Source organism: Odontesthes bonariensis, chromosome 3 (genome assembly GCF_027942865.1).
Source record: "Odontesthes bonariensis isolate fOdoBon6 chromosome 3, fOdoBon6.hap1, whole genome shotgun sequence".
Classification (NCBI taxonomy): Eukaryota; Metazoa; Chordata; class Actinopteri; order Atheriniformes; family Atherinopsidae; genus Odontesthes; species Odontesthes bonariensis.
This window is the reverse complement of record NC_134508.1, coordinates 24,244,182-24,316,270: the sequence shown is the minus strand read 5'-3', so window position 1 is coordinate 24,316,270 and position 72,089 is coordinate 24,244,182. Positions and strand designations below refer to the sequence as shown.

The 72,089-nt window shown below is 42.6% G+C and overlaps 1 protein-coding gene across 1 annotated transcript; it reads right to left on the bottom strand.

The window, feature by feature from the left end:
- Positions 1-25,750: 25,750 nt before the first annotated feature.
- On the bottom strand, positions 25,751-35,076 carry LOC142377258 (green-sensitive opsin-like). Its single transcript, XM_075461180.1, has 6 exons — positions 35,059-35,076; positions 32,671-33,034; positions 32,323-32,491; positions 30,909-31,074; positions 29,366-29,605; positions 25,751-25,849 (listed from the first exon to the last, which is right to left on the bottom strand). The coding sequence occupies exons 1-6, from the start codon at positions 35,074-35,076 to the stop codon at positions 25,751-25,753; spliced, it is 1,056 nt and encodes a 351-aa protein (XP_075317295.1).
- Between the last annotated feature and the right edge of the window lie 37,013 nt (positions 35,077-72,089).

Sequence of the window (72,089 nt, the reverse complement as noted above, 5' to 3'; positions counted from 1 at the left end):
CAGCTTTTTACCATCTCAGAAACATCAACAGAATTAAAGGTTTCCTCTCCCAAAAAGACCAGGAGAAACTCATCCATGCTTTCATCTCCAGCAGACTTGACTACTGTAACGGTCTTCTGACTGGACTCCCCCAAAAGAGTCTCAAACAGCTGCAGCTCATTCAGAACGCTGCAGCCCGAGTTTTAACCAGAACAAAGAGATCAGATCACATCACCCCAGTTCTCAAGTCTTTACATTGGCTCCCGGTCAGATACAGAGTAGATTTTAAAGTTCTGCTACTCGTCTACAAATCACAGAATGGTTTAGGTCCAGAATACATGAATGACATGCAAGCTGAGAATAAACCCAGTAGAGCTCTGAGATCTGCTGACTCAGGTCAGATAGTGGAGCCCAGAGTTCAAACTAGACACGGTGAAGCAGCTTTTAGCTGTTATGCTGCACACGACTGGAACAAACTACCAGCAGAACTGAAATCAGCCACAACTGTAATCACTTTTAAATCCAGGTTAAAAACATTTCTCTTTCGGTGTGCTTATGGTTGAGTTAATATCTTTCTTTTTCCCCTCTTCTTTGATTGCTTTTAACTGTGTTTTTAATTTTTATTCTATTTTTTTTCTCTTTAAATTGCTGCTTTATGCTGTTGTTTTAAATGCCTTGTCTTTATGTAAAGCACATTGAGTTGCCTGTGGTATGAAATGTGCTATATAAATAAAGATGCCTTGCCTTGCCTTGCCTTGCCTTGCCTTGCCTTGCCTTGCCTTGCCTTGCCTTGCCTTGCCTTGCCTTGCCTTGCCTTGCCTTGCCTTGCCTTGCCTACACTACACTACACTACACTGGCTTCCAGTCAGTCACAGAATAGATTTTAAAAGCCTGCTGATGGTTTACAAATCCCAGAACGGTTTAGGCCCAAAATACATCTGTGATATGTTCAGAGAATATAAACCCAGCAGAGCTCTTAGATCCAAGGACTCAGGTCAGCTGGTCCAGTCCAGAGTCCAGACTAAACATGGAGAAGCAGCATTTAGCTGTTATGCTGCCAACAAGTGGAACAAACTGCCAGTGGAGATTAAACTTTTACCAAATGTAGACATTTTTAAATCCAGGTTAAAGACATTTCTGTTCTCATGTGTCTATGCATGAAATATCTTTTAACTTATCTAGACTGTTGCTTGTTTTTAAATTCATTTAAATGTTTTTATTTGTTTCTTTTTATATTCTTTTATGTATTTTCACTCCCTGCTGCAATGCTTTTATTTTATGTAAAGCACTTTGAACTGTTTGTACATGAAATGTGCTATATAAATAAATTTGATTTGATTTAAAAAATATGTATTAAGTTGTATGTTTAGAGGTATAGATGCGGTTCAGTGAAACAGATGGTATTACCATTTGAAGGTTCCAACAATGACATACTGAACCCTTATGTTCCGAAATTGACTACACATCCCTTTAACACAATCCATAGCATATGTTTATTTATCTTCATCCATCCATCAATTTTCATGGGGAGCCTATCCCAGCTGCCATAGGGCAAAAGGCAGGTTACACGCTGGATAGGTTGCTTGTCCATCGCAGGGCCACACAGAGTCAAAAAAGAAAAAAAAAAACTATACACGCTCACACTCAATTCTATGGTCAATTTAGAATAACCAATTAACCCCACATGCATGTTTTTGGACAGTGGAATAGAATTACCCAGACACACAGGGGGATCGTGCAAACTCCACACAAAAGGGCCCCAGCTGGGGTACAAACTAGGAACCCTCTCTCTGTGAGGCAGCAGTGCTTTAACCACCATCATGCAGCCCTAATTTATGTTTGTTTCTTTATTTGTTTCAAATCTGTATACAGAATAGAGTTCACAATTAGCTACAACACTGCGTTCAGTAAGACAAAAGAATCCTACTCAGAAAGATACTTAGAAAAACAAGAAGACACTGTAGCTTAACAAATACATCTGGATCATAACTAAAATAATTCAAATTCAAGGTACAAACTGTACAGCAGAGAGTCTAAGGATTTCCTTAGACCCATGCAGGCTTGGATTAGGATGGAACAGATGTAAATGGCAACTTGACTGATTAGTGGACGGTAATTGTAACTGTTACTGTTCACTGAGACTCAGGAAAAAATCCAATTAGTAAAATAACAAAGTCTATTAGACTGAGAACACAGTAAGGCTCTTAAGACAAGGCCCCTGTTGATGTACTGGAAGAAATGGGGACTAACATTAATGCTGAAGTGGTTCTTTTTGGTTTTTCGACATTATATAAATTGTATGAGAAAACATGCTTCTCAAGGAGAGAGAGAGTGACTGGTGTGAGTATGAGGACGGACGACAGATTGACAAAGATTTACAAATTGTTTTGTAAAAAGAGAATACATGTCAGGCCCAGAGAATGGAGGACGCAGAAGCAGGATATGATGTTTAAAAAAAAACAGCTTTAATGAGGAGTAGTAGATCTTAAATCTCTTCAAGAGAGAAATAAACACAGGCTATGGATGTTATCTATATATACCTCTCCCAAAGTGAGAGAGGTATATCTATGAAAATTATCAAAATAATAATCACTCCACTAAAAAGAGAAAACGTAAAGGACTATCAAAAGATTATTCTTAACCAAAAATCACTCCTGCTACGGAGGAAAACCAAAAACCTCTCCTGAAAAATCAGAGGCACTATGCTATAGAATATTACTCAAACAAAAGATCACTCCACTTGGAGGAAAAACAAGGAAGCTATGAAATGTAGAATTAAACTTTAGCAAGGCTATATTATCAAAATTTAACAGGAACAAAAAACTCTCTTAAAGAGGATTCAACCAAAATGATGACTTAGATCAAGGCTTTAACTATGGCTTGGAATGGCAAGAGTGAACGCATGTTAGACCAACAAATACAACACACTGGCACAAGACAAGGGGAGACGCAGACTCTTATACACACACCGTTAACAGGAAACAGGTGGAATCATTCATGCGACAATCAGACTGGGACACGAGAGGAAGGGCAAGTGACCTGAAAAGAGAGGAGAGTTAATATTTCAAAATAAAACAGGAAGTGAAAAAACAAGACACGGAGACAAGACAAAATACAGAGACATGCAGACATCGATATAAAAGATGTGGGGAAACTGTGTCTGGATTTTCTGTTGGTTGCCTGTTCGTGCATGCTCTCCAAAGTGGGAGATTCTCCTTATAAGAATTCAAATATTTTCAGAGCTGAAAATCCCCCAAGTTGAACCTTTGGGAGAGTGCACAGGAGGCAAAGCAATACACAAAGAAATGGAGAGTGGTTATACCATTAAGAAATGCAGGTGAGGCTCCATGTGTCATAATGATGACTGTAGTCTTGATATCCTTACCAGATTTTTTCTCACTCATTCATTACATTTATTCAAGCACAGAAAGCCACTGAGAATCATTTGTTTTTCCAATGTTGCTCTTATTACATATTCATTGTTTTATTACATTACGGTGTAATTCCATCATATGAATCAGAATTTATAAATTACTTCCTGGTTCTTTTTAGTTCTTAAATGTAGGTAGAAAAAGTAGAGATCAGTGTAAGTATTTCAAATATAGGGTACACAGGAGAATTTTGAATGAAGAGAGAAAGAACTGCTACATACATAAACTGTAAGCTTGCAATACTTCTTAAGAAATTGTTGTGCAGTATTTCTGAGGTTTTTTTTGTTTTTTTTTAAACGGCGGCAACACTATGCTGTTGTCTTGAAAAAAATCACTCAAATGGAAATTTAGATTTGTTTTTTTTTCTCCTTCTTCCTTTTTCCTTTGGCTAAAGCTGAAGTAGTGTATTTGCAGGAAACTAACCTGTCAAGTAAGGACCAAGAAAAACTCCACAGAGGACGATTCAGACAGAGTATTTCACTCTGATTTCGGTCACAAAAGTAGGGGGGTGGCTATTCTCCTGCATCAAAATGTACTGTTTGAATAGTCTAACATCATAAAGGACAAAAATGGTCGCTATGTTATCATTCAAGGGAAAGTGTTCAATAGGCCGGTGGTGCTGGCAAATATTTATGCCCCCAACTGGGATAATGTTGACTTTTCACTTTTACCAGGTCTGGATTCATATGATTTAATATTGGGGGGAGATTTCAACTGTGTTTTGGATCCGAAGCAGGACTGCTCAAGTACAAAGGTCACTTCACTTAGCAAATCGGCTAGATGCATTAATACTTTTCTTCAAGCCTATGAAGTCATTGACCCATGGAGATTCAAGTACCCAACATCCAAACAGTTTTCTTTTTTTCTCCCCAGTACATCAAACCTACTCTAGAATTGATTATTTTTGAATAGACCAAAAATTACTATGTAATTTTATTCAAGTATTCTACTCAAGTAGACTACGACAGTATAGTCATTTCGGACCATTGCCCAGTACTTTTGAAGCTTCGGTTTCCAGAAAACAAACTTCCTAAACATACTGTCACGCCCATGGGACTCAAGTTTTATGTTTTTTGTGTTCAGTTCATGTCCAGGATTTTAGTTTTAGGTTTTGCCATTGTTTTTCCCCTCACTTCCTTCACTCAGGTCATTAGTTCATTCCCCTCACCTGTTCATTCCCCACCAACTGCACTCACTCTCCAATCACCCCCAGCCCTCTATTTAGGCTGTGTTCGAAACCGCCTACTTCTCCTACTATTCCTACTAGTCATACTTTTTTAAGTTCCCGGATGTACAGTAGATGCATACTAGATTCACCGAAATGTTGAGTATTCATCATGAGGTTACTTGTCACACTCAAACTACCCAAGATGCAACGTAACGTGACGTTGCCCATCGCCATTTGAACGGTCAAATTCCGTTAACGGGACGAGAGCAGTCAAAACCGCATAACCGGAAGTGCGTTGCTCACTGCGGCTAGCTTTACTAGCGCCGAATTCGTGGGAACAAACTTGTAAATAGCCGGTATTTTGTCAGATTTTCAACACATTGGGGGTCTAAATGACTACTTTCTCGCCTGAAAATGTTTCAAATGTTGCTAAAGTTATATATTTACAGAGTTTATAGCTTAAGCGAAATCAGCTTTTCAGGCCGGCTGATTTCATCTCGGGCAGGAGTGAAGTGCACTGTGTGTAAACGCTCTGCATGCTGTCTGATCAATGAGTATGCCGTTTTCAAGTATGTAGTATGTAGTAGGCGGTTTCGAACACAGCCTTAGTTTCCAGTCTCCCATGTCACTTGGATCTTTGCTTGTCTTCCCTGCCTGCCTTACTTACCCACCTTGTTACCCATGTTACCCATGTTACCAGAGTTTCCCATGTTATTCGTCACCTTTAAGCTAAGTATTTATTCTATTTATTATATGCCACGCCAAGTCTTTTTGTTTGTGTTTCACAGTTACATTTTTGAATCCGGCTCAGCCGCGCCTTTTGTTTGTACTTTGTTTTTTTTATTCTTGTGGAAATAAACCCAGTTTTCTTTAATAAGTCCGCATCCGTGTCCTACCTTCCCCACCCCAACGTGACACATACATGGAGCCTGAACTCAAGATTGCTTGCTGATAAAACAAATTGTCGATTTCATGAATACACAAATAGACTTATTCCTAGAAACTAATGAGTCTCCTGAGATAAGTTATTGCACGCTGTGGGAAACCATGAAAGCGTATGTAAGAGGACAAGTGATATCCTACATTGCTGGTGAAAATAAAAAGAAATCCCAAAGAGTTACAAAGTTGATCAACAGGATTAAAGTGGTGGATCAACTACACTCAACATCACCCTCTGAGAAACTCTACAGAGAGAGAATTTTGCTTAAAACCAAATTTGATTCTCTAACAAATGATAATGCTATAGATCTTTATTTAAAAGCTCCTCATAATCTCTATGAATATGGGAAACGCGCCAGTAACCTCTTGAGCCATCAATTTAAACAGTCGGCAACGGCTGGTTTTATATTCATAAGGATGGGGAAGGTAACATAGTTACAGATCAAAGGGATATTAATGCTCAATTTAAGTCTTTTTTTTTAAATTTGTATACCTCAGAAGCAGGTGACACGGAGTTGGTAAACAATTTCTTCAGTTATCTGGAAATGCCCTCCTTAGACGAATCAAATAAATCCAAATTGGAAAGTTGTATAACCCAAATTGAGATCAATAGCGCAATTAAAAAAAAAAATTAAACACGGAAAGGCACCCGCCCCTGACGGGTTTCCAATAGAATTCTTTAACCCATTGACGCCGGATGTTGCGTAGCGCAACATTGTCCCTAACGCCGGTTGTTGCTTAACGCAACATTGTCCCTAACGGCGGTAGCTGCATAACGCAACATTGTTCATTTATCATTATTTTCAAGACGCATGCAGCATGTAATGCACAATAATTGGTTCAAACAAACAACAAAAGTTTACTCGTACACCGCTGCAGGTGCCAATATCTGAAGATGCAAGTCCTTTAGATGTGTTCTCGCATATTTTCACTGATGAAGTTTGGGATATGTTGGTGACACAGACAAACTTATATGCGGATCAGGCGCGCGGCCACACACCATCCAACTCGAAGTGGAGCCCCGTGTCAAAGCAGGAGATGAAATTTTTCATCGGTCTCTGCCTAACTTTTGGAATGATCAAACTACCAACTCGCTGGGGTTACTGCAGGCAGAGCAAGTGGCTGTATCAGACAAATGTCGCCCGAGTGATGGCACGAGATCGTTTCGACATGATCTGGAGGTAATTATTTATTCTTGCGCTTCATTCTGACGACTTCTCATTCTTATTTGAGTGGCGTTGCCCTTATGTCAAAAAGAAGAGTTCCCGGTGCGAATTACTGCAGTATGACAACTATGATGTTTTAGAAGTCGTGTCACTGAAGTATACAGTATAACTGCACAATGCAAGATATATTGCAGGTTTTTTTTATCATTCATTATTATTGCTGATATTATTATTTTGCAATGACGTCTCTATCATGGCCAGTAATGTAGCTGAAGTGGTGCCTACTACTACTACTACTACTAATAATAATAATAATAATGATGATAATAATAGTAATGATGATTATGATTTAGTTATAGTATAGTAACAGTATAGTAATAGTAGTATAATAAATAGCAGCATTGGGTATTATCCTGAATCATAAAGCAAAACTACATGAACCAAATGTCCAACATTGATAAAAAAAAAAAGTAATACAATCCAGCCAGTGTTTCAGAGGCTGAGATATTGAATTTTTCTTAGGTGTTTTCAATTAATTGTTTTTAGTTCAAAAAACCCTCAGGCATTGGGGACCTTTTCTAAAAACTGGCTTAGGCATTGAGCAGCCTTTTTTGCAGGTGCTTTAGGCGCCAATGGGTTAAAACATTTGGTCCTAAATTAATACCATTACTATCGATAAGGTATTAAGGTATTTAAAGAGGTCCTGGTTAAAAAAAGTCTTCCCCCAACTATGACACAGGCTTCTATTTCTTTATCATTAAAGAAAAATAAAGATCCGCTAATTTGTGAGTCCTCCCGCCCAATCAGCCTATTATGTTGCGACTATAAAATTCTAACCAAGGTACTGGCTGGTAGGCTTGAGAAACTTATGCCTAAACTGATTCATCCTGTCATGTTCTTCGCGAGAGTTTGAACCCACATGCAGATTACACTCGGAAGACGGGAGAAGGTTAACAGTCTTTATTAGCAAAAACCTGGAAGCAGGAATAACAGGCGTCCTGATGACTTGGAGTTAGAACCGGGCTGGCGTCCTGATGACTTGGAGTTAGAACCGGGCTGGCGTCCTGATGACTTGGAGGTAGAACCGGACTTGGCGTCTTGGTAGCTTGGTAGATAGCAAAGCGAGCGTCTGGAAGGTTTCCCTCTTGGTGTGCAAGGATCACCTGGAACAAGGTAAGTAACAAAGTTTGATTTTAAGGTGGTTAGAGTTTAGCCTAGAGGTAACGAACGTACCATAGGAGTCAACACTCTGACGGTGAGTTCCTGGCAGCAGCTTTTCCTTTATGCTGTCCACTGATGAGCTCTGATGGAGAACACCTGCCCAGGAACCCAGCAGGAGACCAGACGCCATCTTCAGGGGAGACAAGGAAGCAGCAGCCAAGGACAAAACAGAAAACAGCCAGAACCCTGACACATCCGGATCAGACAGGTTTTATTGTAGGCAGACAACTATCAAGCAATCTTCGCCGAGTATTCAATGTTATATACCAACCAAACAATGTTGAGCCAGAGCAAATACTCTCCTTGGATGCAAAAATTTTTTTACAGGATTGAATATAACTACCTGTTTGCCGCGCTAAAGAGGTTTGGCTTTGGTCCTACTTTCTGCTCATGGATTAAAATTCTTTATACTGCGCCTCAAGCCTCTGTTAGAACGAACAAGATGATATCGGACTATTTCCCTCTCTCCAGGGGGATAAGACAAGGGTGTCCCTTGAGACCCCAGATATTTGATATTGCCATAGAGCCCTAATGTTAAGGAAGACCAATAATCTAGTTGGAGTGCAAAGGGCAGTACATCTCATTCTCTGCATTCTCTGCAGACGATCTCATTCTCTTTCTCTCAGACCCATGAACTACTATACCAATTGCTCTTGAGCTTATCACCAAGTTTGGGCAAATCTCAGGATATAAGTTAGATTTAACTAAAAGTGTTTTATCCCCCATAAACGACAAAGCACGCCAGATGTCATTCCAGGACTTTTCCTTCTCTGTTAGTAAGGATAGTTTTACCTACCTGGGTGTTTGTGTCACTTACAAGTAGGGTTGCCAACTCCCTGAAAAATAAATAAGGGACACCTCATTAGAATGGCCGGCCGATCCGATTGCCTTCCCCCTTCCTGGCCTGGTGAATTTTTTAGCCCCTTTTTTTGTGAGTGAAACGATTTTTTAACTATTTAACTCGAACCTGAATTGAATTAGATGCATATTTTTTGAGTGACATGAACACATGGAAAACAAATTATTATTCAGGAATACACTTTAATACAAAATAACAAAATTAACTCAATAAAATAAGTATCTTTCTTAAAGTAATACTATGTAACTTCTCAAAAAGCCCATTATGGAGCTCCCCCTACAGGCTTGGAGGTAATGTACGGTTACGACACTGTCGTAAATACAACACCCTTTCGCTTTCACGTTTCACGTTTCACATTTCACGTTTGTTGACGAACCGGCGAAGTCAGAAGGTGCAAGCTATGTCGACCGAGAAGGTAAGCGTACGCGAGAGTATATCTACCATCAATGTTCAAGCGTGATATAGCAAGCTTGCTAACATCGCTAACGAGAGGTCTTGCTAGCGGCTATACCTAGCGAAATCAGTTGAAAATAGTTTTCCTCAGTTATAACAAACTAGCGAGTCACTTTCCGAACACAGTGAAACATCAAGCAAGTACAACACAGCACAAAGCATGGCAGCAAATAAGCTACTTACTAATCCAGCAGAAAGGTGGCTAGCTCTGAATCGAACTTGTATCCAAATGTTTCTTTCAGCTCTCACCAACGAGTAAAAGCTGTTCCGATAGCAACTCTAGTCCGGTCTCTTGCTTTGTCGGCCTCTCCCTCTCTTCCTTGCTTCATCAGTCAACGTCTTCTTCTGTTTCTTCGGTGCCTTTGCCATGATGATCGTACTGACAATGTTGCGCTAGCTTAGCCTTATACCTGGGAGCGTGAGAGGGGTCTATTTGTTTTTGCGGTAGGTGTGCCAGAAAGCAAGTCGAAGTACTTCCGCTCAGCTCCCGGGCCGGTCCAGCAAAGTTACATAGCGCAGTTTTTCCAACTCAGTCCCCCGAAGGGCATAGGAGACAGGCCAATCGTAATATTAAAAATCATTCTAGCCGCACAATTTTTTTCAAGCTGTTATTTTAAGGCAGAAATGTTACATATTATTGCTTTAAAGAAGAAGTTCTTTTTTTTTTTTTTTAAACCTGGACCTTAAAATACGTTCATCTACTCACCGATAACAGTTAGGTGAAAGTTGGCGTCCTTCGGAAGATATTTAGATCACTGGAGATCGGCGTGTATATAACAGGAGAGAACAGGACAGAGACAATACAGCCTCTAAATAAGGCATTATCTGTCTTTATTTCACTGATACTTTAAGACCAATGAATGAATGAACGCCTACTATTGCACTGTTAGCTCAGAGCTGCCGTGTTCTTGTTATTTTGTAGCAGAATGGTGATAATTTGTTCTTATTCTCTTCTATCAATGATGAATAATAAGTAGTTCTAGCTTTATACGTAATTAAACTATCTTTCCAGACTAATTGAGACTCTTCTAAATGAGAAGAACGCCACTGTCTCTCCAGCTTTCTTGCAGTCTGCTTTAAAGCATGCAGCTGTGAATTATACCAAGGAGCCAACCTCCTCTGACTGATTACCTCCCTTTTCAGAGGGGCAACATTGTCCAGTGTTGTACGCATTGAAACTATAGTGCTGTCAACAAGAGAGTCAAGTGTTGCTGGAGTAAAATTTAGGTAGTCGTCATCCTGTCATATCTGCACATGGCAGTAAAGAAAAGGATGATGGAATTAATTCTTTAAATCTGGTAACTGCATCCTCTGATAGACACCTTCTATATGTAAATTTCTTCTCAGAAACTGTATAGTCAAGTAATGTAAACTCAAAGGTTATCAAAAAATGGTCAGATAATACAGGGTTATGAGGGAACACTGTTCACTCTGTTCACTCTCAATGCCATAAGTCAGCACAAGATCAAGGGTGTGATTAAGGCAGTGAGTAGGTCTGTGAACACTTTGAGAAAATCCAATAGAGTTTAATGTAGAATTAAAGTTAATATTTAGACTGTCATTTTCAACATCTACATGAATATTAAAGTCACCCACAACAATGACTTTATCTGTACTCAGCACTAACTGGGATAAAAACTCAGACAGAATTCAGACAGAAACTCAGAATAAGGGCCAGGTGGACGATACACAACAACAAACACAAGAGGTTTCTGTGATTTCCACTTTGGAAAAAACTGAGAATCAGAGATTCAAAAGAGCTCAAACTAATCTTGGGTCTAGGACTGATTAGTAACCCTGATCTGAAGATAGCTGCCCCTCCTCCTCCTCTGCCTGTGGTTCGAGGAACGTGAACATTTAAACAGTCAGAGGGAGTTGATTTATTAATGCTAACAAGATCCTCCTGCTGAAGCCAGGTTTCTGTAAGACAAAATATATCAATATGATGATCACAAATCAACTCATTCACTAACAGAGACTTTGAAAGGAGAGATACTGGCTATTGTTGGCATTACAAAAACTGCATAGACTTTTATGTTTCAGTTTTACAGGCATTTGCATGCAAAACATGAAATCCACCGTTTTTTCACTAAATTTCTTGATTGGGAACTGTATGTCCACATGTAATGTTCACATTCAAAGGCATTCCAGTAAAAAGCAAATAAGTTTTTTTTTTCCTTTACTGTTTACTACAGGAGGTACAGTAGAAATACTGTTTACAATTTGATAGAACAGAAAACAGTTCACTTACAGTGAAAAAATATCCATGAAACACACAAAAGCATTCTGAACAAAAAAACAACAGCAAAAAGCCCAGATAAAAAGGGGGGGGGGGACTAAAAAAGGCACAAAATTACTGTATCTAATCTCTGCGATCTTCAGGGTTAGGCCACATGTTTTCATCAACATCGCATTTGATATTTACGATGGAGTATTGCATTCACTTAAAAATAAAAAAATTCACCACGCTATCTCATAATTACGAGATAAGATCTCAAAATTACGAGATAGTATCTCATAATTATGAGATAAGATCTCAAAATTACGAGATAATTATCTCATAATTACGAGATAAGATCTCAAAATTACGAGATAGTATCTCATAATTATGAGATAACTGTCTGCATGAGATGATATGTCCGCTAATAGACTCAGCAGCTTTAGTTCGACTAGTGTGACTGATTTGCAAGACAATAATGGACGTCTCTCGTGGAATTTGTTTTTATTTCCTTCTTGGCATGAGGCATTGGGAAATATTAGCATTTCTCAGGATGGATGGGATTAAAATAAGCATGTCAACGCTACGAAGGCGACTGAAATCATTGGGGTTGTACAGGAAGAAAGCCCAATCTGACCTGCTGGAAGTTGCACTCTTCGTGCAAGAGCAACCAAACCAATATGGTGTGTTGCATGGCTACAGATTCATGCATTTGAAATGCATCCAGGCTGGCTTAGTAGTTAGTCAGTACACTGTTCGGGTTCTACTGAAGATTCTCGACCCCCAAGGAGTACAGCCGCGGTCAAGACGACGTCTACGGCGACGTCTGTACAGAAACCCAGGCCCGAACTTCTTGTGGCATGTAGACTCCTATGACAAGCTGAAACCTTACGGTATATGCATCAATGGAGCAGTGGATGGATTTTCGCGTGTGGTCATATGGCTTCACGCATACTCCACCAGTAGCAACCCTAAAGTCATTGCTGGGTATTTCATTGATGAGGTTGACAGAAGAGGTGGCACTCCTTCTCGTATCCGGTCAGATTTGGGCACCGAGAATTGTGTAATGGAGCAAATGCAGCTGTTTCTAAGAGATACTCATCATGATGAGTTTTCTAGCAGATGCTTCATAACTGGATCAAGTAACCACAATCAAAGAATTGAACAATGGTGGGGATTTCTTAGAACGCACCATGCACAGTTCTGGATGAACACGTTTCAAGATCTCAAAGACCACGACCATTTCTCTGGAGATTTTCTGGACAAAAGTCTTATTCAGTTCACTTGCCTGGAAATAATAGAGGTAGGTACATAAATCCTGGTGACTTTTTTAGGCTTTATAAAACCTGGGTTCGAAAAAAAAAACTTCCACACATAACCGAACATCTGCGTTTTCAATCTCTGACAATGTTTGAGACCACTTGTCTTGACAACCCAAATGCATTTGCTGTTTTGCGTAATCTGCCCTCGTCAGCTAAATAATAAAGTGTGCACGCAACTTTTTTGAGCACACTGACAGGTGATCGCTTGACAGTGGACTGCCCCTCGATATGAGGACGTAATAATTCCGACAGCGACAGGAGTGAGGACAGGTGTTACACCAAATTCTGCGACCCATCATATTCTGCGACCACAGGGGGCGACAGCGTACATTCCTCTGTACGTCTTGAGGACCAGCGAGAAGAAGAGTATTTACGTAAACTGCGTAGCACTAATAGAAATTGTAAACTTCACCATCGCATTGAATCGCTGTTGTTTAAATATGTAAACCCAAAATAGCCGTTTAATAAATCGGTAAATGATTAATAAATGTTTCCAAGTGCTTTGTTGGGAGGGAGATGGGGTTCAAAACAGCTTCTGCCACCACCTCATTACAGTCAGCTCTTATTTAAAACAATATGTGACCCCCAAATAGCCAGTATCACAGAGGTGACAGAATATGATGGGTATCATATTTTGTGACCTCTGTGATACTGGCTATTTGAGGGTCACATGTTATGTTAAATGCCTCCAGATTGTAGTGAGGAGGTGGCAGAACTCTGAAAAATAGCTGTATTGAGCTGTGATATCATTTAGGGGAAATAACAGTAAGGTTATCAATATTATTAATATTTGAAGACCTATTACATGTGCCCCTTGTGACATTTAGAATGGCTTGGTAGCCTAGGTCAACGTCAATTTGGAGTAATAGCCAAATCAATTAACAAAAGTAAATCACAAATGCAAAGGTGCTTGATAGCCACATGCTGTTGCGGATATTTCCTTGAGAGACACATCAGAACCTTGCCAAAAAATGCCCATGCATAAATGATGGCCTATGCTTACGCACACCATTTGTTATCCCTGAGCCACTCATCATCTGATTAAAAAACCCTATCACCTATTATTACATTATTTCCATTAAATATGGCCAAATGAACATTTGGCCTGAATGGAGATAATGCATAATCTTATTTGTATCCCTCCAGAGAGAGCTGAAGGAAGTGGCTCAGTTATGGAACTGCCACAGAATTAGTCCCAGCAGGAATGCCGTTTCTCCAAGTGGACGACCACTGCTGATGTACAACATTCCTCAACTGTTTGGCAGAACAGACCACTTAAAAGCGGTACATCCCCAACAACTACAACTTTGCAGAGAAGAATGCCTGCCAAGAGGACCACTCCCCTGTGACCAGACTGTTTTTGACATTTGCTGTCTGATAATGTCAGAAAATCATCTGTACCCTCCCACTACTGTTGAGGAAGCCATCGAACTGTATCTTTTTTTACGAGCTAGTATCCACACAATGCTGTAATCCATAGATTCTTAGGCCTACCTGTTTCACCCATAGACCCAGTCGTGGTGGTAATGCACACCTCTCAAATTATGTTAACCCTTCAAGGGGTTTTGGTAAGATTGTGTTTCCTTTCATTTCTTCACATTGACGTAAGACTGATTTTAGGATCTCCAGAGTATAGCCATATGCATGCTTTGCACGGATGTGTTCCTTTATGTTCATACTTAAAACAATATTAAGGTATAGCAGACTGTATGAAAGACCTGTGAGTGTTAATGTGACAGTACCACACACTACTCAGTATTTCTGAGCCTACAATTCCCTTAACTATGGGATTGCACCTTAAAATAGCAAATAACATGTATAAGTAAATAAATTAAATGAAATTAATGAATGAAATTCACATTTTGCATTTTTGTTAACTATTCTGACTAAGGTCAGTTGGGTTTTACATTTTTTTTCTATGCAGAGTATGGCCTAATAATATTGTAAACAGATACAGTTATAGTTATACTACTGTTTGTGTTACTAATCAATCTTGCTCGCACAATAATAATACATTCTGTGTTGTCTGGAACCTGCCATTTATTCAGGCACTTCAAGTGACAGGCATTTAAACAGCTGTCAACAATGGACACTTAGAACAGCGATGTCAAAAAGACATTTTTCAAAAGCCACCTCAGCAGGTCAGGGCATTACAGTTCATGTCAACTATGTGCAGAAACAACTGAACAGAACAGACAAACAGAACTGAAGAAATCTGCATATATAGGAAGAAATAGGGTGGGCATTTACACATCAATGCTGAAAAAGAATACATTCACAAGGTATGTCAAGTAACAGGTAAATGCATTCATAAAAAAAACTACAAAAAAAAAACAACTTCTACTTCATAGCAGTGTTTTCTGATAATCCGTGCCCTTGTATCGGCACATCTGTGTACTATGTATAAAAGCAAACATGTTGGAACACACAATGAAGAACAGACACTTAAATTCTGGTGCCCGATTGGCTAGCTACACCTCATGCAACTACATAATGTCCATTTGCAAGTAATTGCTGGAAAGTACTTCTTCCATCTCAATTCGCATCGCAGGGTAGGAGTTGTAAGTGAATGGTAACTCTAAGACTGCTCCACAAGTGTGCGCAACTGGTCGACGGGACAGTCCTTCTAAATTGGTGAAAAGAACTTTGATTCTTGATACAGATATTATGTCGGAGCCAGTTATGAACCTCAACAGTTTTCTTAATCCTGTATCATGTAATCCACGGATGTACTGCTGGAAAAATTTGAGGGCCTTTTCTCTGGAGCAGAGACTGGATGGGCTTCAATGAGCTTCAGGACTTTCCGGCATGTTGGCTTTTTGTCCGTATACATGGTTTCCAGTTGTTCTGGTGCATTTATGGTGGTCTTCAGGCATAAAGCAGCAACTGCTGCCATATTGTCGAGAGCATATTTTGGCTCCTGGATGATCTGCTTGTGTGCCGCTTGAAGGAGTACTGCTTTGAGATTTTCACGTTTTGGAACGATTTTCACTCCCAGTCTATCAAGCATATCCAGGAGTTCATACTGGGCCTCACCATCAAGGTCTTCCTTTAAAGCCGTGTCAATAAGATCTCTCTCAGACTGACTTAAGTACATCCGAAATGACTCAAAGAGTGTATTCATAGACACCGCATGCTCACCGAATAAGAGGGCTGTAGTGAATGCCGGGGCAAGGCGCAGTGGAAAGTATCCTTGATCCATATATCCTTTCGCTAGAATTCTTCCCACAGCCTTCCATTCATCTTTCTGCCATCTTGGTGACAGAGATGGTATTCTTAACTCTGCTCCTTCTGCTGCCCTGTCCAAAAATTCATTCCAAAAGGCAGTGTACACATCTCTGACAACTCCATCCTCGTCTCTGCCACGTTCATTGACCATACTGTACTTCAATGGGTAGTTCAGGATAAAGGGATCCTTGAATTGGCTTATCATTTCATCAAACAGATTAGCCCTGTGAAGTGTTATTTGCACAGATTTCAGAATTTAAATTTTGAATCTCGTAAATTGGCACAGGAAGAGGCGTTGAGACAAGTGGCATGGATGTGGTAATGTCATCAGGTGGATGTAGAAAGGTAGAGGGCACTGGGGAGTCGATGTCAAGCAGAACTGGAATTGTGTCATCCAGCTGGCCTTCATAAGGGGGGCCTTCTCCTGGCCCAAGGAATACTTCTGGATCAGACATTGGAGATGGGGACCGAAGATCTACAAATTCATAACCAGATGAATTTTCAAAGCGGATACCAGAGATTTGTGCATCCTGCTCTGTGTGAGTGTCACTCAGGGCACTGTCATCTTCCTTGTCCGTGTCTGCTTCTTATGGTCGGACTGTTGTGTGTAAGTAAAAGCGTAACATCCCAAACTTTGACAATGTGTATGTCAGGTTTTGGGGTTGGGGGTTAAGGTGAAGGTGGGAAGGTAGGACGCGGATTTAAAAAAAACAAAGGCTTGATTTATTAAACAAAGAAACAAAGTACAAACAAAAGGCGCGGCAAAGCCGGATTCAAAAAAACTTAACTCTGGACAAAACAAACAAAGAACTTTCATGGCATGGAATAAATAAATACTTAGCTTTAGCCAGGTAGGTTGGGACAGACAGGTCATGAACACTTAACAGAGGCAAAGATCTGACAAAACTGACAGGGGAGGCAGGAAACTAAATAGAGGGCTGGGAGTGATTGGGGCGTGAGTGCAGCTGAGGGGAATAAACAGGTGCAGTGAGTGAAGTAATTAACAGGGTGCAGGGAAAACTAAGACATGAACTGACACAAAAACATAACCTAAAACATGAAACTAAAAAACGTGAGTCCATGGGTGTGACAGAGCCACCCCCTCAAGGGGTGGATCCCAGACGACCCCTAAGGAATCCGAGGGTGGGAGGGAGGGGCTTGAAGCCGGTCAGGCTGTGGACTAGAAACGGGTATGTGGTACCGGCTTTGGGCAGCAGGAGGCGATGGTCTGGCGGACGCCCAGACCGGAGACGGCATAGCAGGAACAGGCGGTGGTCTGGCGGACACCCAGACCGGAGACGGCATAGCAGGAACAGGCGGTGGTCTGGCGGACGCCCAGACCGGAGACGGCATAGCAGGAACAGGCGGTGGTCTGGCGGACGCCCAGACCGCAGACGGCAAAGCAGGAACAGGCGGTGGTCTGGCGGACGTCCGGAGCCCCGATGACGTGGCAGCAGGCGGTGGTCTGGTTGGCACCCAGACTTCCCTCTGCGTGGCGGCAGGAGACGGCGGTGGTCCGGCGAACGCCCGGACCCCCGATGACGTAGTAGCAGGCGGTGGTCTGGTTGGCACCCAGACTTCCCTCTGCGTGGTGGCAGGAGACGGCCCGGCGGACGCCCGGACCCCCGATGACGTGGCAGCAGGCGGTGGTCTGGTTGGCCCCCAGACTTCCATCTGCGTGGCGGCAGGAGACGGCGGTGGTTCGGCGGATGCCCGGACCCCCGATGACGTGGCAGCAGGCGGTGATCCGGCGGACGCCCGGACCCCTGATGACGTGGCAGCAGGCGGTGGTCTGGTTGGCACCCAGACTTCCATCTGCGTGGCGGCAGGAGACGGCGGTGGTCCGGCGAACGCCCGGACCCCCGATGACGTAGTAGCAGGCGGTGGTCTGGTTGGCACCCAGACTTCCCTCTGCGTGGTGGCAGGAGACGGCCCGGCGGACGCCCGGACCCCCGATGACGTGGCAGCAGGCGGTGATCCGGCGGACGCCCGGACCCCCGATGACGTGGCAGCAGGCGGTGGTCTGGTTGGCCCCCAGACTTCCATCTGCGTGGCGGCAGGAGACGGCGGTGGTTCGGCGGATGCCCGGACCCCCGATGACGTGGCAGCAGGCGGTGATCCGGCGGACGCCCGGACCCCTGATGACGTGGCAGCAGGCGGTGGTCTGGTTGGCACCCAGACTTCCATCTGCGTGGCAGCAGGGGGAGCCGGGGACCGTCCATCGGTCGGCCGGACATCCGGCAGGGGGGGAGCCCCCCCTTCAAGGGAGGGATCCCAGACATCCCCAACGTCTGGGGGTGGGAGGGAGGGGCTCGAACAGGTGAGTCCATGGGCTGGGACCCCATGGGCTCTGAGGCTTTGTCCGGCCCTGCCGCCTCTTTGTCAGGCTCGGTGTCAGGCCCGGAGGCCTCTTGGTCGAGTTCGGTGTCAGGCCCGGAGGCCTCTTGGTCGAGTTCGGGGTCAGGCCCGGAGGCCTCTTGGTCGAGTTCGGGGTCAGGCCCGGAGGCCTCTTGGTCGAGTTCGGGGTCAGGCCCGGAGGCCTCTATAGCTGGGGCCAGCTCTGGAACGGCTGGGGCCAGCTCTGGGACGGCTGGGGCCGGGGCCAGCTCTGGGACGGCTGGGGCCGGCTCTGGGACGGCTGGGGCCGGCTCTGGGACGGCTGGGGCCGGGGCCAGCTCTGGGACGGCTGGGGCCGGGGCCAGCTCTGGGACGGCTGGGACCCGCTCTGGGACGACTGAGGCCGGGGCCAGCTCGGGAACGGCTGGGACCAGCTCTGGGACGGCTGGGACCGGGGCCGGGACGGCTGGGACCGGGGCCAGCTCGGGAACGGCTGGGACCAGCTCTGGGACGGCTGGGACCGGCTGGGACCAGCTCTGGGACTGCTGGGTTGCTGGACACTGTGGCTGTGGCTGCTGGGTCAGGGGGCTGCGGGTCCTGGGAGTCTGAGGAAGAGGAGGGAGAGACGCCGTACAGCTCAATTACCTCGTGCGGCTCCAAGCCAAAAACGTCCAGCGAGGCATCGCGCTGCACGGTCCCGGCGTGGTTCCATACGCCCTCCAAGAGGTGGTTCCACTCCCGGAGCCCCCGCTTCGCCGACAGAAAGACCAGGAGCTCCGCAGCCGCTCGCAGTCTGGCAAACGCGGAGTCCTGGTCAATGCTTCGCCACAGGTCACTATAGAGGTCCCAGAACCGGTCGGAGTCCGCCGCGTCCATTTTGGGCAGATCTTTCTGTCAGGTTTTGGGGTTGGGGGTGAAGGTGAAGGTGGGAAGGTAGGACGCGGATGCGGATTTCAAAAAAACAAAGGCTTGATTTATTAAACAAAGAAACAAAGTACAAACAAAAGGCGCGGCAAAGTCGGATTCAAAAAACGTAACTCTGGACAAAACAAACAAAGAACTTTCATGGCATGGCATGGCATGGCATGGAATAAATAAATACTTAGCTTTAGCCAGGTAGGTTGGGACAGACAGGTCATGAACACTTAACAGAGGCAAAGATCTGACAAAACTGACAAGGGAGGCAGGAAACTAAATAGAGGGCTGGGAGTGATTGGGGAGTGAGTGCAGCTGAGGGGAATAAACAGGTGCAGTGAGTGAAGTAATTAACAGGGTGCAGGGAAAACTAAGACATGAACTGACACAAAAACATAACCTAAAACATGAAACTAAAAAACGTGAGTCCATGGGTGTGACAGTGTACAGTGCACCAACATCTGTGTGGTCATCAAGTTCACATTCCTTGAAATCATACACATTGTGAATGAAGTCTTCCCAGTTTCCTTTTTTTGACTTGCCGTCTGGAAAAAACAGTTCCTTCGCAAAAGAGAGTAAATCCATTTTAGTTGCAGACTTGTTCACATCAAGTACCCTAGTGCCTCCACCACATCGCTTCCTTATTTGTTTTCCCACATGGATCCAACCCAGCTCAATTTTTCGTGTGGTCTTGACAGCATTTCTGTTAGTAGATCTTCTTAGCCCAACAGAGGAAGCTCCTGGTTCAGATGCCTCATCATGATTTGTTGCAGTGGTCCTCATTCTCTTTCGCAGTTTATCTAGAAGTGACATCCTCGATGGTTCATCTTCCTTCCTTTTTTGTTTGTCCATGCAGTATCGCCTTGTGGCAATTCTGTCCCCGTATAGTGGTATGTAACATGCAAGGGATGCATCATCTATGTCTTGAATGGCAAATGCGTCAATCTGTGAAGAAGACACACGAAAAATAATTACAATTACAAAAACCAACATAGAAAAGACACCACTTACTATACTATTCATATCCATACTCAACATAATCAAACCAGATATCACTTACAAATCCCCTAATAACATGTGGATTTATAACATGCTGTGGAAACTTCAAAAACTTTGTTTGTACAACCTTACAGGAAGATTAATCGTCCTGCTCATCAAACAGGTTTTGAATATGCTGGACACAGTTTGTAAACTGTTTGACGAAAGTGACGTCCAGCATGTTCAAAACCAGCTTGATGAGCAGAATTCAGCGGCGATAGGCTTCCAACTCCTAATTAATTTCAGGACATATCAGTATTATTCTTTATTATTCGTTTCACCTGTATTAATTTTGTATAGAACTACACTCGGAGTCCTTGCTTTTCCGATGCAATAAGTGATCTGGGCCTCATTTCCCGAAAGCATCGTAAGGTTTAACCTACTGTGAAGCGCTTCCTTGCTATATTTCATACCAGACTAATTGCTCAAAGCTGTTGAGGTAATTGCTAAGCACCTAATTCGTCATTGTCAATATCAGCTGCACAATATGTCATTAATGATCAATGAAACGTGTAAAATCAGTGTTTGTTCTGTGTGGTTTACTAGAAGTTGGCTGGTCAATCTTGGCCTGCCATCACACCATGTCTATAATTTCATACTGTCACTTGTGTAAATATTTCATACAACCACTCCGCCATTATTTTTGGAAACGGAGGAGGCGATATTTCAGAGCCAACAATTTCACTTGAGGTGTATCTATGGCAATCATTGCACCTGTATTGGCTATAAGAACAAGCGCTGGTAACACAAGACATGGACATAGACCCGAGGTGTAAAAATTACCATTTTTTCACCAACTTAAAGCTGCAGTCGGCAGGTTTTCAAAATTGCGAGTCTAAAGTCGGAAAATTCTAACTGAAACAACTTTCAGGTCCCTCCCCCAACCTCTAACAAGCTCCGAATCGCCCCCTAAACCCCTCCCCCTCTGTGGACGAGGTTGTGCACGTGAGTTCACACCAGTGTGAGCGCACACAAGCTGGGGCAGACTCACGCTCAGCAGCGTGTGCACAAGCTGTGATTGACAGGTAGGATTCCTCCACCCTAACTTGATTGGTTAAAAACAGCCGGGAGCGCTCGGTTTTTGCAAGCATGATTACAGGCTTCAGAGGGAGCTACAGATTTCGTTATTTTTTCTAAACAGCCTATTTAATATTCTACTTCCAGAATCCCATGACAGTTCAAGCTAATATGACTAAAAAAAAGTTGCCGACCGCAGCTTTAAAGACATCACGTAAATCCATGATTTATGTACATCTCCTCCTTATTTTAAATATTGTCAAGTTGGCATGGAATGAATGTGGAGAGATACACACGGAGGACAGAAGTGTTGAAAAAAAAAAAACGAAGGCAAACTTTCATAGTCCGACCAGGCATCAGTTCCTCACCAAGACTTTCCTCACCTCCTCTCCAGTCCTAGCACGGTCGTGATTGCAGATATATGGGCAATGACTTCCCAGGCCATAATTTTTCTACAGCTGTCCAAAGTCCCTTTGAAATGGCCTAACATATTTTTCTGCAGCATCACTTCCAGCAGAACCTGGATCTGACCTTCCTTGGCTCCCTCGTTTTCTCCATGTCACCTACTCATCGTCTGCGTTTACTATGGACCCTCTATAGTCACGCAATGCAACATGACGTGCAATCACAGTTTACTTTGTTTTTTAAATATGCCTATTATTTTTGGATGAGTGTTGGCCCTAATAAGATATATATCTGCATTTTCAACTCTGTTATATAATGTAGCAACGATGGCATGCCCTTTTCCGCTGGGATACATAGGTGACAATCAGCACCACGGCTGTAGACAGCGCTCCTTATGAACGTCTACCCGTTTTCAAAGTAGCGGAGAAATTATTAGTTTTACCTTACACCGTGCGGTCATTCGGCCATTTATTGTTTTATAAACGCATGGTACATAAATTATACATAAAGTGTGACGGTTTCTCAGTCTGAAGTTTGTTGATAAGCGATGGTTAGTCCGATGGTTAGAAGGTGGCTGCAAAGCCAAACACTAGATCTAGCTAGCAGCTAGCACTATCTAGTACTTGGAACCGTGCAGTCTCTGAACTAGCCTACTGACACGAGGAGCATAGCTCCAGAATAGACAATATCGAACAGTATGTCTAGCACATTTCCACATCGCCTCACCTTGTCTCATAATTACGAGATACTATCTCGTAATTTTAAGATCTTATCTCGTAATTATGAGATAATTATCTCATAATTATGAGATACTATCTCGTAATTATGAGATCTTATCTTGTAATTATGAGATAGTTATCTCGTAATTATGAGATAACGTGGTGAATTTTTTATTATTAAGTGAATGCAATACTCCATCGTAGATATTATCCAAGGCGATGCACCTGGGATAAAACCGCTTGGTATGTCGGATCCACCCTTGGCAATCATCAACTGTGATGTCCCTGCAGCCAGCATCCATGGCTTCAAGGAGGGACATCTGGTCATGTGGCTGATGGTCATAAACCTTCCACCTCCATGCAGAAAAGAACTCCTCTATGGGGTTGAGGAAAGGTGAATAGGGTGGAAGGAAGAGACGTACCAGTCTTGGGTGGACTTCAAACCATGTTGTTATTGCTTGCGAATGATGGAAAGCCACATTGTCCCAGGTGATTACAAAGGTCCTCATGTTTTCACCCTGCTGATCCTGCTCTGGAACCAGGCGCTGGTGGAGATCATTGAGAAAGGCAAGGAGGTGCTCGGTTTTGTAGGGTCCAACCTGACCTCTGTGAAGGAGTAATCCTGCATTTGCAATTGCTGCACACATGGTAATGTTTGCCCCTCTGACCTGGCACATCAACTGTGGCCCTTTTTCCAATTACATTTCGTCCACGTCGACACCTTTTGGCCAGATTGAATCCTGCCTCATCTATGTATATGAATTCATGAGGGGCCTGGTTGGCCTCCAATTCCATAACTCTCTGAAACAAAGTTTATGTAAATCTCATTACTGTATACCATACTGTACTGTAACCTATTACTGTGTAGGTTACCTACTTACAAAGTGCAAAGCTTATAGAACTGGACCCATCCATCCATCCATCCATTATCTTCCGCTGGTCCGGGGATCGGGTCGCGGGGGCAGCAGCTTGAGCAAAGAGACCCAGACGTCCCTGTCCCCGGCCACTTCCTCCAGCTCTTCTGGGGGGACCCCGAGGCATTCCCAGGCCAGCCGAGAAACATTGTCTCTCCAACGTGTCCTGGGTCTTCCCCGGGGCCTCTTCCCAGTGGGACGGGCCCGGAATACCTCACCGGGGAGGCGTCCAGGAGGCATCCTAACCAGATGCCCAAGCCACCTCATCTGACTCCTCTCGATGCGGAGGAGCAGCAGTTCTACTCCGAGCCCCACCCGGATGACCGAGCTTCTCACCCTATCTCTATGGGAGAGCCCAGACACCCTGCGGAGGAAACTCATTTCGGCCACTTGTATTCGCGATCTCGTTCTTTCGGTCACTACCCACAGCTCGTGACCATAGGTGAGGGTAGGAACATAGATTGACCGGTAAATCGAGAGCTTCGCCTTCTGGCTCAGCTCCTTCTTCACCACGACGGGCCGGTGCAGAGCCCGCATTACTGCAGACGCCGCACCGATCCGCCTGTCAATCTCCTGCTCCATTCGTCCCTCACTTGTGAACAAGACCCCAAGATACTTGAACTCCTCCACTTGGGGAAGGATCTCATTCCCAACCCGGAGAGAGCATTCCACCCTTTTCCGGCTGAAGACCATGGTCTCGGATTTGGAGGCTGGTTCCGGAGCCCAAGCCATGCATCGAGGTGAGTCCAACTATATCTAGCCGGAACCGTTCAGCCTCGCGCACCAGCTCAGGCTCCTTCCCCAGCAGAGAGGTGACGTTCCACGTCCCAAGTGCCAGCTTCAGTAGCCGAGGATCAGACCGCCAAGGTCCCCGCCTTCGGCTGCCGCCCAGCTCACACTGCATCCAACCCCCATGGCCCCTCCCACGGGTGGTGAGCCTGTCGGAAGGGGGATCCGTGTTGTTTCTTCGGGCTGTGCCCGACCGAGCCCCATGGGCACAGACCCGGCCACCAGGCGCTCGCCGGCGGGCCCCACCCCTGGGCCTCGCTCCAGGGGGACCCACGTCCGGGCAAGGGAACATGGTGTCCATTTTCTTTAATCATCATAGGGGTTCTTGTGAGCTGTTCTTTGTCTGGTCCCTCATCTAGGATCTGTTTGCCATGGGTGACCCTACCAGGGGCTTAAAGCCCCAGACAACATAGCTCCCAGACTCATTGGGGCACGCAAACCCCCCCCCCCACGACGGTAAGGTGACAGCTCAAGGGGAGGGTGACAGCTCAAGGGGCACCACCTGGAGATATCACCGGCAGAGACTGGAGCTGCTGCTGACACCTAGGTCTCCAGAAACGCACCACAGGTGAGTCAGGCTGGAGACTGCAGAAGCTCTGCAGTCTCCAGCCTTTTTTGGACCCTCAAAAAAGGTACATATATGTACCTTTTACCACTTGAGTACATATATGTACCTTTTACCACTTGAGTACATATATGTACCTTTTGGACCCTCAAAACAAAAGGGTAAACAGTACACGCAGCCAGAGGCTTCTCATGAGCAGGGCGGGGCGTGGCCAGCAACAGCTTATTTGCATAAAAGTGACAGAGCCCTTTAAACGGCTCAATTTGGGAGAGACTGAAACTGGCAAGAATAGAGCTGGTGAAATCTCTTTATGTTAGAGTGATTTTGTGCAAAGAACTTCATGAACATGTTTTGTATAGCCCATAGACCAATTCTAACTTGTTTAAATAGGTAAAATATGTCTCCTTTAACCGCAAGGCGGCCCTGTTTCAATACGAACTGCGTTGCTGTAACCAGTTTACAAAACTGACAATGATTATTAATCCATACGGTATTTGCAACCAAAAAATACTCTTATAAGGACAACATCAGTTTATGGAACCATAAGAATTAAGGAATGGATGAACATCAATTTGACATTGCATGTCTCAAATATTTGTGCAGTGTCTAAGTAGAAAAACTAATGGGAAATGTTGAAGTATTGAAATGGAAAATAAGAAGATATAAACCATTACATCTTTTCATGCATGCATTTATTAAGTTTTATCTACATTTTTCTTTATAAAATATTTACAGGCTATTGTGACAAAGGCTGAAACATATGCAAACCTCTCAATTTCATGAATATACAAAGGTGAATCTCACCCAAGCAGATGTTGACATCGTTGCTGAACAAGGAAAAAACTCAGGTTGTGTTTAATTTTAAAGTCCTTTTTCACCTACAGAGAAACATCATGATCATGGCTGTGTGGAGTAAAATGCTTTCAATGGCCAGTATTGAGAGATTTATGTTCATTTGTTCCAGAACATATTGTCTTGTATCCATTTGTTTTTGTATGTCAAGAATGCCACTCAGAATCAGGATGATATGAGGAAGGAAGCTGTCCAGAGATGTGTTATTGTTATCCTTAAGCTGCAGTTGAGACTTCTGTCTTGCTGGTTGACACTGAGGTCTCATCTTCAACCATTCCACCCATTCCAATTGTAGCCAGCATGCAGTTACGGAACTGAAATGAAAATGCAGAAAGTAAGAATAAGAAAGAGGATTTTGAGATTATACTCATTCAATGAATCAGATATCATTGTATAATGGGAAAAAACTGTAGCATCTCAAGTTTTATTCATATTTCTTTGTAGGAGAAATTATCATTTCTCTAAGACACCAAACATGCCTTTTGTAATCTGTTTAGACACCAAGCTAGAAATGCAAGCTGGTGCTCATAGGAGCAGTTACAGTATAGACATATAAAACACATCATTATTCTTTTTTAATAAACCATATTTTATTGATCATCCTCCTCAAGGGCAATTGATTAGTCTTTTCAGTTAATCAAGAAGACCTTTCCAATGACGATCATATTTTCTAAAAAGTTATAAACTACTGCATCGGCAGACTTTCATCCTTCAGTTATTGTGAGAATGCATTAAGCATTCTCACTATTACATTCCTGTTTCTCTTTATTATTATTGTGAGAATGCATTAAGCATTCTCACTATTAAGTTCCTGTTTCTCTTTATTATTCCGTATTATTCTTCCGCCGTTTTTCGGCATTCAACTACTTCAGCATACTTTCAGCTATTTCAACAAATTTGGTATCAAAATGTTCAGCTCTTTCAGCTCTTGATGGGAATGTTTTTTTGGTATTTCTAACTTTTCAACTTTTTAAGATATTAAGCTTTTTGTTCAACTTTTTTCCCCATTAAAAGTAATGGTAAATCTTCAAATCCTTTCAAATCCTTTCAAATCCTTTCAAATCCTTCACATCTTAACTAGTTCAGCATACTTTCAGCTAGAGACACCATTCAAATTTTAAAATGTTCATAAGACATTCAGCTATTACAAAATGATTCATGTTTTAAAAATATTCGGCCAATTTTGAAATATGACAGTTTCAAAAATATGAAAATTAAGTTCTTCAAATCCTTTTCTTCAAATCCTTTCAAATCCTTCAAATCCTTTCAAATCCTTTCAAATCGTAACTAGTTCAGCATACTTTCAGCTAGAGACACCATTCAAATTTTAAAATGTTCATAAGACATAACTGAGAGAAACAAATTATACCTCAAAATGTAGGAAAACTTGTCCTCTTTCAGCCAATGTAACTCCTAAAGAGCTCACATGGACAGATTTTGAACTATGAGCCTTTAAGCTTGAACAACTTCTCAAATTCTGAGGAAATCTGCCATTTTTGAATCAGCTTCAAGTGTTTCAAACTGCTTCCATTTAAATATAGTTGACTCCACAGATGTAAAACTACTTTGCTAAGTTCCTCTAAGCCTTCTGCTTCTAATGGTGTTAAAATTATTTTTCTAGCTGCTCAACTTTTGTCACAAAACGTATTTGAAGTCAGTGTTCGGCATCATTTCTCTCCCGCGATCGGCGGGCGGCTGTCTCATCTCTCCATATATGTTGTGTGTGTTCAAACTGCTTCGATTTAAATATAGTTGACTCCACAGATGTAAAACTACTTTGCTAAGTTCCTCTAAGCCTTCTGCTTCTAATGGTGTTAAAATTATTTTTCTAGCTGTTCAACTTTTGTCACAAGACGTGTTAGAAGACAGTCTGCGCCTCAGATTTGTCCCGCGGCTGCAGCAGCTGCGCTCTGTGTCTGTCTGTGTAGTCTTTCACTAGGTTATATGGACTTCCGGTTTAACAGAACGAAATGGCTTAATGGTAACACTAACAGCCTTTCGTGCAGGTGGCCCGGGTTCAATCCCCATCATGTCAAACCACACTTTTTAATTTTTTTTTTTTTTATAACTATTTAAGCATACTTTCAGCCATTTCAACTGTTTCTAGCTTAATTTTATCTTCAAATCCTTTCAAATCCTTCAAATCCTTTCAAATCCTTCAAATCCTTTCAAATCCTTTCAAATCCTTCAGATCATTTCAAATCCTTTCAAATCCTTCAAATCTTAACTAGTTCAGCATACATTCAGCTAGAGACACCATTCAAATTTTAAAATGTTCATAAGACATTCAGCTAATACCAATTGTTTCATCTTTTAAAAATATTTGGCCAATTTTGAAATATGACAGTTTCAAAAATATGAAAATTAAGATCTTCAAATCCTTATCTTCAAATCCTTTCAAATCCTTCAAATCCTTAAAATCCTTTCAAATCGTAACTGCTTCAGCATACTTTCAGCTAGAGACACCATTCAAATTTTAAAATGTTCATACGACATTCAGCTGTTACCAATTGTTTCATCTTTTAAAAATATTCGGCCAATTTTGAAATATGACAGTTTAAAAAATATGAAAATGAAGTTCCTTCTTGGATTTTAGAGTGAGACATTCAGCAGTGCTGATAAGTTTCAACTTTTCAAACAAATTACTATAACTTTCATACAGTTTAACTGAGAGAAACAAATTATACCTCAAAATGTAGGAAAACTTGTCCTCTTTCAGCCAATGTAACTCCTAAAGAGCTCACATGGACAGATTTTGAACTATGAGCCTTTAAGCTTGAACAACTTCTCAAATTCTGAGGAAATCTGCCATTTTTGAATCAGCTTCAAGTGTTTCAAACTGCTTCCATTTAAATATAGTTGACTCCACAGATGTAAAACTACTTTGCTAAGTTCCTCTAAGCCTTCTGCTTCTAATGGTGTTAAAATTATTTTTCTAGCTGCTCAACTTTTGTCACAAAACGTATTTGAAGTCAGTGTTCGGCATCATTTCTCTCCCGCGATCGGCGGGCGGCTGTCTCATCTCTCCATATATGTTGTGTGTGTTCAAACTGCTTCGATTTAAATATAGTTGACTCCACAGATGTAAAACTACTTTGCTAAGTTCCTCTAAGCCTTCTGCTTCTAATGGTGTTAAAATTATTTTTCTAGCTGTTCAACTTTTGTCACAAGACGTGTTAGAAGACAGTCTGCGCCTCAGATTTGTCCCGCGGCTGCAGCAGCTGCGCTCTGTGTCTGTCTGTGTAGTCTTTAAGAAGGTTATATGCACCTCAAGTTTAGCAGATCGACATGGCCTAATGGTAACACTAACAGCGTTTCGTGCAGGTGGCCCGGGTTCAATCCCCATCTTGTCAGACCACATTTTTAATTTATTTATTTTTTATAACTATTTAAGCATACTTTCAGCCATTTCAATTGTTTCTAGCTTAAGTTTATCTTCAAATCCTTTCAAATCCTTCAAATCCTTTCAAATCCTTCAAATCCTTTCAAATCCTTCAAATCCTTTCAAATCCTTTCAAATCCTTCAAATCCTTTCAAATCCTTCAAATCCCAACTACTTTAGCATACTTTCAGCTAGAGACACCATTCAAATTTTAAAATGTTCAAAACTTTTAGCTTCTTAAGATTTTTTTAGCAAGGTAATTCAGCTCATGCATTCTCACAGCTGTTTCGCAGGAACAGCTCTTTCTAGTTAATATTACATTTGTAATTAGAAAATCAATTAATTTGCAGTTGCACCTATAAACCCTTTATGATATTTAGGTTTATCACATTTTTTTTTCTTGTTTGTATGCTTAACTGCTGAGTTACAACACCACAAAAAAACTGACCTGCTTGTTCATCAAAATGTAGATAATCGGATTGAACAATGCCGAGCTCTTTGAGAAGAAGGCTGGGATGGACATGGAGATAGCTGAGAAGGCTCTCCCCTTGTTAAAGAAGATGAATGCAGCAAAGGAAGCATATGGGACCCAGGCCAAGAGGAAGCCAAACACCATCAGGATGCACATACGTGTGACTTCCTTCTCAGCTTTCTGAGTAGAGGCTGAGTCCTGCTGCTGAGCTGCTGCCTGGAAATGTGTTAATGTCAGTGCTTTGTTCCTCTAAGAGACTTCTGATCTAATGCTACAAGATATTCAAGATGTAAGTTCAGAAAGCCAGGCCAGATAACTGGTGTCATTTTGACAAATACAGAACTGAACAGACATAACTTTGCTACAATGACTATTAAAGCTGCCGTCGGCAGGTTTTCAAAATTCCGAGTCTAAAGTCGGAAAATTCGAACTGATACAACTTTCAGGTCCCTCCCCCAACCTCTACCAAGCTCCAAACCGCCCCCCCAAACCCCTCCCCCTCTGTGGACGAGGTTGTGCACGTGAGTTCACACCAGTGTGCGCGCACACGACTTGGGGGCAGACTCACGCTCAAACATGGTTGGTGACTGTTCTGCTCAGATAATAGATAAATAATAAACCTAACGTGATTGGTTAAAAACAGCTGGGAGCGCTCGATTTTTGCAAGCACGATTACAGGCTTTAGAGGGAGCTACAGAATTCGGGATTTTTCCTAAACAGCCTATTTAATATTCTACTTCCAGAATCCCATGACAGTTCAAGCTAATATGACTAAATAAAAGTTGCAGCTTTAAAGGGGTGGGATATATTTTGCAGCAAGTGAGCAGTCAGTTCTTGTAAAGATGTCTTCGAAGAATTAAAAACATTGAAGCGTATATGAATATTACAAGGCCTAAATTGTGATTGCTAAACATTAATGTTAAAGCATCTTCTAAAAGGCAGGGTCCACAGCAGTTACTGTTGCTCATAGCCCAGCAAAACCTTCTGGCCTTGGCAGAAAGGTTTCAAAACATACGGAGTGCTGCAGCTTACACCGTATGGAGCTGCGTAGCTGCATGCTAATCAGAGTGCTAATACTTAACCCTTAACCTTCTTGCAAGTTACTAAAGGGCCATGTGACAATCAGAATAGGAAGTGAGACACTGGAAGGCAGTGGCCTGGTCTGATGAATAACATTTTCTTTTAGACTATGCATACGGCTGCAGGATGCACAATGACAAGTGGAGGCAGTTTGATGTTTTGGGCAATTTACTGCCAGGGTGGCTTCTGTCCTGGTATTCATGAGCATACATCAACTGGACATGACTGGTCATCAACGCTTTCTTGCTAACATAAGGGAAAACAGCACAATATTATGCATGTAGATTGTAGGCTGATCAGTGTATTTGCAAAATGACTGGGTACACACTGACACTGGGAACACTCTCTTATAGGGAAATGACATTCCTAAATACAAAACATTTCATACATGAGCATAGTTTGTAAATTATGTATGAACTTTTTAATCTTAATCACTTACAGCCTTGACTGTCAACACAAGGTTTCCATATGTGAAGAAGATGGTGATGACAGGGATAATGAAGTGGCAGGAGAACATGTATAACACATATGATTCGTTGTTTAGGCCTGGGGAATTAGAGTAATAGTCAGGTCCACAGGAAACCTGAATACCCTCTGGAATATACCTGTTAATACAAGACATACTGCATTAGACATATAATATTACTTCCTTCTAAAATTTTTCCTAAAGAGTATGTATATATCAACTCTTCATAGACGCAAATGTTCAAACAGCCTTTATGTAGCTTACAGAATCAAAAGTTTTTTCTGGGCTTTATGGAAAATGGCAACTCTCCCAACAATATTCCGAGCATTTTAGGATTAGTAAATAAATATTGAGTTTAAAACTTTTTTCATGTCACATCTGCAGAGGATCTCAGGAATAACAATAGGACAGTATCCTATTGCTATAGAAGTATGTGCATATTACTATCGGCTCCCTTTATTTAAAAAGTAAAATTATGTTGTTTGCCTGGCAGCTTTGAAGAGAGCACAGATGGAAACAACGACTTTTGCAGCGAGGCTGCTAAAAAGAGCTGTCTGACTGACACTGATATCCTTTCATTTAGGCAGTCCTTTTTTTGTCTGTTGCTAACCCCAATCACAGACCCAACTTTATTGCCAATCTTCCAAGTCTGTACCACCACCTGCTAATCGAATCTAGGGCCATAGCAGCCAATTAATGGAGATACTTTTCAGCTGAAATTCAAGCACAGAACTAAACCCTTCCATCACCCTATATGTTTATAAATGCCTTTCTGCTCACACTGCATCTGTTCTGTCTCCTTCTCCATTTCCCACTCTTCCCCCCTTGTCTCCTGTTTGTCCTCTACCTCTTTTCACCTTTACTTTTATGGCAGGGGTCTGCCAGTCCTGGAGCTGTCACTGATCTCCAATGTCTTCCAAACATAGCAGCTGTTTACATTACTTTTCATGAGCAACTTTAAAGATATACAGTATCAGTTAAAATTTGAGACACAAATAGGTAAACTTTTGACCGGTATGGTGTATTTTTTAAATAAATGTTCATGTTTACCTCTCTGCCTCAACCCTGCTCTATAAACATAAACATAAATTCAAAACTAAATTTAAATTTAAATAAAAAGTGAACATATCTATTTTAGGAATAATCATCATCCATAGTACTTAAAGCAGTATGTCTGAATAACTTTGGACATAATGGTCCAACATCTCAGTATTAGATTTACAAGACTACAAAAATTATAAAATACACAGATTTTGAAGAAAAATGTATAAAGTATACATAGTATGCTAATGTAGAGAGAGTCCCTGTAAAAGATATCTACATTTTCACTCTGCTAACCCAGATGTTAGCAAGTCATTAGACTGAATTTAGGAAATAATCTCATTACCTTGACCAGCCAACCAAAGGAGGAACGGCACAAGAGCCAGCCATCACCCAGGTGAATGCACAACCCACTGCAGAGTGGGTGGCAGTAAATTTGAAACTACCCATGGGTTTACAGACCACAATGTATCTCTCAATAGCTAAGACCACAAGAGACCACAGAGCCACTTGACCTGTTGGAAAGAAAAAAAAAAGAGCAGAGATTTTGATGAGGAACAACAAAACTTGCAATCTGCTATACCAGCGTAAGGCTGATGCAGTCTTTCAACTTAATTACAACAGCAAGGAAAAATGTAATCAACAAGCAAGTAATATCTACATGTGGAACATTCACTAATTTCCTAAAATGTACCTCCCAATGTTGCAAAGAATCCTTCCGTACTACAGGCCCAGGCTCCCATTTGGAAATAGCCAAAAAAGCAGGAATAGATGGTGACTGTGAATCCAAAGCATATCATGACCAGTCCAGCCACAGCCAAGTTCACCAGGATGAAGTTAAGAGGTTGCCGGAGCTTCTTGTTCTGCATTGTGACTACCAATGTCAGCGCATTGATGGGGAAGCCAGCGCCCATCAGAAAAAACATGTAGGCACCCAGAAAGTTGAAAAACCAGCGATCTGCCAAATAATACTGTGGATATTCAAAAGGACTCCTCACAAGCCCCGTCCTGTTGTTCATGGGGACATAGAAGTTCTTGCCTTCTGTGGCATTCTCCATCTTAGCAATTTAGGATCTGTATTAACAGAGTAGAGTTACCCTTGAGCTCTGTCTATGCAGCTGTCTATGCTCTCTAACTTCTTCCATGTGATTGAGGAGCCATGGTTATATACCCACTGGAGACGTTATAAGAAGATGAGCTAAGAGGATCTCGGAATTCAGCCCATAATCTCTTAGTATAATCACTCGTTAATCAGTGATCTCTTTTTTAGTTTTTAAGAACATGTATACTAATTGAAAGCATTCATGCCACAGAAACATTATGATCACATAATGTTTAAGAGTTGGGTACACTTACTAAACACTTGCATTCACTTAAAATCACGAAACTGCATTAGCTTACCACGTCTTCTCAGTCGCATACAAAATCTAACTTATTTGTCTTTACTTCAGTTTTCGATTTCCTTTCCTCAGACAAATGCTTTTCACATGGAGGTTTTAAACAATTCAAGATGAATAAAACACACAAACTAGTAGTTATGACTTAGACACAATTAAAGGAGGACTCTGTTTTAAAAACTCTCGGTCACATTTAGATGGGATGCAGCTAACTATTTCTTAATAGGATTTCAGAGTACTTGTTAGTGTGTACAGTAAAGCTAAAGCTCTGCTGATAGATAGATAGATAGATAGATAGATAGATAGATAGATAGATAGATAGATAGATAGATAGATAGATAGATAGATAGATAGATAGATAGATAGATAGATAGAAAGAAAGAATACTGTTTTCCCTTTTATCTTTGTTTTTACAGCGGTGGTTGGGCAGGACTCTATTAACAGGTAATTGTGTTATATATCAACATTTTAATGTAAGAACCTGTAAACAATGGCAGTTAAAAATGTTTGTGCACTGAATTTGGACAATGTTCTATGGAAGTGTCCACGTTTCACTGCTCCTAACAGTTATAAGCTCATTATTCTATGCCAAACCTCCGTTCCTTCCTCTGCCCCCTCCTGTCAAAATAAACCAGCGATCAGTGAACGCATATATTTTCTAGGTCAAATGAGGGAAACTAGACCATGCTGTGCCATGGTCATATAGAGCACTAGTGAGTTTTTGATACTAACAAAGTAACATTAAAAAAATGTTTTGTGGATTTTGCTTTGTTTAGGTTACAATGGTAATTTCCTTGTTAAGAGGCATCTCGTCCATTGAGTTTATCAGCAGCTGAGCACTAGATGAGCTTTATATAAAACACAAAAGCAAATGAGAAATTAACAAAAAAAAAATCTTAAATCTATAAGGGTTTACCACATCCTTGAAGTAACAAATGAAGAAGAATTTACTGGCATTAGCGATCTATTGGAGGTTCAGATCTAGAAGGCTATTTAAAATACTTAAGATACACAATAAAACAAAAATAGGACAGAAAAAATGTCTAAGCATATGCACAAAATTAACTTCACAAAAAATATTTCCATACAATGATGTACATGTAAGTGAAAAAATGTCTTAGCTTATATCAGATAGTACAGGGAGATAGTGCTTCCAAAATGCCTATCTAAATGTCTTGAATGGGCGAACCTATCACCAAAGTCTTCCTGTCTCTGATGTTTGCTGTGTCAGAGACAGGATTTGAGACATTAGGCAAGATATCATCCCCTTCTTTATTTGTCCTTGGTTGAGCCAAGGGGTGACTCCAGGAAGGAGCTCTGTCTTTTTTCCTCCCCCATCCCTGGTAAAATCAAAGACACTGGTGAAAACAGCATTTTATCGCCACTTACTCTGATATTACATGAGGAATAAACTAATAAAAGTTTCCAATCAATTTGAGACAAAAGTGTCTTCTTTGTACCCATGAGAAGTGATTTTTATTCCAAACTATTTCACTTCCAGACAGAAGGATTACAGATTATCTATCCTTTGTGTGCTTTATTTCTTATCAAGACTGGTCAATGACATGACAAGTCAAAAGTAATTTGTGCTCATTACCAACAGACATCTTGACAAAAACAGCTTTCTGACATTGGAAGTCTCCCTCTTGAGCATTTATTGAGCACACTACTGGTCTCAACCCCACCCCCATTTGGAAAGCCATTCAATTCAATAGTCATGTAGTATGAGATGCTTTTGAAGTCATATTCAAACATTCAACACAATGTAGCACAAAAATACAAATAATATACGGCAAAATCTATGTTCAGTTTGAATGTGAAAATAAAAGTTCACTGAAAAAAAAGTGAAGTAAATAAAGTTGAGTTACTAAGAATTATTTAACCTAATAGAAAGGCAATAAAAGGGGTTTTCAGAGGAACAATTAAAGTCTTCTGTACACCTGCAATTTAGGAAGCCCCTTAGAAGAGATGAGAAGCATCTTTACAAACCACAAGAAGTTCAGCTATCCTCTAATTAAGTTCTTAGGATTACCATGACCTTAAAGACCAACTTAGATTGCAGAGTTTGAAACAAAGAAAGACATGACCATGCAAGTGCAAGTGCATCTAGCCTGGTGGCAGTTAGTACATCAAATCCGTATTTTTTTCAACTAATTTTTTGACAGTGAATTGTAGTTTTGATCATATGTGTAAAAACATGTTATTTTTGAAGTAGCAGTAGAAATTTTACCTTAAAGTCCCCAATTTTTCCTTAACCCTAAAAATTAAGGGGGAAAAAAACATTAAAAAAATAACTGTAAAAAGTTTAGCATTGCCCAAGTGGACACTGCAAAAAAAAAAAATACTTGGCAAAGAATAAAACATAAATTAATATAATGTGGTTTGACAACATGCTTCTGATTATATGTTCGTGTAGATTCTCAGTCATCCAAGTCATGCTAATAAAGTGCTTAAACAAAAGTCAATTGATAATCTTTTCTTGCTTCTTGGTTCCCCTCTCACCCAAAAGACTTCTAATTTTTCAGCACTTCATAGTACTTCAGTTCTAACGCACTGATTGGGAGTTTCAAGCTTAAAAGCTGCTATGACATTCATACCTTGAGATTTGTTGAGGTCAGATGTGTGTCACTGATCCACCTACTCGTGATGGGTCATGCGCACAAGCATCGGCTCTGAGAGCCGGCTCTTTGTAGTGAATTTGAAGAGCCGGCTCGCATCAAGTGAGAGCCGACTCCAAGTTTTTTGCCATTCGCTGCTTATGTTTCACTTTCAGTGCTAAGTCCCAGCTCTGGTTACGACAGAGCTTTGTTATGATTGGCCAGCATGGCGACCAGCATGCGGTATTCACGTGAGAATTGAGGAGTTTGATTCTGGTTTTGGTTCTGTTCTGTGGATTTGTTTGAAGTTTATTGTTAATTTGTGCAATAAAAAAGTTTAATTGAAATAAACAAATGTAAAAGTGGTTTTGTCACAGAATAAATGCAAAGAATTAGGCAATTATAAGGTCTCTCGTAAAAACACTGAAAGCAAAAGGGTTTTCAACACATAAACCATGATTTATTTTTGCAAAGTTAAGGTAAAATATAGGCTACAAAAGATCCTAAATAAAGAGCCGTTCGGGAGTCGAAAGAGCCGGCTCTTCTTTGGGAGCCGAGTCAAAAGAGCCGGCTCTCGGAAAAGAGCCGAACTTCCCATCACTACCACCTACCCATCTTGTGGATGTTTAGGTCACTGTCAACAATGAGTACTTTACATACCTCAACACCATGTGAGATGTTTTGACTGAAATGAAGTGCTAATGTTTTTAAAACTGCCTTGGGAGGAAAGTAAAAAAGTCAAAGGCTACATTCTAAGGGTGATATCTGAGGTCACCACCTCTGTTTGAAGTCGGCATGGTTTTCCATGTCCATGCCTAAATTTTCAATACAGACAGTATGATCTTAGACATGGGCAGGCTATGCTGTTTAACACTTAAGTAAGAAACAGAAACAAGACACTCAAATTCCCCGTGTGTGTTTATTTCATTAGAATTATTTAGCAGATGCCTTTATCCACTTTAGAGAATATCAAAGAATGGGTTTAGAGGAGTAAAATGGGGTTATTTCAGTGAATGAGTTTGCAACAAGCTTTTGGTTCAGATGGGCTCTAGTATCTTTTGTAAATGATCATAACATCTTTGAGTTGCAGAGCTCAGCCAACCCAGTTACACTAACATCCAGGAAAGTCCTGGAGAGATTGTTATTGGCTCAACCTCAGAAAGCAAATTAACACCTTTTAAGACCCACTTCAGTTTGTTTTAAATTTTTTCAATGATAGACACAAGGCTGAGTAAAGGGAACTGGGGGGCAGCAGCTTCAGTCTCAGTGACTCAAAGAAACTAAACAGACTGATAAGGAAAGCTGGTTCTGTACTAGGGACTGCTCTGGATCCCCTGGAGCTGAATATGCAAATAAGAATGCAGCAAAGGCTGCTCAGCATAATGAACAATACTGCACACCCTCTACATAACATAGTGATTAAAAACAAAGAAGCGTGTTCAGTCAATGGCTTCTTCAGTTTTGCAGCAATAATGAATGTTATGGGAGGTCATTCCTACTCACTATAAAAACTATACAATATATTTTTTATATAATACAAATGGTTTATTGTGTATTATCCAATTCACTTTATCGTCCGGTCATAACTGATTTCCTTGTAACTGTTTTTGCTGAATTTTTTATCACTGAACTATGAGTAACACATTAAATTTGCAAAAGTAATGTAATTCTTTTTTTTTATTATTGAATTTTAAATGGACAGACTTCTTTTGTTTTTGCTTGTTATTTATTTTTATTTTTTTTATAATGCACATGACTTTGAATGTGGCTAAATTAACCAAAATCCTTATTTTTGTTTTCTAAAGTCCCTGGACAAGTGTAACAGAATAAATCTAATAATAATATACAATTAAAAATCTATAACTGCAATTATTCAAATCCTTACAGCTTGCAGAATAAAAAAAACTGGAAAAGGACTATGGAAAAAATACCAATTTTGTATTTCTGTTTGTATGAAAATACCTTTTCCAAACAATTAAAAAAAAAAAAAGAAATAGAGAGTTCATAGAAATGTCATTCATACCGGACATAATTTCAGGCATAAATGACTTGGTTTATTCTTTTAGATTTTTAGGTAGTTCTGGTATTATGTTAATACCATCAAGGAGCCACAAAAAGACCCTAAACATGCAACAAGAGTTCATACAGAATGGTCACCAGTGTCTTGCAACAGATGGTGCACCCCATACAGAGCTCTGATCTCAACATCATCAGCCAGTCTGGGATTACTTCAAAGGGCAGAAGACTACCTTAATCCACAGAAGAAAGTTCTCTAAAAGGTTAGAGCAACCTACATCCTACAACCTCTTCAAACTGTAGCTAGGTGCACCAATCAGGACTGCTATTTTGCTGTTTTCACTTTGTTTTAAGGTTTAAAATAAATGGCTCACTGGAACTCAACAGCAACAGCTCTGTGATGGTAAACATCGCATATACGTTTAAAAAAAATAGAAAATGATTTTATGATGGACATATTAGCTCTAACTTCAGACATAGTCAGTTTTACTATGTAAGTCAGACCTGCTGGTCTGTGTTATTCTCATTTGTTTTGAATGAAAATAGCTTTGTATGGAAATTTCGCAAGTACAATTGTCTTAGAGTTGCATTATAATCACATATACATGGCTGTAGAACAGAACATTTCTAATGGGTCTTTCATTGTTTAAGTCATTACGTACAAAAAGGTCAATACAGTTATAAGAATCTAGACGTACTTGCATATTTCATATTTACATGTGCCAAGATGTATTTTTGAGCTGAATGAGCAAGGGACCCATCAGGTGATAGCGATGACAAAGGAATCACAATCAGACAATTAATTACAATTAATCACTTTTAGAAGCTCATACAGTACAACTCAAAAGTCAGGAATCATCTACCTTTTGACTGGAACTGTATATTGGTCTTGCCAAAAGCCCAAAATAATTTTTTTAAAGCTACAGGAACATCCTTAACATCCACTATACTTGTGGTAAAGGACGAAGCATTGAGAGACAAACTCAAGCTATCTCGTGATAGGGTCAAATACTTACTATGAGGAGTTAGAGTACATAAAAAAAAAACTTTTAAAAGAGTGTGGGACTTGGATCTAACTGGCTCTTCTGGTCCTCCGTATTGTTCTTTTTTATAATTTCATACTGAGACTCTTTCCTAACTTGGCCCATGTTTAAAAAACAATTTATCCATCTGACCAAACGGTAATGTGCTGTTAATAGAAGGTTTTGCCTGTATGAAATCACATATTTCATACAACAGAAAAAATATTCAACCACACTTGTAAACATCACACTTGTTCAGGCAACAGGTAGACATTTGCTGCTTGAAACAAGGTTTAAATGACCAAAGTTGAACAGTCAAAAGTGTAGCAGCATTTCTCTAGAAAATACTCCAACAAAGCAACATGTGAACGTTTGAATATGGGTACGGCCATTGAGACCACTGTTAATGGTAACAGTAGCCTTTCCTTGTGGGAGAGCAGCAGAGCCTTGACATATTGTCCAATTACACATTGTGCCTTGTTGTGCCCGAATCATGCATATTGTTTGAGGTTAGGATGAGCTCTGTCTAGATCAGAGATACTCATTGTGCGGCTCGCAAGCCACATGCGGCTCCTCAAGCTTTAATTGGTGGGTCGCAATCGCATAGTAGCTTATAACAATATGGTAACAATAACAATAAATTTGTTCAAATAACATACAGCGAATACTGCACAGTATTAAGTATTTTTATTAAGTTTGCGTTTTTGTAGTATTAAGTATTTTTATTAAGTATTAATTAAGGTTTAATGGTGTTTCCTAAAGGGGGCACTGTTAAACCTGGCAACGCAGCCCGCTTAAACCACCGTCACACTTGACAGCAGCACACGCTAGCTCCTTTAGCCAGCGCGAGATGCAGGCACAGTGGATCGGTTTTTAATTAAAAAAGGGCAAAAACCAGCACAAAAACCAGGCTCATCTTGAATGTCTCACTATGATTACAACATGAAGAAAGTCAAGGACATGCATGACAGCTTCCGCTCATCCCAGTATTAAGGTAAATATAGTCTTAATTGAAAATGTATTGGCTGTGTTGTTTCTTTCTTTGTGGGATGTTTTATATGTAGAAATGCATATTTGCAAAAAGGGACTTAGTATGTTGTCATAAAAGTGCCTCTTCCCTTGATTTTGCTCTGCCAACGTGGCTCTTGTGAAAAAAATAGTGAGTATCACTGGTCTAGATAATGGCGAAAATGAGGCGCCGGCCTCGGACAGCAGGTGCGGAAGAGAGATTGGGTTTGGGCCACATACGCATTGAATGATACAGAAGTGTATAAAAGATTGTCACAAACTGAGGTCATTGGGAATTTCCGTGCATGCTGAAAATGTACATGTCTCTGTGACGGTCTGTTCAATAAATTCCCCATAAGAGGCTGACCCAACGAGTCCGACTCCTTTTTCTCCACAACATCCTCAGGTTAATGATGTAAAGTTCTCTGCTATTTTGAAAACCATATCTGTACTTGTTTGTGGTTTGTATTCTATCACAAAAAAAATTTCAGTTGAGAAGATGAAGATACAAAAAAATCAAGTATTCCCAATTAAGAGTTTGCTCTAACAGCTTCAAAGTTGTTTAGGTTTGATTTATTTGAAGAAGCTGACGTACACCAAGAGAACCCACGGGGAGAACATGCAAACTCAAAACCAAAAGGCTCTAGCCGAGATTCGAAACTGGAACCTTCTTGTTGTGAGGCAATATTGGTGATAATCAATTTAAGGCCTTTATATATCTGATTAGCTATTCAGTGAATGAGTGCACCAGAAGGGAGGCGGCAGTGATGTTAGATAGCTAATAGATCACTTACAGTTTTTCTCTATTGGTTTGGCTCATTTCTTGAAACAGAAATTACATTATCAAAATAACATGGACAAATCTCCAAACCACCACGCAATTGTTCACAACAGAATGGCATTTCTCATTGCTTTCATCAAATTGCAATTGTCTTAATAGATGTGTCAATTGTTTCAATGCATCTCTGCAAAAGATTATGTACAAGTAGCCTACAGTTTGCACAGTTTGCCTACATTTAGCACATTTTCCAAGTGAATAGATTTTGGTGATCTGAACTGATTAGTTGATTCTTGGTCTAATGGTTCTTCTATCCAAAATATGTCAGCATGATTTCATTGTATAAGTCATCACATGCACAATAATCTGTTCAATTGTCAAAATGGGCCAAGAACATGATACCATCAATACCATATAGAATCTCATGTAACATTTGATAAATTCATGACAGTAATTGAGTAATTTATTTCATGCTTAGAAGCAGTTCAGTGTGCTTTACAGAGTAAAAGAAGTAAATAAAAACAGTGTGTGAAAACAGCTAAAAAGCACATGATGGGTACATGTAATTTTTTTACTCTAACTTTTGCAGATAATAATGGGATTGGAAGCAAATGAGACCCCTCACATCCTCATGTTTGTAGATGAAGCCGGCTTCAACCTGGCCAAGGGGCAAAGACGTGGCCACAACATTATTGACCACCGGGCCACGGTGGATGTTCCAGGCCAGCGAGGGGGCAATATAACTATGTGTGCAGCCATTTCTGAGAATGGTGTGGCCACTCACATCCCCACTCTTGGCCCATACAACACACAGAAGCTCCTCTTCTTCTTGGACCACCTTTATACTAATTTGGTCCCTGAATATGAGCGAGGTCTTCTTGAGTCTCACCTACCACGCTACGTGATTGTGTGGGACAATGTCAACTTCCATCGTGGTCCACTCATCAGGGCTTGGTTCACTATGCATCCAAGAATGATGATGGAGTTGCTCCCACCTTATTCCCCTTTCCTTAATCCTATTGAGGAGTTTTTCTCTGCTTGGAGGTGGAGAGTGTATGAGCATCATGCTCAAGACCAAAGATCTTGTCATGTTTAGACATTACAGGAGATCAGTGAGGGGGATGGTTGCGGCATTAACAGCGTTTCTTCCCGCGTTGCCTTGCAAGGTAAAATATACGTTGCGATGTTGATGAGAATCTGTTGCCACACAGACAGCAACGTCTGGACGGCCAGGAGGGTGAGGACAGTGGTCATGAGGGAGGGGTGAATAAAAATGGTTGGTATGAGCATTTTGGGGGAACTGACTATTTGAATGAGAAAGAAACTTAATTTTGACACATGGGTGAACTGTTTAGGGGGAGATATGAGCTTTTGCTGGTGAACCATGGTGTTTTGCTGAACCATTCAGTTTAGTTTTGCAAAAAGTACTAAAGAGTGTTGAAAACGTCCGGTCTGTTTCAAGAAATGAGCCTAGGCAATTGAGAAAGATCTTTGCAATTTGGGTGGCACTGACTCTTTACATTGGAAAGAAATCAGGTCTGAAGCATGGATGAACAGTTTTGGGAGAGATATGTGCTTTTGCAGGTTAGCTATGGTGTTGTGCTGAACTATAAGAGTGTTATGCCAAATGATCTTAGGGTTTTGAGAATGTAATTTCTGTTTCAAGAAATGAGCCAAACCAATAGAGAAAAACTGTAAGACATCACACACTATCTCTTCTCTTTTGCTGTCTTCATTTCTCCAAAACAAGCAACACTTTCCCAGCAACATGGCCATGCAGACTGAAGACAGTGAAGATGAGCTGATAATCATGACAGACCAGTTCTGTTTGACATTATCGTACATTTAGCTGTCATGTGCACTTCTTTCTGGTTTAACTTAATGTATAATGTACATACTACTGTCCCATTCTTTCGTCACACGGTGCAAATAAGGTGTCAGGTCAGACTGATGGAAGTTGCGGATGGTGTGACGCAACTGCAAGACGATCTCTACAGTAGCTGGGAAATGTCTGGAATTGTTGGAACTGGTTGTTACTTTAAAATAAGTGTATTCGATTGAGAGCCTACTGACTGTTTACAATCAACAGATAAAATTCAAAAGCCAATAATAATGAGGTAATAGGTTCCTGGCTTGTCTAATTAAATAAGAACATGATCCCCATTATCCGGCAGTGGAGTCAAGTTTCTCCTCAACTCTCTTGAACTTTCCAAGCTGGTTTACCCCCAACAGATGTCAATTCAAAAGCCAATAGGATCCGGCAACTGTAATTAATCTAGAATTACAGACTTACGGGCGCTTGCCCCTGACAAAAAGTCAAATCACAGTTTACATACATCTCCCATACATCTCCCTTATGTTATGATGTTGAATGAGAGCATTATGACGACACAGTGAAGCTGACTTTTTATCTTTTTGTTTATACAATGCAGTTACTTGCTTCATTCTCAGTGACCATTGACCATAAAATATTGGTCCTTGACTTCAAATGAACAGGTGTGTCGTATGTGATTAAATTTCCAGTCATTCTAGATGTATCATATTAAATAGAATGGGACACTAGTAACCCAAAACACACAATGTCTCCAGACACAGCTGAGCCCTATTATTCTGCATAGTAAATACCATGTCTTTCTTTAAGGGAAATTAATTCCACCTGAGTGTCAGTTACAGCTTTTGTAAATAATTTTTGTTTGATCTTATAAAATGTCTTTTTCATTATCCATCACACTCCACTTCAATTTCATGTCTACCAAAGGTAATAACTCAATTAATATTCATACTATAGAATATTGCTATTGTGTTAATAAACTAGGCAATGACTCCATCATAAAATGTTGTGACATCTTGTTGCCTGTACTGTAATGGTTAAAGTGTTTTGATGCTTTTGTACTATACTAGCCCTGGACATTTTTTTATATACAAACCACTTTTGTTTTTTTTTGGTTTTCCTTCTTTTTTTCTACATTTTGTCCGACACTGGCTGCTCCTGTTGTATAAAATCTGTCTCACTGAATGCTGTTGTGCGACCCACCAAGCTTCAATTTTGATTTCAACAGTTGGTAAAATTTTGCTGGGAATATCAACCAGTAATGTACATCAAATTAAATGAAAAAAGACTTTATTATTCCCAAAGAGGAATTATACTGTTGCAGTAAGTCCCATTTTTTCCATCAGTATTTGACTCAGAATTATTTGACATAATTTGGCAAGAATGACCTCCTGTGACATTTTCTTCTCGCTGTGGAGCTGAGGTAGCCTATTGCTTCATAACTACATTGTGTTCTTCACATATATTTTGCTGGTCTGACAAGTTTAAGCTGCTCACCAGAGCATCCATCCGGTTTTTTTTGGGGCTTTTTATGCCTTTATTATAGGACAGTGAAGAGAGACAGGAAGCAAGGGGCAGAGAGAGGTAGTAAAGGGCCGTCCGATGCGGGATTCGAACCGGGGCCAGCTGCACGAGGACTATAGCCTCTGTACATGGAGCGTCTGCTGTAACCACTACGCCACAGACCGCCCCTAACCATCCGTTTTTTATATTTTCTTAATCCAATTAAGGGTAAGGATAGCCCTGGAGGCTATCCCACCTGTGATCAGGCAAAAAGCAGGATGCACCCCATATAGGTCGGTCCGTCCATCTCACCAGAGCAGGTCCCTGATAACTGTAACGACTGTCCTCTCTTGCAGCTGATCTGATAAGTTAAAGTCACAGTTATCTAGTTTTCTCTAAAGGCCCCATTTGTCACATGTGTTGATGCTTTATTCATATCCCAACAGCTAACAATAAATTTGCTTTAAAAAAGTGAATAGAAAATCCATCTTGTAGGTCTCACGTTCTGTAGGTGTGTATAAAGGTCAGCCAATAATTGTATTCAGGCTGAATAGCAGAGAGAGAGAGCAGCATCTGAAACTTTCCACATCAAGCATCACTACAGGGGGCAAGAAAAGGAAGACTATATGAGAAAAGGTTACACGAAAACTGTTTATATAAAGACATGGGGCAAACCAGAGTCAACTTAGCGATTGCTTTTCCATGATGATCTTTGCAGCTACATTGTTTGTGAGTCAGTGACCATATTTGCCATGATTTCTAGTGTTAGCCCAAGGTTAACTCGCTGCTCTTCCAGCTGACTGAGGTGGTGTATGCGTAAAGTTTGCAGAGTGCAGTGTGTGGAGCCTTCCACTAACTAAAACTTAACATAAACTACCAGCTGCCTTGAGTTATAGGGATACTTACACCTATTTAAATAACTAGATTACTGGCTGGGGTGACCTAACCCTTCTTGTGATGAATAAATGGGAGCACCTGAGGTAATCCCTTTATAACTACAAACTGTTATGACAAAAGTAAGCTTACACCATTAGAGATTTTTAAATCCTGTTAACTTGTTACATTTGAGGAGAAAACCCTAATACTGACTGAACCTCTTTGCTATTTCTTAAATCTGTTAGTACCAGTTAAGCATTTTATAAGGGAAGAAATTAATAACTATTTCTTCTGTCAAGGCAATAGAGAGGCAGATGTACAGTCATGTCAAAAATTAAATGCACTCTGTCAATTTCAAGATTTTAAATGTCAGGACATAATAAAAAATCATCTGGTCCTCATTAGTTACTGAACAAAATTAATTCAATTTAATTGTGAAAGACTTAGTCCACTCCATGATTCAGTAGCTGTCACCAGCCTCTAAAGCTGTTTTTTTCACTCGGGTTTTTACAATGTTGTTGTTGAGCTCATTGAGGTTTGCACTATCGTTTCACAGCAAGAGGATTCCTGGTTCAAATCCCAGCTGGGGCCTTTCTGAGTGGAGTTGGCATGTTCTCTGCTTGTATGTATGGATCCTTCCAGGTACTTCCAACAGCCAAAAAGCATGAATATTAGGTTAATTGGTAACTCTAAATCGTCCCTAGGAGTTAGTGTGCATGTGCATGGTTGTGTGTCTCATTTGTCTCTGTGATGGACAGGCAACCTGTCCAGGCTGTACCCCGCCTATTGCCCAATGACAGCTGGGATAGGCTCCAGCCCCCCCACGACCCTGAGTTGGATTAAACAGGTATAGAAAATGGTTGGATGGATGGAGCTCTCTTTAGGTACCACCACAGACTTTCACAGGCTGAAGGTCTGGACTTTGACTGGATCATTGCAACACTTTGATCATTTCCTTTTTCAGCCCTTCTATTGTAGATTTACTCTGAATTATTGTTCTGCTGCAGGACCAGTTTGAGCCAAGCTTTAGCTGTCAGCCAGTTGGCCTCAGGATTGACATTAGAGTCCTTTGGTGCTTTTGGTATATAAATCCTGTATACCAAACAGTTGTACAAAAAACATGTGTTGCTGACAAACACAATCATTGTCAAATGTGGCCCTGTGTATTATGGCCAAACATCCTCCTGTTTGTCTGAAGGACTTTTGCTCTGGAAAACTCGCTGAGTATTTGCCAAATTTCATTGTCATGATGTTTTGTTTTTTAACACACTAATTGAGGTTCTGTAAAAGCTGAGATATACCTTCTGGGTTAACAGTCTGATTGCTGATTATCAATTGATCTTATTTATTCAGTTATTTATTTAAGTGGATTTAATTAGTAGCACCTGGCTGCTACTTAAATGTCTGTATTTGATAGATTTGAATGGAAGCATTGAGGGTAAACCTCAATTCATGCCACAATCCATTGTTGTAAATGGTATGAAATGGTAACACATCCCTTGGTTAGGAGGAGGAGAGAGAGAAAGGGAGAGTGAGCCCGCCTGGCTGCCGTGGATTGAGCTCATCTGGGCTGCCTGAGGAGAGAGAGAAAGGCTAAGTGAGCCCGCCTGGGCTGCCGGCAAAGTGAGCCCGCCTGGGCTGCAGGAACAGTGAGCCCGCCAGGGCTGCCGGCAAAGTGAGCCCGCCTGGGCTGCAGGAACAGTGAGCCCGCCAGGAACAGTGAGCCCGCCTGGGCTGCCGGCAAAGTGAGCCCGCCTGGGCTGCCGGAACAGTGAGCCCGCCTGGGCTGCAGGAACAGTGAGCCCGCCTGGGCTGCAAGAACAGCGAGCCCGCCTGGGCTGCAAGAACAGTGAGCCCGCCTGGGCTGCCGGAACAGTGAGCCCGCCTGGGCTGCAGGGACAGTGAGCCCGCCTGGGCTGCAGGGACAGTGAGCCCGCCTGGGCTGCAGGAATAGTGAGCCCGCCTGGGCTGCAGGGACAGTGAGCCCGCCTGGGCTGCAGGGACAGTGAGCCCGCCTGGGCTGCAGGAACAGTGAGCCCGCCTGGGCTGCAGGGAAAGTGAGCCCGCCTGGGCTGCAGGAACAGTGAGCCCGCCTGGGCTGCAGGAACAGTGAGCCCGCCTGGGCTGCAGGGACAGTGAGCCCGCCTGGGCTGCAGGAACAGTGAGCCCGCCTGGGCTGCAGGGAAAGTGAGCCCGCCTGGGCTGCAGGAACAGTGAGCCCGCCTGGGCTGCAGGGAAAGTGAGCCCGCCTGGGCTGCAGGAACAGTGAGCCCGCCTGGGCTGCAGGAACAGTGAGCCCGCCTGGGCTGCAGGGACAGTGAGCCCGCCTGGGCTGCAGGAACAGTGAGCCCGCCTGGGCTGCAGGGAAAGTGAGCCCGCCTGGGCTGCAGGAACAGTGAGCCCGCCTGGGCTGCAGGAACAGTGAGCCCGCCTGGGCTGCTGGGGAAGTGAGAGAACGGGGAGAGTGAGCTCACTTGATTTGCCATAGAGATCGAAAGCCCCCTTTTCCTGCCAAAGAGATAGTGCTGCCAGAGAGAGAGAGAGAGAAGCGACAATTAGAGCTGAAGGACTCCACCACCCAGTAGTTGCGAGAGCTTACCTATAAGCTGAGCGAGCGCTGAGCAGCGAGCACGGATTGAAGGTCTGGACGGATGTAGGAGGAGTAGGCTGCCGAAGACCAGCGACCGAGCTGTTGGAGAGATGCCTCGGGAATAGCTGCCCCAATCCGAAACGAATGTCCAGAGTATTGGAGAGGGGAAAGGCCAGCTAGAGCCAGGGATTTCCTAAGGAATCTGATGAACCATGCTGCAGTCATGGGGGAGCCGTCGAGAGTGAGAAACGAGGGGCCAATGAAGGGGCGGAGCTTATGGGGTTTGTCAGCAAATTAAATCATGGCTAGGAAGGGACAAAACGGGCCGCCGAGAAAGGCTATGGAGATGACGGCAGGGCCTTTGCCCTTAGAATGTTTGAGGTGGAGGTCAAAGTGATCGGGAACAAAACCAAGTCGTCGGGCATCAGATCTACTGACGGGTTGAAGACGCCCTGAGATGTGAACTCGCCTACCCTAAGGAGTCCGTAGAAGGCCACAGTTGCCTCAGGCACGCCGCTCAGGCCGGGAGATTGGACCGAAAAACAAAAAGTTTTCAGTGTAATCTGTTGGTTTTCTTAGCTAGGAAATTGTTTTTGAATTGGCTCTATATGAACGAATTGGATTATTTCATGAATTATGATTATTATTAATTAATTGAATTCCAATTGGCTTGAATTGGACTTACTATCTAAGTGCCTTGAGATGACATTTGTTGTATTTGGCGCTATATAAATAAAAATGAATTGAATTGAATTGAATTGAGAAAACGCTTGACAGGAGTGCTTTAAGGTACGAAGAAAAGGGGGGCGACCTCAGGGTTAAAAGAAGGCTCTTAAGAATAGAAAAGTGATGGGTTTTCTGCCATCGAGCTGGGGAGGGGCGTGCTTAGCCATGCCCTTCAGGAGGAGCTTAATGGCATGGTTAGAGAACAGACTCGGGCATGGGCCCAGATGATAGAGTTTTGCATGGAAGTTAAAGCCAGCTAGGAGGGATCGAATATAAGGGAGCTTGAAACGTCGCAGGTCAAAGCTATGCAGGAGAGCCTAAATAAACTATTAAATGTAAAACGTGTTTTTGTCCTTTACAAAAGGGGAAAATTCAAAGCAAAGGTTAGCAACCCTGCAACCACTGACATGGAAGGCTAAACACGAGTCGCTGAAAGACAAAGTAGAGCCAGCAGATCAGCTGCTACACGAAAGCACCCATTTACTTATTCAAATATTAACAGTTCCGAGTGGCTAAAATCTTTTAAAATCAACAATATTTCATTGATCGGGGACAAAAGTAGCTGTGTGAGGTGCGCCCAGACACAATGAGAGATGACTGCTGTCACACTGCCTTGGGAGCAGCTGATTGAGAATATGGTGGCGTCGGTGTAAAAACAACTAATAACAAAATCTATCATGCGGCACAATACTGTGCAAATGTCCTGCAGATCAGTGTGCCTTGTGCAGGAGGCAGAAGCGTCACAACATTCGAGCAGCTGCCAGCAATAAGATTAAAGCCCTGTCTAACGGGGCAGCAGCAGGGCGTGAGGCAGAGCCAAGGAGCATAGCCGAGCAGAGCAGGGCAGGGCAGGGCACTTCAGGGCAGGGCAGGGCACTGCAGAGCAGGGCACGCAGAGCAGAACCGGGCACGCAGAGCAGGGCACGGGAGAACAGAGCAGAGCCGGCTACAGCAGAGCAGAACGGGGCGGGGCAGAGCAGAGCAGGGCACAGCAGGGCAGAGCATAGCAGGGTACAGCAGAGCAGAGCACAGCAGGGTACAGCAGAGCACAGCAAAGCAGGGCTCAGCAGAGCAGAGCAGGGCAAAGCAGGGCCTGAGCGGGGCGGGGATGTGAGCACAGTCACTCGCTGTGATGGCTACTGCTGTGGTTACGTCCAGCTGTAATAGTTTATGCTTCTTATGCTGCTCCAGAACACAGCAGCTTTAATGCTGCATTGAAGCAGCCGTCGCTTTGCATCGAGCTGTTGCATGTCATGAAACACTAAAACAAATGTGCTGCAGCCATAATCCTAACAACGCCAACAGCAGCCCCAGTGACAGCTATTTCATCTCAAGGCTGCACTCACAATCGCAGCTAGCTGTTCAAGGAGCTCCTCTATTACCTTTTGAATGCAGTGTGTAGCTTGTGTACATGCAGCCACGCTGAAGGACTCTTTATGTGGTCTGCAACATATCCGCATACCAAACGTATTGTGTCACGCACAGCCCTGACTTCCCTTGTGGGAGATGCAATGTGAAGACCGTTTAAGGTAATGAGAACATGTCCTCCAATTGTAAAGTTCTGCCTTCCAGACAGCATGAGAAAATACGCCTGCATTTCTCACTTAATACACGCACGACTGTTTTCACATCAGAGTCAACATCATAGTCAGTTCCATCGTTATCGATATTTCGGTCACTTCCTGGTCTGATTTAGTCAATATCATTACAAGTTAATAATCTATCATAGTTGAGCTGCAACACTTTATGAAACATGGCGTCACCAACATCTTTACATGCTGATCATGTGTTAACAACGCCTTACCCAGAGCATGTGAACGGAGCGGAGCGTGGAGCTGACGGTGGAGCGGAGCAGTGAAATATGGTAAGAGCGCAGAGCGGTTTTCAGTTAAAAAGCCGGAGCGAGGATTTCGCTCCGCTCCAGTTCGCTCCGATGCGCTCACAACGTCAATTAAAAATGTCGGATTATAAAATTTGTAAAATAACATTTTTGATTTAATGTAGTCTAGTGTAATAAATTAATAATTAAATAGGAAACGCAGGGCAACATGAATGGAGCTAGATGTTAGATCCTTGTCACCCGTAGTAAATGAGGAAGTGAGCAATTCAAGTCGAGGGCGCAACGGTGTGTTCTATGTGTGGCGGAGCTAGCATATAGTTGCAGAGAGAGTGCGGATAATAAACAGGGAAACACCCGAACTGTAGGGCCTACAAACGCTATCGAGCGTGGATTGTGTATTTCGTCTGGAGTTTTGGGACACTGGAACGCTCGGAACAGGTCAGGTACCGTGAAGACATGTTCCCCTTTCTGATTGTCTGAATTAAGCTGACTGCTCAGGTGCTAGTTCTAACCGTGACCCTCGTTTCCTCTGCTTTGCTTCCGTTTCTGCTGATGCTCTCGCGGCCACACACACACACACACACACACACACACACACACACACACACACACACACGCACACACACACACACACACACACACACACACAGACACACGCACACACACGCACGCCTCTCCCTCCTCCTGCCTAGCCCAGCCTGGGGTCTCTCTTTGCTGTGTCGTGTGATGCATATTTAAGCTGAGTAATCTGGTGGGCTTCGTTCTGACGTGGTAGTGGCTGGCGCCCAACATTTTCTAAACATTATTTTTTGTACGTCAGAGTGGCGATAATTTAACAGCCAGTTAAATAAGACAATACACGGTCACATCATTAAATCAAACGCCGTGTGTCCCAGGGCCCTGTCATAATTACATGAAGTAAAAATGTCAGAAAATTCCTTCTCCTGAAAATTTGAGCGAGCGTGGAGCGATTTCGCCTGAGCAGCAGGAAAATTAAGGTGAGCGCGGAGCGAGTTTTGAGCGGAGCATCCTGGCGCAACTTTGAGCGGGGAGCGAATGAGCGAACATCCTCCTGAGCGGGGAGCAGGAATTGCGCTGCGCTGCGCTCCGCTCCGTTCACATGCTCTGGCCTTACCCAAACAGTTTGGTCAGTTCTTGGCTGGCTTTGGGCTGCGACATCATTTTGTTAGGCTAAGAAATAAATGGTCCTGGTTAGCAAGACATCATGGTTTGTGATCATTCAAAGAGGCACCACTGAGGATGCTGTGATGGTGGTAACGAAGCTGAACTTTGACTTTAAGTGCTGGATCGAACATCTGTTGATTATTAACTGCTACGCCCAACGCAGGCTCAAACCCACGACCCTGAGATTACCAGGGAAGCGAGACATGAGCGTGAGCGGGCACATACAGCTGGCCTAGGCGAGAGAAGCAAGCGTGAGACCGGGCAAACATATTAAACCAATGAGACAGAGTACCATAACTTACCCTGCGATGGCCGGGCGGGCGTCGGCGAGGGAAAACGCTCCTTAGGAAGAGCTGAGAAGCCAGCTGGTTCGGCTTGAACCAAAGAAGTCGGCTCGGAGGCTGCGCGACGGCTGCTACGTCGGGATAGAGGTAGGTGGAGAGAGCGTCTCTTTATATTTACCGGGCTGCTTACCGGGCTGTTTACCGGGCTGGCTGGTTTCCGTGCTGCAATTTGGCTTGCGAACCATGCAGCTTGCTGACGAATAGGTAGAGCCCAGGAAGGAGCACTTTATGTGGATCTGGATGGTAAATGAGCGATTGCCAACACCTGGTGAGTCTGCCATGTTGAATTTGCGTCTAGCCTTCATAAGTCAGCTCTACTGGTCTGTCTGGGTAGCCTACATATCTATGGTAAATCATTTAATAACCAACTTTAGTGTGGAAACGTTTTTTTTATTTAATAAATGGTGATTTATAAATTCATAAAATTGTGGAAATAATCATCCGCATTGCCACATTCATTGGACAATAATGCTGTAATTATTTAGAAGCCCGTTAGATTCGCGCGGCTTGTGAGAATTAAAATAGTGATTTATAAGATAAGCATCGAATTGTCATCGTAAGCATCCGCATTGCCACATTCGTTGGACAATAATGCTGTAATTATTTAGAAGCCCGTTAGATTCGCGGGCTTGTGAGAATTAAAATAGTGATTTATAAGATAAGCATGCATTGTCATCGAAAGGGTGACTGATCTGAAACACCACATTCGTTGGACAATAATTATTAATACCTAATAATTTGTTATTCAGAAGCCAGTTTGATTCGTGGTTTGTGAGAATATTTTTGGAATCCTGATCACATAATTTCCACAGTAGCTGGGGCGTGTACAATTGCTTCCCTGGTTTATCTATTTTTAGAGAGAGTGCGCGAAAATATACAGATGGCTGGTTGGCATGTGTGTCATTGATCTGCGCGGATTGTAATCGCTCTGCATACAGAGCTGCAAGTGGCTTTGATGGGTTAACATTCCATACCCTCGCCTCGTTCACAGCTGGCACATTTAATTGGTGTATGCCAGCACTAATCGCCCGGCATACCAACACCTACCCCTAGTCAGGTGAGAGTGGTTTCGATCGCTTGGATGGCTAGACTATATATGAACACATGTTCACTAAATATTGGCCATGTTTATTTTGCAGTTATTCATAGGATATAAACATTAAACATTAAAACACACACAAGCGCACGAAAGACGCTTAAGAGAACTGCGAGTTGCTTGGAAATTGGAAGAGGAGATGCAAAACTGCCAACAAATGTTTGTGTAAATAAGTCACATGCACACAGTAAAAAAAAAAAAAAAAAAAGGGGAAAAAAAATATGTATATTAACTGTGTCATGTAGATATGTTGTAAATAAGGTCATTTTTTACTTTGACTTAGCCGCTTTGATAGACCTGTTTGGTCTGTATTTTGCACTGGAAACATTTCTTAACTTAAAGGCGATGTAAACAATTTGTACTTTTGCACTCTTGCTGGAATAGCCTACAACCACTTTTTACCTTTGCTGATGACTGTTCACGCGCTATTTTATTGCCTGTACAGCCTATGGCTCCCTATACTTTGTGCCTTTTCTTTCCTTACTTGGGATAAATAAAGTGTTGATTTTGATTGATATGGTGCTGTTTTCCTTTCATATTCCTTTTATATTCACTTTATCGAATTAGCCTGTTGGATGCAGAGCAGGTAGGGGCATAAAAAAAACCAAAGGCCACGTCCCATCTTAGGGCAATTGCCCTTGTACTCAACCTAAACAACAATTTACTATTCGTCCAAACATAATTGTATGACAGTAATATTTCAAATAAAATACAATTTAAGCAGAATATATAGGCCTACGAATAACTGTAAAATAAACACATATTTAGTGAATTTGTGTTCACGTGTATCAACCACGTCCCATCTCGCAAACGGGCTTCTAAATAACGAATTATTATTAATAATTAGGCCTATTGTCCAGCGAATGTGGTGGTTTCAGATCAGTCACCCTTTTGATGGCAATGCGGATGCTTATCTTATAGCCTAAATCACTATTTTAATTCTCACAAACCGCAAAACGGGCTTCTAAATGATTAGGCTACAGCATTATTGTCCAACGAATGTGTGCATGTGGTTTATTTTCACACAACGTTTGTTGGCAGTTTTGCATCTCCTCTTCCAATTTCCAAGAAACTCGCAGTTCTCTTAAGCGTCTTTCGTGCGCTTGTGTGTGTTTTAATGTTTAATGTTTATATCCTATGAATAACTGCAAAATAAACATGGCCAATATTTACCATAGATATGTAGGCTACCCAGACAGACCAGTAGAGCTGACTTATATCTTAGCCTGGCCTAAACGACTGCGGCCTAAACGCCAATGGCCTAAACGACAATGGCCTAAACGACCTGCTCCCAATCTCAACAGTGCTTGTGCAATCTCCAAATCCGAAATACAGTTTCTCACTTTTGTTGGAAATTGTTACATGCAAAAGAGTTGAACTAGTTGTCTTTCCCCTCTAAACCATATATATATTCAACATCTATAAGATGCTATAGGTCAAGTAGATTTCTTCTTCCTTTTGTAAATGTGTCATCCTGAAGAGGGGGAGGAGAACGGCTGCATGGTGAAAGAATAGAGTCAAATCAGAAAATGAAAAGAGGAGAACAAAGACATATCGTAATGTTGCCAATCACTATCTCAATAGCCTCATCATACAGGAAAGCATGTCATAGCTAAGTCTACACAGTGCAATATTGTAGAGGTGTCACAATAAAGGCTCAAAAATTATAAACAACAAATGTATATATATATAGAGATACATATATATATATATATATATATACATATATATGAGAACATTTTCTGAGGGGAATGAGGGGAAGGTTATGTGTTGTTTGTTTTGTGCACTGCCACATTCAGATGATGTGATAATAGACTTCATTTATATATTTCTTGACTTCTAAACCTAGAATGATGTTTAGCAAGTTTGAAAATGGAACACCTTTTTAAAAATGTAAGGCAAACAGGGGGCATAAAAGCTGGTCTGTTGTGTGACAGTCCCTTAATTAGAATCACTGGACATCCCCTCCTACATCCTTACAGGTGTGGATATAAAAATTCAATTCAAAACTCAAAGAACAGCTCACAAAACCCCCTATGATGTACAAAATAATTGGAAAACACGTTCCTTTGCCCGGACGCGGGTCACCGGGGCCTCCCCCTGGATCCAGGCCCAGAGGTGGGGCCCGGCAGCAAGCGCCTGGTGGCGGGGTCTGTGCCCATGGGGCTCAGTCGGGCACAGCCCGAAAGTATGACGTGGGTCCCCCTTCCGACGGACTCACCACCCGTGGGAGGGGCCAAGGGGGTCGGGTGCATTGTGAGCTGGGTGGCAGCCGAAGGCGGAGACCTTGGCGGTCTAATCCTCTCTTGGGACGTGGAACGTCACCTCTCTTTTGGGGTAGGAGCCTGAGCTGGTGCGCGAGACTGAGCGGTTCCGGCTAGATATAGTCGGACTCACCTCGACGCATGGCTTGGGCTCCGGAACCAGCCTCCTCAAGAGGGGTTGAACTCTCTTCCACTCTGGAGTTGCCCGTGGTGAGAGGCGCAGAGCAGGTGTGGGCATATTTATTGCCCCCCGGCTGTGCGCCTGTACATTGGGGTTTACCCCAGTGGACAAGAGGGTAGCCTCCCTTCGCCTTAGGGTGGGGGGACGAGTCCTGACTGTTGTTTGTGCTTATGCACCGAACAGCAGTTCAGAGTACCTACACTTTTTGGAGCCAGCAGGAGACTCCCTCGTCCTGCTGGGGAACATCAATGCTCACGTGGGCAATGACAGTGAGATCTGGAAAGGGGTGATTGGAAGGAACGCCCCCCCGATCTGAATCAGAGTGGTGTTTTGTTACTTCGGTGCTCGTCACGGACTGTCCATAACAAACACCCTGTTCAGGCATAAGGGTGTCCATATGTGCACTTGGCACCAGGACACCCTAGGCCGCAGCTCGATGGTTTTTATCGTCGGACTTGCGGCCGTATGTCCTGGACACTCGGGTGAAGCTGAAGGGGCGGAATGTGTCAACTGATCACCACCTGGTGGTGAGTTGGCTCCACTGGTGGGGGAGGATGCCGGTCAGACCTGGGAGGCCCAAACGTATTGTGAGGGTCTGCAGGGAACGTCTGGCGGAATCCCCTGTCAGAAGGAGTTTCAACTCCCACCTCCGGAAGAGCGTCAACCATGTCCCGGGGGAGGTGGGGGACATTGAGCCCGAAAGGGCCATGTTCCGTGCCTCCATTGTTGAGGCGGCCGACCGGAGCTGTGGCCGTAAGGTGGTCGGTGCCTGTTGTGGCGGCAATCCCCGAACCCGCTGGTGGACACCAGGTGAGGGAAGCTGTCAAGCTGAAAAAGGAGTCCTATCGGTCCTTTTTGGCCAGTGGGACTCTGGAAGCAGCTGATGAATACCGACAGGCCAAGCGGAACGCAGCCTCAGCAGTTGCTGAGGCAAAAACTCGAGCTTGGGAGGAGTTCGGGGAGGCCATGGAGAATGATTTCCGTACGGCCTCGAAGAGTTTCTGGTCCACCATCCGGCGGCTCAGGGGGGGAAAGCGGTGCACCGTCAATACCGTGTATGGTGAGGGCGGGGTTCTGCTGTCCTCATCTCGGGACGTCGTGAGTCGGTGGGGGGAATACTTCGAGGGCCTCCTTAATCCCACCGACACGCCTTCCGATGAGGAAGCAGAGTTGGGGAGCTTGGACGTGGGGCCTCCCATTTCTGGGGCTGAGGTTGCCGAGGTGGTCAAAAAACTCCTCGGTGGCAAGGCCCCGGGGGTGGATGAGGTTCGTCCCGAGTTCCTCAAGGCTCTGGATGTGGTAGGGCTGTCTTGGTTGACACGCCTCTGCAGGATCGCGTGGACATCGGGGGCAGTGCCTCTGGACTGGCAGATCGTGGTGGTAGGAGGGTTTGTTCTAACTATAGGGGTATCACACTCCTCAGCCTCCCCGGTAAGGTCTATTCAGGGATACTGGAGAGGAGGATCCACCGGATAATCGAATCTCGGATTCAGGAGGTGCAGTGTAGTTTTCGTCCTGGCCATGGAACAGTAGACCAGCTCTATACCCTCAGCAGGATCCTGGAGGGTGCATGGGAGTTCGCCCAATCGGTCTACATGTGTTTTGTGGACTTGGAAAAGGCGTTCAACCGTGTCCCTCGGGTATTCTTGTGGGGGTTGCTCCAGGAGTATGGCCCTTGATATGGGCTGTTCGTTCTCTGTATGACCGGTGTCAGAGTTTGGTCCATATTGCCGGCAGTAAGTCGGACATGTTTCCTGTGAGGGTTGGACTACGTCAGGGCTGCCTTTATGGACAGAATTTCTAGGCGCAGCCAGGGCGTTGAGGGGGTCCGTTTTGGCGACCTCAGAATCGGGTCTATGCTCTTTGCGGATGATGTGGTTCTGTTAGCGTCGTCGGGCCATGACCTTCAGCTCTCACTGGAGCGGTTCGCAGCCAAGTATGAAGCGGCTGGGATGAGAATCAGAACCTTCAAATCCGAGACCATGGTCCTCGACCGGAAAAGGGTGGAATGCCCTCTCCGGGTCGGGAATGAGATCCTTCCCCAAGTGGAGGAGTCTTGTTTACGAGTGAGGGACGAATGGAGCAGGAGATTGACAGGCGGATTGGTGCGGTGTCTGCAGTAATGCGGGCTCTGCACTGGCCCGTCATGGTGAAAGAGGAGCTGAGCCAGAAGGCGAAGCTCTCGATTTACCGGTCAATCTATGTTCCTACCTTCACCTATGATCACGAGCTGTGGGTAGTGACCGAAAGAAAGAGATCGCGAATACAAGTGGCCGAAATGAGTTTCCTCCGCAGGGTGTCTGGGCTCTCCCTTAGAGATAGGGTGAGAAGCTCGGTCATCCGGGAGGGGCTCAGAGTAGAACCGCTGCTCCTCCGCATCGAGAGGAGTCAGATGAGGTGGCTCGGGCATCTGGTTAGGATGCCTCCTGGACGACTCCCAGTGAGGTGTTCCGGGCCCGTTCCAGTAGGAGGAGACCCCGGGGAAGACCCAGGACACGTTGGAGAGACTGTCTGGCCTGGGAACGCCTCGGGGTCCCCCCAGAAGAGCTGGAGGAAGTGGCCGGGGACAGGGACGTCTGGGTTTCTCTGCTTATGCTGCTGCCCCCGCGATCCGATCCCCGGAGAAGCGGAAGATGATGGATGGATGGATGGATGGGAAATGTTATTGCTATAGTATGGATTGACATTAAAAATATTATGAATATACAACATAATATAATAATAATTAGCTAACAAACATTCAGAAAGTTGACGTGTAGCACGGAGAGATGTGGTAGAAAACCTCTGAGATCCCTATGAATGGACAAGGGTGTTGTTTTTGTAGCCTGGCAGCAACTTTGCTGATGAGTACACACATAGCGTTGGCAGGTGAAGTCTGAGTAGACAATAAAGACAGTAACTCACAGCCAACAGTTCAACATCTCTCTGTCTGCCCATAAGGTCTCAAAGCTGAGTAGTGAGGTGTTTGTTGTTGTTTCTGCAGCCAGGTCTCAGTGAAACAAAATATTGCCTTCCCATTATTCCCACTACATCCTTGTCATCCTTTCGGTCCTACCCGAGCCGAAATCAGCCCGACTGAAGCTGATTTCGCTTAAGCTCTAAACTGTAAACTTTAGCAACATTTGAAACATTTTCAGGCGAGAAAGTAGTCGTTTAGATCCCCAACGTGTTGAAAACCTGCCAAAATACCGGCTATTTACAATTTTGTTCTGACAAATTCGGCGCTACTAAAGCTAGCCGCAGTGAGCAACGCACTTCCGGTTATTTTCACAAAATAAAATACCCATTCCCTTTCATCATAGGGAAAGCCATTACGATACAATTGGTGCTTTTGTTTTGAAAACATGAAGTGAACCTACCCTCGTTGTAGCTAGCTTGAAACTGCCATTTTGACAGGAAATGACGATCGGCGACGTCACGTTACATCTTGGGTAGTTTAAGTATGTGTAGTAACCTCATGATGCATACCCAACATTTCGTCGAATCTAGTATGCATTCGGGAAAAAAGTCAGTATGAGTAGTAGGAGTAGTAGGAGAAGTATGCAGTTGCGAACACAGCCTTAGTATCCCTCTTATGGGTAATTTTCTTCTATTGAACTGGAAATATGCCATAATGAAGAAATGCAGGATTGTGTTTTTCAATCAGTCAACAAAAATGTAGTCATATGTGACACAACTTTTATATTCATATATATTCACAACATAAATAAGCATTTAAACTGTCTTCTTTGCAAACATGGATACAAGCACTTGCTGTTCATGCTCATTTACATAACTATTTATTTGTGAGAGATGTTTTGAGAAAGTTCTGAATCTGTACAATAACAACATTTCCTTTTTATTAATACTGTATTTATTAATACTATATAACGAAACTATTGAGAAAGAAATGCAAACAATTTATCATTTTAGATTGAATGCATATATTAACTGTCAACAAACTTAAAATGTAAATATAATCATTTGTCATGAAATGCCATGCCTGAGTACTGAGTATTTTACATTTTGCATTTAGTCTGTTTGCAAATATGAATATAAAACTATATATCAAACTACTGATACAATTTTGGGTTAGGTTAATACAATGGACAGACAGCCTTTGTGAACATGTATTTTCAAAAAGACTTGTTTTACTATGTTGGCATCCAGTCTTTAAGTTTTTATTAGGTCAATTTAGTAAGTTATTCAAGCAATAAATATAAAACGATAGCAATATCTTGCCTAAATATTTTCATTATTGTAATATATTCCTTCATAAAAAATGTACACTTGCAACAGTCTGACAGATTAACACTTAATTAATGCAAAACTCAATTCACCAGAATTGTCTTCATTTCATTGTCGTCATTTCTTTCGCATTGAGACGTGTGACGTGTAAAAATAAATTATCATTATCTTTATCTTAATGAGAATCCAGGCGTACATTTTTCCAAACACAGCTTCCTGTGATAGTTTATTAAAGTAGGCTACTTACTCTCTCATTGACCTCTTATTTGCATTGAAACAGTACCTGCTTTTCCCCAAGCATAGCATCTTATTTGGCCTAGCACTTTATTTGAAGTCATTGAGTCAAGCAATATTGTATTTTAACGTTATATTTTAATCTTCCACCAGACAAAAAACAAACTTTTTAATCAAAATTTCAAATGTGCATAAACAGAAAGTTATCTGTACCAATTCTAATAACATGACTGAAAGCCCTGGGTGCTCTAACAGGAAGACATCTGTCACACGGTTTCCATAAGCATGCCAATTCCAACAAGTGGGATTTCCAGACCAAGAAGCTTGTGTTCATCCGCTTAGCATCCAAAAATTGTCACAAGCAAGCTGTTAAACCGGAGGTGTTTGGCTATTCCTAATCCTAGGATTCACACCTCGTATGCAAGACAGAAGTGATAAGTAGGTTGTCTGGGAGTCAGAGAGTATGTAAGAGGTGAAACCTGTCTTTTTTAATTAATGTAGACTTCAGAAGTGATTACCAATGTACTGAAGAAGGTTTCTGTGGCCACAGAATGAAGGCCAAGTACAGTCATTTTTGTTTAATCTAATCTTATTCTATGTTATTTCTTTCAATTTCATTTTACTCTTTGTGATGAAATCGTTCCTTGAGTAACCTGTGCTCATAATATGCTCCCCTGTCCAATCAAATTAACATTAGCTGCTTTATCTTTATATTCAAAACTTTTTTTAAATGTTGAATATGTCTTAGTTACGTGTCAATTTTAGCTTTCTGCACATTTGGAGTCTGGGGAAACGCAATTTCAGTCACTGTGTAATGTACTGTTGCATAGAAGATTGACAATAAAGTTCACTATGACTATGAATATGACTATGAATATGTTTTTAAGATGAATACAGAGTGATCCCAGCAATCAAGGGGAAAATACTATTCAAATTGCAGTTCCCTACAAAGTTGATGGTATGTCAAAACCTGAACAAAATAAATGACTCTCAAAAGATAAATAGACACAGTATGTCATAAGTAGTCTTGAAATATAGCAGACACAATCCTTATTAGATAGATAGATAGATAGATAGATAGATAGATAGAAGTGGTGATTTGTGGGGCATTTGGTGTTATAGGGATACGAGAGCTGAGCACTAAATGAGATTTATATAAAAGCCTGAGGAAGGTGAGTAGTCCAACAAAGGTGGGCCCTACTGCATGCTTGCAGTCACGTGCAAACGACTAACAGCTAATGGGCTAGTTATCTCTACTTTACAGCTACAGATACTTAGCACATTGTAGGGTCTTAGTGCATTGAAACTGTTATAGGAAGCGAAAAGGAACTGCAGCTAATCCGTCACTACGTCACATTATATTACTGATCTGGATCACTGTCTGCTACAAATCAGTGTGTCAACTAGTCAAAGTCTTGTTGACGCACGCTTTGCAAACGTAACAAACCACACCGACTGTACAGTTTTAAATAAAGCTTTACCCATAAAGCAACCCACCCACACCCACCTCTACTTTCCCAGTCTCTCATTTATTGCGGATAAACCAAAAGGATTATTTACCACTTTGCCTGGATATGGATATGGACTGAGTGGAGTTATGGCTTTCAAAATCCTACCACAATAAAACTCACGCTATTTTATTCATTTAGAGCTCATAAACTGCACATTTCATCAACCATTTTTCACTTGACCAAGGGAATCATGTTAAGGGTACTTTTATTTATCGCCAGACCCGCGTGTATGTCTGCTGAACTTTCTGAGAATGTTCGGGGAACAAGGCGGAGCCCATTCATCTGGCGAGTGTCAAGTTAAATCAGTCTAAACGAAAGTTACAGGCTACCCCAAAACGTCACGTTTATAACCCATTCGTTACATTCAACTCTATCTAAATGGCAATTTCACACGTTGCCATGTCTATACTGGCTTATTTTAAACAAAATAAGGTTAAACCAGAGCCGCGTTACACTGGCTGTCATTCGGCTGACCAGGGATGATTCTCAAATCAATTCAGCCTGATTGGCGTGTGTGCCTGAAACATTTGGACATATTTGCGGACTAATGCGCATATTCCTTTTTTTTTTTTTTTTTTTTTTTGTGCCCCCCCCCCCCCCCCATTCCTGGGCCCGAGACAAAATACCCGTTTGTCCCCCCCTATCGGCGGGCCTGCTCACCGTGTACATTAGGTTCCCAGTGAAGTATTTTACTATGAAAGACGTAATCTCGTCCACTTTGTGCGTTTTCAACTAGGCTGTTTCATATAAAGTACACAGAAAGCTCTCTTTCAGGTGACGTTATAAATCTACACCATATCATATTAAGAATTTATGAATATTTCTTTGAAGAAATTCTATTTCTGTGAAGCAAAAGTACCAACCACCAAACCATTGTGTAGCCCTATAATAGACGTGGATAGAAAGCATTATGTCCCTCAACTAATCACAGTCTGAAAATGAAACACTTTTCTGGTGTTCTTGCGTTCACTACCTCATGAGTTATCACACATTTAACACATTTTTTGTAAATAAACCTTATATGCAGAAATTTTGAGAGGAAAGCAACTGTTTGATTAATGTAGTTAAAAACAAATACAGTGCAGACGGTATCCCAGAGTTAATGCATGATAATACCAAAGTATACTTACTTACATGACAATATTGTCAAAATGATTGTTGTTGATTTTACACTTCCTTTGATGTTCGGCTGAATGTCTAGATGACAACATTCACAAGGCAAAGGCTATTTCAAGGTGTGACACAGAACAATAAGTCAGAGATCCTGGAGCAAAAGAGTTCAGGGAGTTAAGCAGCCTGTCTTAGAAAAACAGGAAAATCGATTAACTTGTATGTCAATTAATCCAAACAAGCGATTCTTGGGGGAGTCGTTGACTATCAAAATGATGATGAAGGACCTGCTGGAGAAGACTTGAATTTGACTTAGAAGTCTTTACTTTTTGGTAAATGTAATAAATTTCATAATGCAATTAACCCTTAATGCAAATTGTTTATCAGCCTGTCGTGTTTCCTCACACAAATTTAGGATATTATTTTGTGTTGTTGTTGTTCTAAATACATTACATTACATAACGGTCATTTTGCAGACGCTTTTAAACAAAGCGACTTACAATAAGTGCGTTCAACATCGGTAGGCAAAATAACTTCAGGTCACAAGAAATCATAAGTGCATTTCCTTCCAAAACCAAACAGCTAAGAGCCAAACTAGTGCTAGAGTAAGTGCGATAAGTCAGGTACCTAGACAGATGGGAAGACAATTTAGAAAACAAAGACAATTTAGGATTCAATATAAACACAAGAAAGTTGTGCTAAAGAAAATAAAAAATTAAAATAAAATAAAGGACCAGACTCAGTGAATAATTCCCTACACTCCCTATTATATAGATCAGTGAGCAGTGCTGACCAACATATCATTGGGGTCATCAGGTGGGAACCTCCTTCCATCAGTGTTTCGTCTAGTTGGGCCCACGACAGTGTTAATTTTGTCAACCAGGACGATGACGAAAATATTTCGTTAACGCCCCTTTTTCCCGTGACGATGATGAGACGATGACGCACAAAATTGCTTCCAGAAAATAAAAATATGACGAGAATAAAAAATTATTTTCGTTAACGAGACTAAGACAAGACGAAATTTACAAGCCATGGACGAATGGACATTAAAAAATGTAATTGTTTATAATTAATTTGTAATTGTTAATATAAATGTTTCTTGAACTTCAGAAGATTACGCGCTGTTGCCCTGTTGGTCCCTGCACGGCGCCTGTCCCACAGTGCCTCGTGCGGCTCAATCAGTCAAGTAACGTAGCCGATAGCAAGCTATAACTTAACCATAGCTAGTTCAACTTTGCAGTCCAGTCATGGCGTCGGGCTCGGATACCGGTATGCGGTTTGTTGGAGCTGGGCGAAAACAACGCCTGGATGTATGGAGCCATTTCGTTTACATAGCGAAGGACAACAAAACAACCTGCATGATAATGATTGATCATGCCGCCGATGCCGGTGGTGGCCAAGATGAGAAGTTCTATTCTGCACAGTGTTATATAAATAAAATAGAGAAAAAGAGAAGCAGTGTGTGGAGAAGTTTTATTCTGTACAGTGTGATATATGTTAAAAAGAGAAGTAGTGTGTGGAGAAGTTCTATTATGTACAGTGTTGACTAAAATGACTAAAATGACAAAAATTTGACGAAGACTAAAATTGATTTTCGACTGTGACTAAGACTAAGACTAAATTGGGAAGGCAATGACTAAATATGACTAAGACTAAAATTGATTTTCGACATTGTGACTAAGACTAAATTAAAGAAAGCTGACCAAATTAACACTGGCCCACGACACCTCCAGGAGGCTAGACAATTACCACTGGCGTCCCAGAGTCACCCCCCTAATGCCAGCCAACACTGCCCCTCACACCACAACCACCATAATCTACCTCAGCCTCTCACCAACTGCACACCAGTCACAGGGGTGTGGGGATGCAAACCCTGGTTCGGGTAGGGGAAGAAATAATAGAGGTAAGAAAAGCAGGAATGGGATTCAAACCCTGGTTCGGGTAGGGGGTAATGAAAATATAGAGGGTGCCAGTGGTGGAGGAAACAATAAGTGCGTAGGGAACTAGGACGGAGCAGGTGATGTCCTAAGAGGGCGGATCAGGTTAGTGTTTCCTGAAGAGGTGGGCAGCGACTCAGCTGTCCTGATATCAGTCGGGAGATCGTTCCACCATCAGGGTGCCAGAACAGAGAAAAGCCGTGACCATGTCGATCGTGCGCAGGGACCCCTGAGTGACGGGGCAGCCAGGCGCCTCGTGGCCGCAGAGCGAAGTGGTCGGGCGGGGGTGTAGGGCTTGACCATAGCCTGGAGGTATGAAGGAGCTGTTCCTTCCACTGCCCTGTAGGCCAGCACCAGAGTCTTAAACTGGATGCGAGCAGCTACAGGGAGCCAGTGTAGAGAGCGGAGAAGGGGAGTGGTGTGGGAGAACTTGGGGAGGTTGAACACCAGATGAGCAGCAGCTTTCTGAACTAGCTCCAGAGGTCTGATGGCAGAAGCCGGGGCACCAGCAAGGAGGGAGTTGCAGTAGTCCAGGCGGGAGATGACAAGAGCCTGGATGAGCACCTGTGCTGCCTTGTCGGTGAGGAAGCGGCAAATCCTCCGAATGTTGTAGAGGAGGAATCGGCAGGAACGGGTCACCGATGCGATGTTTGACGAGAACGACAGTTGGTCGTCCAGGGTCACACCCAGATTCCTCGCGGTCCGGGTTGATGTCACCACAGAGTCATCCATGGTGATGGCCAGGTCTCTGAATGGGCAGCCCTTCCCCGGGAGAAACACCAGCTCAGTCTTGTCCAGGTTAAGCTTAAGGTGGTGCATCGACATCTACCCCGAGATGTCTGCCAGGCACGCAGCAATGCGTGCTTCCACTTGGGTGTCAGAAGGGGGAAAAGACAGAATCAGCTGGGTGTCGTCTGCATAGCAGTGGTAGGAAAAGTTATGGGAGTGGATGACAGAACCAAGAGATGATTTGTAGAGGGAGAAAAGAAGAGGACCCAGGACCGAACCTTGGGGAACCCCAGTGGTGAGCCTACGTGGCTTCGACACAGACCCTCTCAGTGTGACCTGGTAGAAGCGATCTGTCAGGTAGGATGAGAACATGGAGAGTGCAGAGCCAGAAACCCCCATTCCCTCCAGGGTAGAGAGAAGGATGTTGTGGTTCACTGTGTCAAATGCTGCAGACAGGTCCAGGAGAATCAAGACAGAGGAGAGAGAGTTAGCTCGAGCAGTTTGGAGTGACTCAGTTACTGCTAGGAGAGCCGTCTCAGTTGAGTGGCCCACCTTGAACCCGGACTGGTAGGGATCCAAGAGTTTGTTCTGGTGGAGGTAAGAGGACAGTTGTTTAAAGACAGCACATTCAAGAGTTTTGGACAGAAAGGGTAGAAGGGATACCGGTCTGTAATTCTTGATCTCTGAAGGGTCAAGAGCTGGTTTCTTTAGAAGAGGAGTGACTCTGGCAGTCCTGAAAGCAGAAGGAAAAGAGCCTGATGTCAAAGATGTGTTAATGAGGTGGGTCAGGTAAGGTAGAAGATCAGGTGCAGCAGAATGAAGGAGAGGGTAAGGGACTGGGTCAAGGGAACATGTGGTGGGGCGGCTGGATGTTACAAGGTGAAGGACCTCATTTGCAGAGAGGGGAGAGAAGTGGGACAGAGAGGGAGGTGAGGGAGAAGGTGGTAGAGAGGGAGGGGTGGGAGAGCGACAGGTGTGGGTGGTGTGGACAGCTGGGGGGTGAGGGAAGGAAGATCGGATATCGTTAACCTTCTTGTCAAAGAAGTCGGCGAAATCGTCAGGGAGGAGGGAGGAGGAGGGGAGAGGGGGTGGGGGTTGGAGAAGGGATGAGAAAGTTTGGAAGAGTTTTTTGGGGTTGGAAGCAGAAGTTTGAATTTTGTTACAGAAGAAGGCAGTTTTTGCAGCAGAGAGAGAGAGGAGGAAAAAGTGGAAAGCAAGGACTGGAAGGCAAGAAGGTCTTCAGGAAGTTTACTTTTCCTCCATTTGCGCTCAGCCGCCCTCACGCTCCGCCTCTCAGTACGCACTGAGTCCGACAGCCAAGGGGCAGGTGGAGCTGAGCGTGCAGGCCTGGAGGTGAGGGGACAGAGTTTGTCCAGAGAGGAGGACAGGGTGGAGAGAAGAAGATCAGTAGAAGTGTCAGGGGAAAGAAGAGAAAAAGATTCAGGTGCAGGCAGAGCAGAGAGAACAGAAGAGGAGAAGTCAGTGGGGGAGAGAGAGCGGAGATTGGGACGAGAAGATACCAAGTGGGTGGGGGGAGGTCGGGAGGGAGGAGAGGAGAGGAGAGGAGAGGAGAGGAGAGGAGAGGAGAGGAGAGGAGAGGAGAGGAGAGGAGAGGAGAGGTGAGGGTGTACAGGGTCCCCCCAGGATTGTTAAACCTAAATTTAATACTTTTAAGACCTTTTTTAATGCCTTTTCAAGTAAAATTTAATACTTCTGTCGCACCCATTATTTAAATAATATTGAACGACATTCAATAAAGAAAGCACTTATCACATTTAACCCCCATTACCTCTTAAGAGATTACGTCTCTGTTTGGCAAAAGAATGTACATTTATGGAAAATACAATTAAAAACACATTTAAAGTTGCATTATAAAATCTCAGATTTATTTACTTAAACACACACGCACACAATGATTATGTACAAAAAGAGATGCTGAGTAACAGTTAAAAATCAATCACAACAGTTAAAAACCAAACAACCTTCTCAAGCAAAACCAACTACAGGAACTCAATTGGCACACACTTGAAAAAAGTATTTAAGTAGAGTAAAGTATACTTCATTGTATTGCAGTAGAGAAGAGTAGAGTAAACTTTGTCCCCAGGGGGAAATTTGGTTGGGGCTTAACAGTCAATCTATCACAAGCTCACATCACTTTTGCATAAAACAATAGAAATAACACATCACAAAATGCGAGACTGTGTACTACACACCATTAAAGGCTTAAAGGTAGGGTAGGAGATCCTGGATTTTGAGTCCAGCAAAGCTGCATTTTGAAAATACACAGGTAAAAAGTCCCAACCCTTTTCTTCACTTTCCCCCCGAAGGCACGCCTCTGGAGTTCATGAACGCGCACGAGCACGAAGGTGCACGAGCGCTGTTCTGACAGCAAGCATCGATCGTTGCCGTATTTAGTGTTTAGTATATGCTAACTATACGTTTAATAATGCTAGGTGCTAGCCAAGCTGGCTCTAGTTTAGCTTCCTGCCAAGCTTCTGGACGCGTAATTCGTTCACGGAGCAGGGTACGCGCACAGGGGGAAGGAGGGGGAGGGAGGAGCAGATTGCAGTTTGAGAGACGGCATCAGAATCCAATTGATTGGAGACTGTTTTTCCTAGATTGTACGTTCTAGCGGCCACCAAAACTTTTCATATTTGTGTCAAAACTTTTAATTAATTGGTTGCAATGGGGGTGTGAAGAGTATTTCAAGCAATATGTAAAAAAATGTTCCAGAAAAAGATCCCCTACCCCACCTTTAATAATGGATATAAAATAAACTCCTAACTAAGAGATTAAAACAAGGTTTACAACAGCACACTTCTCTGTGTACAACAGCGGCTATCTGACTGGCCTGATAGGGAATTCGAACAAGCCAGTGCAAATCAGCAGCCCGCTTTCCTTGAGCAATGTAAAGTAAAAGCTATCATGACCAGCACAGGAAAAGGAGGAAAATAGACAGCAGTGTGTGAAAGGCTGCGAGTGTGTGTGTGTAGGGTATGAAATTAAGAAAATATTTTGGGGGCAATTTTGGCCCCCACAGTCCCAAAAGTGGGGGCATTTTCAAAATGTTTGGGGGCCATCAAAAAAAACAAAAAAAACTTAGATCTTCAAGTTATTTTTAGATTTAAATGCACAACGTCATCATTACTTTGCCGTCTGCCAACCCAAATAAATGTAAAGCTTGCCATTTCTTTTACAGAGAGAAGTGTGGAAGTAGTAGCTACAGACAGAAAACAGGAGAAAGCCGTAAGCAAACTGACATCAGTATTGGTTTGATTTGAACAATACTGGTAGGCTGCCTGGCCCCTCATAAATATAAAAGTAAGCTGAAAACCTATAGGGCTGAGCAAAAGTTAGCGTCTGTTGTCACTTACTATAAGCGATGTTTCGTAGTCTGGTGACGGTGTGCATTGTATTTTTTGACCTGGTTGCTTCCTTTGATTAAGTCATTTCCCGAGTTCCCAAGTCCAAAACCGTGTTTAGGTGGATGAGCTCTGCAGGCTTTACAGAAGATTACCGTGTTCTTGTCAACCACTTCCACACCAAGCCAGTCGATTTTCCATTTCTCAATAGTGGATGGCAAGGTGTACCTTTTCGTCACCTTTGTGGGGGCTTCCGGGGAATCTGGTGGGGCTGGAGGATTTGGTAACGTTGGAGGATCTGGCACCGTTACCAAATGCAATTCGCAAACAAGTTTTTACGCTTGGAGGGGGTGGATTTGTCAGCATATCGATAAAAGGAAAATGCACATTTTTGTTATGGAAGCAGGTTTTGCGAATAAATAAAAACACATAAATTCGCTTTGCTTTTTGCGCATTTTCACAAAATACACTCTTAAATTCGATACGACTTGGATGGAAACCCAACTACTCCCGCCGCTCGCTTAATAATCGTTTATTTACATTCCATCAGGAGAATAAAGAGACGCGACTGTAAATTAATGAAAATAAAAATTGTAGTTTAATGTCACATTATAATAATGTACAAATATTTGTTTCAAAAACTTGGGGGCAATTTTGGCCCCATTTTTGGGGGCATTTTAGGCTAAATTGGGGGCCAAATGGCCCATGGCCCTCGCTAATTTCCGACGCTGTGTGTGTAAGTGGGCTAGTGTGTGTGTCTGTGTGTGTTTGGTTATATGGTATGGACGGACTTTACACCTGAATACGTATCGACATTACGGGGACAGTAGGGTATTACAAGGACAATGCCAAAGTCCGCCTAAACCAAACAGTGTATCTGCATTCAGTAGTGTCTAAATAACATATCCTCTCTTTTTCTTTGAAAGTCCTTCTTTACCGCTTGACCTGATTTTGAGTGTATCCCAGTGTATAGAACAGCACACACAGAGGACATTGGCTGTATTGCACTTTGATACACATTTCTGATACACACGTGAAATTTGGCGGGGGCTGCGTTGTGATTGGCTGCTTTACGCACATGGCATGAGACGTCAACACCAAGCTCCGTCAATAGCCACACCCTCAATTAAAGGACAAGACCTGGGGACCTGTCCCTACTTGGCTCCTCCCCTCTGTACAAGTCGATCTTGGGTTGCACAAAGATAAACACGATGAAGAAGTAGAATTCTCTAGGGATTCTGCTGTGGAATACATCCATCTTAACTGGAACTCTTCTTTAAAAATATTCACAGATGGATCTAAAGACCCTGATTCCGGTAGAGTAAGTTGCGCTTTTTGTATCCCAGTGCTCAATATTAAAAAAGGGTACAGGATAAGTGACAATATGTCTGTATTTACTGCAGAGGCGATGGGCATTTTAAAAGCCCTGCAATGGGTGGTAGAGGCGCAAACTAAACTCGTGTTGATCTGCTCCGACTCCCTGTCAGTCCTTCGCTGTCTTCAAGTTTATTCTTCTAATGCTCGTCCTGATTTAATCTCTGATATTCTTCTACTGTTGAATGACCTTTACAAGAGAAGCTGTTACATCTCATTTCTGTGGGTCCCAGCTCACATGGGTATTGAGGGAAACGAGCTAGTCGACCAATGTGCCAAAGAAAGTTTAGAGAGCAATGCAGTTAGTTTGCCAGTCAGGCCTGGTCGAACAGAACTGAGGAGTAAGCTTATGAAGGAAGTGTTCCAGTCATGGCAACTCCAGTGGGACAGAGATGTAAAGGGAAGACATCTGTATGCAATTCAGCCGTCTATAAACACTCCGTGTACTGTACCTGGAGTTAGGTCTCAGCAGGTAGTGCTAACACGTCTCAGATTAGGGCATTGCGCCCTGAATTCTAATTTACACTTGATTCATAAACACAGAGATGGACTCTGTGACGTGTGCAGAGTACCCGAGACAGTTTCCCATGTATTATTAGTGTGTGTGAATTATAGAATGTTTAGGCGTATACTTTTTACTGAATTGTTCGATCTTGGTGTTGCCACTGTCTCCATCCCCGTTCTGTTGCAACTGAAGGACTATAAAGTTACCTCCAGTTTAGTGAAGTTCTTAAAATCCTCTGGCCTCTATGCCAGAATTTAAGAGACTGACGCATCAGTAGTGATCCTGATCATCCTGTAGGTGGCGGTAATACGCCAGTTGGCGTCTAGCCCGCCAGTCAAATTCAAAAGAAGAAGAAGAAAGGACAAGACCTTTTTTTTTTACATTGGGCCCTTGATTTCACATTATAACATGATGTTCTACTCACCCCTGCTTGTTGTTGGTAATTTGGAGCTGTTCCGAAGATATTCGAGAGGCGTCTGGCTGCTCTCTTGAGATATTCGGCCATGAAACGGTTTCCTATGGGCAACGTTATACAGGCACAAACTATGCTGTTTATAATTTATTAATTACTGTACACTAGCACTGATAACGTGGAGGTGCGTCGCTTACTTAAAAAAATCCGGGTTACTGTAATTTTGAATTTTAGCCGAATGAATAAATAGGCAGCAGGTCTGTGGGCTGTCTGTGGTAGTAGCACGACGAGGACGTCAGTAACACCCACTTTACGACAAAAATTCAAAATTATAAACAGTAACCCGGATTTTTTTAAGTAAGCGACGCACCTCCACGTTATCAGTGCTAGTGTACAGTAATTAATAAATTATAAACAGCATAGTTTGTGCCTGTATAACGTTGCCCATAGGAAACCGTTTCATGGCCGAATAGCTCAAGAGAGCAGCCAGACGCCTCTCGAATATCTTCGGAACAGCTCCAAATTACCAACAACAAGCAGGGGTGAGTAGAACATCATGTTATAATGTGAAATCAAGGGCCCAATGTAAAAAAAACGGTCTTGTCCTTTAAGCACCAGCATGCGGCTGGAGCAGGTGGCTGGAGGATTAAAAGCACATGGTAAGCATACAGTAGCTTTTTCGCTTAAGCAAGTGTTTTTACTAGCCACAGTAGCTTCTGCACACAGTAATATGTATGTTCCTGGTGTGTGAATGATTTAGAATTTTTCATTGTAAAAAGCTAACTCGGCTAACGTAGTTAGCATGTATAGTAATCTATGTACACAGTAATGTGCACGTTTTTGGCGTGCATGATTTATTTAGCATTTAGCATTGAAATAAGCTAACTGACCACTGTAGCTAGCACGTGTGTACACAGCAGCTGTGAGTTTTGTAGCCTATGTGATGTGATGTTCTGTTATACAGGAAAGTACATGCAGTTAAAGGGATTAAAAAGGCATGTCAGCCTGTGAATTTAATTACCTGAGTACAGGGGCAGGTATGAATTGTAACACTGTTTGTAGATCATGCATGCTATGCTTGTAAAATTGGTTAGCTGAATTTTTTTTTAGATCTTTGACTAGACTAGTTAGTTGCTTGTTGTTAGTTAAATAATCATGGGACAGTTGTCCAAACCCTAGTTCATGTTCATGTCATAATTTCAATGTGAAATCATACAGACCACAGAATGCAATTCAAGGAGCCATAAACACAATGTTATTTCCAGTGTTGTCACATCACACAATTAGAACCAAATAATGCTCCTACCCTGCTTAAATTATTAGTGAAAAAATATTATTGAAGTAGACTGAAGTTAAAGTAGGAAAAAGTGTGAGAAGGAAGAGTAGATGAGAAGATGATTGACACAGAGAGCAGAGAATAAGAAAGATTAAAGGATAACAGATAATTATTTTAAC

Bases quoted from the DNA above. Each gene is read 5' to 3' on its own strand.
- LOC142377258 (XM_075461180.1), bottom strand. The intron at 32,492-32,670 runs GTACATTTTAGG...TCTTTCCAACAG, and splicing joins ATTCTTTGCAACATTGGGAG to GTCAAGTGGCTCTGTGGTCT. The intron at 29,606-30,908 runs GTAAGTGATTAA...ACACATTTCCAG, and splicing joins TTGTGTTGACAGTCAAGGCT to GCAGCAGCTCAGCAGCAGGA.